This window comes from Notothenia rossii (genome assembly GCF_949606895.1).
Source record: "Notothenia rossii genome assembly, chromosome: 6".
Taxonomy (NCBI): domain Eukaryota; kingdom Metazoa; phylum Chordata; class Actinopteri; order Perciformes; family Nototheniidae; genus Notothenia; species Notothenia rossii.
In genome coordinates, this window is record NC_136909.1 from 20,328,778 (window position 1) to 20,398,485 (window position 69,708).

The 69,708-nt window shown below is 42.0% G+C and overlaps 2 protein-coding genes across 8 annotated transcripts; both read right to left on the reverse strand.

Moving 5' to 3' along the window:
- Nucleotides 1-1,722: 1,722 nt before the first annotated feature.
- nipbla (NIPBL cohesin loading factor a) lies at nt 1,723-34,191 on the reverse strand. 4 transcript variants are annotated; one of them, XM_079689153.1, is made up of 49 exons: nt 33,764-34,191; nt 32,146-32,215; nt 30,873-31,022; nt 30,433-30,598; nt 30,127-30,227; nt 28,246-28,357; nt 27,938-28,095; nt 21,907-22,049; nt 21,159-21,249; nt 20,680-20,895; nt 20,185-20,424; nt 19,322-20,067; nt 17,860-18,073; nt 17,596-17,772; nt 16,029-16,202; nt 15,584-15,745; nt 15,095-15,204; nt 14,903-14,989; nt 14,191-14,422; nt 13,704-13,855; nt 13,530-13,610; nt 13,242-13,342; nt 12,947-13,076; nt 12,780-12,862; nt 12,364-12,496; nt 11,644-11,787; nt 11,427-11,513; nt 10,294-10,514; nt 10,028-10,130; nt 9,733-9,831; nt 9,416-9,562; nt 8,532-8,666; nt 8,257-8,355; nt 8,095-8,148; nt 7,892-8,000; nt 7,595-7,725; nt 7,201-7,341; nt 6,956-7,049; nt 6,583-6,737; nt 6,289-6,379; nt 5,935-6,108; nt 5,621-5,811; nt 5,363-5,470; nt 5,031-5,231; nt 4,314-4,460; nt 3,854-4,209; nt 3,550-3,724; nt 3,074-3,271; nt 1,723-2,979 (listed from the first exon to the last, which is right to left on the reverse strand). In XM_079689153.1, the coding sequence occupies exons 3-49, from the start codon at nt 30,934-30,936 to the stop codon at nt 2,632-2,634; spliced, it is 7,581 nt and encodes a 2,526-aa protein (XP_079545279.1). In that variant the 5' UTR covers nt 30,937-31,022; nt 32,146-32,215; nt 33,764-34,191; the 3' UTR covers nt 1,723-2,631. The 4 variants fall into 4 exon arrangements, with proteins under 4 accessions (XP_079545279.1, XP_079545277.1, XP_079545280.1 ...); XM_079689151.1 differs by having other exon boundaries at nt 20,680-20,898; XM_079689154.1 differs by having other exon boundaries at nt 19,892-20,067; nt 20,680-20,898; nt 33,764-34,188.
- A 1,808-nt stretch (nt 34,192-35,999) lies between these two features.
- slc1a3a (solute carrier family 1 member 3a) lies at nt 36,000-60,495 on the reverse strand. Of its 4 annotated transcripts, none has more exons than XM_079687587.1 (10): nt 60,341-60,495; nt 59,553-59,769; nt 58,565-58,702; nt 47,620-47,824; nt 47,419-47,461; nt 46,713-46,978; nt 46,396-46,629; nt 45,815-46,009; nt 38,970-39,104; nt 36,000-38,065 (listed from the first exon to the last, which is right to left on the reverse strand). In XM_079687587.1, exons 2-10 carry the CDS (start codon nt 59,734-59,736, stop codon nt 37,858-37,860), a joined length of 1,608 nt encoding a protein of 535 aa, XP_079543713.1. In that variant the 5' UTR covers nt 59,737-59,769; nt 60,341-60,495; the 3' UTR covers nt 36,000-37,857. The 4 variants fall into 4 exon arrangements, with proteins under 4 accessions (XP_079543713.1, XP_079543716.1, XP_079543715.1 ...); XM_079687590.1 differs by having other exon boundaries at nt 59,553-59,778; nt 60,341-60,475; XM_079687589.1 differs by having other exon boundaries at nt 59,553-59,788; nt 60,341-60,472.
- Between the last annotated feature and the right edge of the window lie 9,213 nt (nt 60,496-69,708).

Sequence of the window (69,708 nt, forward strand, 5' to 3'; positions counted from 1 at the left end):
CAACACACCTACATCATATTAGTTGCATACATGTATTCCAATGGCTGGCAGGGCCCCATTATACAACAGGCAAAGAAACCAATAAATGATAAGCATGTAATTCAATGGTAAAATGTCACATCCGGTGATATACAGTAAAAAGGACAAATTGAACTATTTTCCTCCAATATAAAACCCTGACACTACAAAATGCATGATTTATACCGGTATGGCGGAGAGATCAAATTATGTGGTTATAATGGGAGTGGATGGGAAACGAGTGGCTAATGTGTGAGTTTTTTTGTTTAATCTGATTTTGTGCAAAAACTAATAATCCACCAAAATAAATGTTTTTGCTAATCTTTGACATATCCAAGACTGTGATAAAAAAAAAAAACATTAATTATATGGAAAATAACTGCCTTTTTGTGCATGTTTTTCATAGGAAACGCAAATTCACGTTTTCAAACTGGCAGTTAAAGGGTTAAAATCCTGAACATAATTTAACATTTGGTATTTTTGATCAGGACTGAAGTTGATTGAAAGATTTAACCCCAAACATTTAAAAAAATATTAATCTGTTGTCATTTTAGAGCAGTTTTTGGAAGTGGACATTTTTGTCCCGAATGACTAATGTGAGACTTTTTTATTCATTCTGATTTTGTGCAAAAACTAATAATGCAAAAAAATCCAGTTTGTTGCTAATCTTTGACATATCCAAGGCTGTTATAAAAAAAAAAAAAGAGCCAGTCCCCAGATATGTATTTTTTGGAAAATAACTAATTTTCTCTGTTTTCATCATGAAAAAAAACAGCGGTTTCATGTATTCAAAATGGCATTTAAAGGGTTAAAATCCTGAAAATGATTACATTTTTGGTATTCTCTATTAGGGCGGAAGTTGCTTTGAAGATTTAACCCAAAAAAGTTGTAAAAAAAACCTTTTAATATAATGTTTTTATCAAAGTCTTTTGCAGTGAACATTTTTGTCTCGAATGACTAATTTGCGTAGTCGATTTGTTACACAGTGAATTAAAGACCGATTTGAAAAATTGAAATTGGAATTCCAAAATAGATCGAGAAAATAGCCTTGTTACAAAAAATCAGGACATTTGCACCAACACAACCAAAGTTATTGCAAAATGAAAATTGAAAAATGAGCCATATGGACAAAAACGTCCACAGTGATACCGGAGGGTTAAGAACCCTTTATAAACCAGTTCTATACATCAACACAGGCTCACTATGTGGCAAGATGACTAAGCCTTATATTGGCTACTTAGCAAGAATCAACTCAGTGAACAACAGACACCAAGGATGCTGGCTGATGAAGAAGATGAAGTAAGCTAAGTATCCAATATAAGACTTAGTCTTAGCAGTACAGATAAATGTGGGCTCACTATTTGGCAAGCAACCGGTCACAGTTGCCCTGTTTATCTCATGGCTTATAAAAGCTTAGTAATGATTTATAAAGTGTTCACAACCTAATTAATAAATGAATTACAAACTATCCATAAACCCTTTATAAGGTTATTCTTATTGTAAAGTGGTAGCGGAGGTTGCTTTGTTTTAAAAATTGTAAAGAAATATTCAGAAAAGGATTGTCTGGTATACTTTTTTAAGCTTTCCCCATCCCTTAGATGAAACGGATTAAGCCTCTGAGACCTATCTGTGTTTTTGCAGTATCCAGTTCCTACGCTTCATTTATAAAATGAACAGATCAGATTAACACCTTGAGCAGACAAGTGACAAAGAGAAGTAGAAAAATTTATTGCAGTATTGTTCCACCAAAAGGGTATGAATCCCCTTTCCTCTTATTACTAGGGTGACCTAATACAACAAAATCTACATTTACAAAATATCTTCCTGCAATAGGCCACATATACTGCATGCGTATTTCGAAATAGAATAAATTATGTCCAGAGGACTCTGCCATTGTACAGCATGGACAAATAAAAGTGAACAAAAATAAAAAATCTTATTTTTTTGGTCTTTTTTCTTGTTTTCCATAAAATATCTAAAAGCTAAAAGGAAAAAACCATCAGGGTGCTAGTATTATAATAAACTCCAAAAAACACTTTAATAAGAACATCAAAAAGACTAATTTCCAACATTCACTTAAGGTTTTATTCTTTTTTTACAGCTTTTTTGTCTTCAGAGATATAAACATTTTAGTTTTTTGTTGTGTTAAACTATGATACAGTGGGAGTAGAAATGAGCGATTAGAATCTGCTGCACAACAGCGAAGGAGCTCCCACAACAATGTTGACATAACATTTCCCTCCAGGTCTCTTTTCTAATAGCCTTTTTAAGGGATAATTATTCCTTTAATGCCTTCTGGATCCTATCCTCTGCACTTGTACACAAACAAAACGTGAGCAGTCCCTCTAATATAACAAGTCTTTTGTGTCATTTTCATTTCTGCAAGAATAACTCATGTAAAAGCATGTAGTGTCAAATATTCTTGCCCTCTTGTGTCTTTCTTACAAAAATGAGGAAGAAGAGGAGCAGGGTAGGAATCCAGTGAAGTTTGGCTGTGTTGTTGGAGGTGGCAGGTTGAGGAGGAGGAGGAGGAGCAGGGAAGAGGAGGATTTTGATAAAGTAGAAATGGGTAAGGGGGACCAAAAAAATAAAATAAAAATCACACGGGAGCCATTAGCTAGCCCCTCCTTCCCGCGCTGCATACAGTGAGCGTAAAGTCTGTACTACTTTGTTGCTCAGTTTGTGGTTGCTGGTCAAGGCAATCTTCTTGTAAATGATGTCCGACTCCTTAATAGTGTCCACCCAAGGCACCTGTTTGCGGCCATCGCGTTTCTTTGCGTCTGCCCAGGGCCCCGAGTAGGAGCCGGCCATCCAGTGGATGTGGTATCCATTGGAGGTCTTCTGGATGACTCGAGCTATTTGCGGCCGGTCCTTGTATTTCGGACAGCAAAGAGCAATCACATCCATGGACTCCACTATCTCGTTCATGGAGTCAACTGCTCGCCTTGACCTTCGAGAGGACTGCAGGGATGACAAAAGAAAAAAGGGTTGCATTATTTTCCCCCCGTATTCGAAATTGTATTTTATACATGGTGTGTGTATCCGTTTCTCTCACCCCTGGGGTCTTTTCGTCGCCATCACTGTAGTCGTCATCAGTCTCTGGTCCAGGCTGGTTGCGAGGGCTGGGTCCCGACATGGGGCCGGAGCCTCCCAGGAGGGCGCTTATGGCTTTGTTTCTGATGTTAGCGCTGGCAGACGCTTCTCCCTCCTCATCCTCCTCGTCTGGGTCCAGATGTTCCATCAGAACCTTGAACTGTCGCAGAGAACAGATCAAAGCTGTCTTTCAGATGCAGGTTTCACACACAACAGCAAACGTGACAGAATATAGTGGAAGTAACAGTACAAGTCATGTACAGGTATTGAATGATTTCAAGGGCAAACTACAGCCAGCACTGAACATTTCTTAGATAATTAGAAACAATTTAGTATTTATATCTTGGTAACTTGTGAGTAGACCAAAAGCAGATTAACTTTCACGATGACGTACATCAAATATTGGCAAAGAAAGTCTGTTATAGCTTCAATGCTTACATCTAGGTACTGTCGGACAATTCGCCTCTTGACATCGTTTGACAGTGTGGCACGAAACATGTTGTTGGAGATGAAGTCGATGGTTTGTCGCGGGTGGAAGACAACAGTGTTTTTCCTGTTCACCGCCTTATCGTACACCTTAGCTGACTCTGTTGGAGAGTACTTCTGAATTTTGCTGTTGAAAGATCAAAAGACTTTGAGTTTCTAAAGGTTTGAATTTATCGAACTAATCAACACATACAAAAGTAGATGTCTTAATTTAGAAAAAAGTCTATGAAGAAATACATATTACAAAAGATCTTACCCATCAGAGAATCCATATTGGTTCTTCAGATGCTGTTTGAGCACCAGAAGCAACAAGATGCCCTGAACAGAGTTAGCAAAGTCCAAGAGACCTGTGGGATTGTCTGGGAGGAGCCTCATCACTTTTTCCACATCCTCCAAATCCAAATCCTCCAGATCGGACTCCGAGCTCTCCGACTCTGGAACAGGTTTTTTGGCCTTTTTAGGCCGCCGTACCACATCTTCATTTTCATTGTTTCCTTCCTCATTGCTCCTGGGAGAATCACAATGAATCTTTTCCTCCTCATCCTCCCCATCTGACATTTGCTTCAACACCTTTATCTTCTTCTCCTTACGCCGTGGCTCCTTTAGCAGAAGCTGGAAAAGGAAGACAAATCTATATAAATGCTTCACCATAAAAAAAAGATTACATTTTTGGATTTCATCTATGCTGAAACTACTTTCAAAAAATGCTACCCTACCTCTTTGAAGGTTTGCAACAAGTTGCTGCCGGACACAGACAGGGTGATGTCTATGTGGTGCATGATGAAGAGAGGCTCCTCCTGGCTCTGGTATGGGAAACAGGCCAGGTTGTCTGCTACAAACAGCAGCATGTTCACTTCCGTCCTCTGCAGAAAGAAAGCATTGCTTAATGGTAAGTAACACTCTCTTCTTAGTATTCATCTACTAGAATTTAATTCATACATGCTACAAATAAAAATTCTTATTACATTTGCAAGACAGTAAAAGAGTGGGATTTAACATTTTGCAACACCAGTGTGTCTATGTATAAAAGGTTTTGCTTTCAGTGCTGTTATCTGTATCTTTAAGAAATGTTCTCCTAGCACAGGAGTCTGCAACCGTTTTGACCAAGAGCCATTTTGCCCCCTTTTCCACCCATTTCTTTTGTCTGGAGCCGCAAAACATATTTGATAGCTTATAAAGTTGTATTTGGTTGACCTGATTAAAACCGTTTCTTTTTTTTCTTTGTGTGTCACAGTATCACCTCAAAATACGAAACATTTTCAACCGTGCAACAAAATATAAATAGTCCTACAAATATTTTCATTTTATTTCCTTCTTATTTTTGTCTAAGCTCAAGGGAGCCAGAGTAGAGGGCTTAAAGAGCTGCATGTGGCTCGAGAGCCGCGGGTTAGCATGTTGCTAATTAGGAGAGAGAGGAGCCCAGGTTTACTCACAGAACTGTCATCGAAGAGGTTCAACAGCGAGATGAGGAAAGCCCTCCGGTGCTGCCGGTTCCCCCGGATCATAGAGAAGAGGTGGGCGCAGAGAGCGGAGGTCGTCTCCTCCTGTCTGAATCCTCTGATGATGTTCCTGCGAGACGATTCGATGGCCTGCTGCAAGATGTACGACATCTTCATCCCAGCAACTGCCTTCATCTGTGAACAAATGTGTTGAAAGAAAAGTGTTACAGAATCTCCAGCCCTGCAGCAGATCCATCTACATTGTATTCTTGTTTAGAATCCTGCCGTGTTATTTTTAAACTTGACAACACTGAACAACGACTCACATGGATGAATCCCGTGTACTTCTTGTCGATCTCCACCAGCTGCTGGTCAGATTTGATCCTCATGCTGCTCTCTGGGTCTGTTCCCATTGCAATGAGGTAGGGTACACACTGCAGACAGGGCAAACAAATATGTGATGTTCACATGCTTATGTTCATATTACTGTGGATTTATTCAGCTAAATGAGTTATTACAATGTAACTTTATTATTTATCACAAGAGGTGGGGTGGTTTGACAGCTTCCGGCTTTCATGTCTTACCTGTACAGGATGGATGAGACCCTGGTTGAGTGTGAGAGCGATGACGTTGAGAGCAAAGTGCCGTACACTGGACTGGGTGTGGAAGAACGCCTCCAACACCTGTTTCAGATAAAGCTGCATGATGGAGCTGCTCATCCCTGATGAGATGTCTCCCATCTCCTTCAGATCCTCCTGTTTGGACAGTTTCTTCCCTGCAAGGACCCAAAATATGATCAAAGCAACCTGCACCTTGCTGATAAGCTGTAAGAGAATGTAACACTGCAGTGCTAAATCAACAAAGCTTAAAGTACAGTCACAAACACAGCTTCACTTACAATCTCTGTCTGCGTACTGCATCCGCGTGTCTTCCTCCTGAAGATATGTCTGGAGGTTTTTAAGGATCTGGATTTTGAGGTTGATGGAGGAGGCCCTGTCAGCCAGGATGCCGTTGTACAAATTCTTCACCTCAGGCATAAACATCTGGCTGGGATGCATGATCACAAGGAAGCCTAAGAGAAAAGAATAAAGACATGAAACAACAAGCAAACAATGTACATCCATCCGCTTGGACTAGAACGTGGGCTTCTAACACATAGCCCGTCTTTCCCTTTCAGCCCTGTACAAGTTGACACTGACACAGAGACTTAGCAACAACTTTATTGTATATAGAAAAAAAAAAGTGTTCTTGCCTAAGCCGATGATGGCTTTGGTCTTGACCTCCTCGTCTTCATGTTTGGTGAAGTAAACCAGCAGCTCAAGAACTTTCTCCTTGATAACAACCTGTTCACAACACACAGACATAGTTATAAGAGTTGTAGGTTGGATCATGTGTTAGAGCAAAGGCTTTGGTTTCACATCAAAGCCTTCCCTACACTTTCTCTATCCGTGTCTAAAAGCAAAATCACAATAAATACACTTACAGCTACAATCCATAGCTTTCACAGTTTTAATTTCAAATTTGTGATATTATAAAATCGTCCTACTTTGTTGGTTCCTTTGAACTCCTCCAGATCAAAGTCAAAGTGCCGAGCCAGGGCCCCCACAGTGAAGAGCGATCGCAGCAGGAAGGGCTTGTTTGCTACCAGCGTGGTGCTGTTGGGATCCTCGTGATGCTGCACCTTCAGCTTGTTAAGTGCACCTGCAAAAACACATTAAAACAGTTTTGGTGTCTCCTAATTTAGTTTTTTTTTACAGTTTTTATCTCTCGAGAATAGATCCAATGATAACATGATATGTCCTTTTTTAAAAGTTGAAACAAAAGTTGAACTTTGTTTGTATGGGGGACATCTTAAACTGCAGGCAAACTGTTGCAAAAACAGAAAATGGAAGGTCAACATTTCTAACTGTATGTCTCACCATAGAATCTGTTGAAGCAAGCCCACACAAACTTATAGTTGTGCGTGACTTTGTTGACAACAGCTCCGAGACAGCTCACACAGTGTTGGACCACCTGGAGAAAAGGCAGGAGGACCATCAATTCATCTCCTTAGCAACACCATTTACACTTCAATTATAAAATGTTACTAAGTCAACATGGGTCCACAATGGTGTGTGTGTGTGTCCCCCCCCCATATGATTGATAAAAAGCCACAACCACGCACCGTCATGCCATATTTGATGATGAGCTTCATGAGGTCTTCTTCGATGGTGGCAAGGTAAGTCTCGCTGGGATGCTCCATCAGAGGAACCACAAGCTCCAAGATCTTGGCCACGTTACAGATGACCATGAAGTCATTGGCAGTCTGAGGTTGAAACAATAAAAGAGTTATTCATAGGGAAAGCTCTGATGGATCCCAACCAATATCGACTTGTTTGGGGAACTCTTCTATTGACCAATCAGAAAGGTCGTTCCTGAAATCAATCTCTGGATTAGGCAGTGAAATCTTTGTTCAAGTTTCTCTGTTCTGTTGTAAAAGAACATATTATGCAAGCAGATTGGGACTATTGCTTCGTATATTTATCAACAACAAAAAGGATTTAGTATGCACAACTTACGTTACACTTTGTGGTCAGGTAGGGTTGCATGGTCATGGCATGTTTGACCATGAGCTGGGCCCTGATCTTGCTGAATAAGTACAAGGTGGTGATGCACGACACTAGCCGTGTTGAGTTTACACCTTTGTTCTCTGCAGAGTCAAAATGGAAATGCATTAATTAACATTTGAACTCAAATCAAACCTACTGCAGGGAAATGATTGGCTAAACTGTGAGTATAGATAGCGTTCTGAAAGAAAATCAACTGCTCCATTTTTGGAAAGTTGAATTTGATGAAAAAAGGATAAACCTGCATACCTGAAAGAGTTTCCTCGTATTTGAGGATGTGCTCCACTAGATTGTCAACAAGCTGCACACAGGCCTTTTTGGCTGGTTTATACGATGCATCCTCTTCAGACTTTAGAAGCTAGAGCAAAAGAGACAATGTTCATTTAAAAACGTTTTTAAACATCCATATAATTCCCGTTAGACGAAGCTACAACACAAAATCAAATACTTACATTCTGAAGAAGCTGTTCAAACCAGTCATAGCCGGTGTCTCGACACGCTGAAACCTGAAGAACAAATCAGACTCATGTCAATCGAAGATTCCCATGCCAAACTTCACCAGAGAGCACATTGTTTGTTGGCTTCCAACAAACTGGGAAGTCAGCCAAACTTACCACATCAGTGATGTTGAGGATCTTTCTGGTCATGGATACTTTGTCATTGGCGGGAGTCGGAGTAAACCACAACTTCTGGAATGTTTCATTCACCAATTTCTATAAAGCAAACAAGTTCACGCCTTCAGTTTAAATCTATACCTTAGAACATATCTTTCAAAGGTTTTGCGATCCATATATTTGAACACAGAGCATTGTATCTTAAAGATGAAAGAAAAACTAATTGATGAGTAATGATACATTTTGAACAGACAAAAGGTGCCGTGGATCCATACCTTGATTCCTTCCTCGTCATTGACCCTGCGGATCATCCTCACACACATCTCAGTGATCTTACTGAAGGTGGGCTGCTCCAGGCAGATGTCTCTGAGGATCTTGATCACTCGCTTTCTTACGCTGATACCAGTGTCCTGTGTATCATAAACAAAAACTTCTGAATGGGGTGCAATGCCATTTTTCTACCAATAGGTGGCAGCTTAAGACCGTAATGAAGAGTGAACTTCTCATGAACCCTCTTGATCATTTCCATGACAACAGGCACAACAATTTCAGTATGTTCACTTGTCAGGAGCCGAGTACAAAGACTTAGTGCAGAGCTTGTGTGTTAGATGGTGTTTCGAAATCACAGCTTATAGTGCCACCACCTTCACGATGTTCTTTGTTAATACTAGACTGCATCCTGCGATTAAACTGGTTCCTTATTTCCATAAAGCAAAAGCAAACTTGAAACACCCAATAAGAACATTTCAAGCTCAATCCCTGCAGTGCTTTTCCATGCAAACTGTGTGACCAGAATTAAAAAGCTTGCAATGTAAATGATGCGGATAGTGTGATGGTTAAGATCACTTTATTAGAGGGCCAATATGTCATGTAATTAACATCATGGTAAACAGCTGGGCATATCCTAATAAATGGAATAGCAAAGACCTAAAAATGCTCCAATTGCATCCTCACAATCATGCACGGGAACCGAAAAACAGTAATAAAGAGTGCATTGAACCAAAAGAAATATACATCAACATTTTGATTACACTGCGTGCCATCACACCACTGCAAAAATAATTAAACAATGTAAGCATTCTACCATGTGGACAGTTCACATGGTTGTAAGACCTTACAACACAAAAGTGTCTACAATGAGTCAGATTCAGTAACTTACCAGTATCCTCTCTGTGAGCATGTCATAGTACTGCTCAGTGAGTTGGGGTCTGCTGAGCACAAACTTGCCCAGCAGCTCCACAGCTGCCTCTCTCACACTGGTAGAGTTGTCCATCAAACGGCCGTGGACGCCCCGCTGCATGTCGGACTGCAGAAGTGGAGAAGAGTGTGTCAGAATATAGCACTTGCATACATGATAGCATAGGACAGAACTTTTGACAGAGCAATAAAGTAACAAGAAGCCACATGATGTATATTATGTGGAATGTGAAATTCAGACATGACAAATGGTCTTGGCAAACACAGATCCTCACATACCCTTGCCAGTATGCTGGGGTCCACAGCCACAACCTCGGACAGACATTTCATGGCTTTAGTCCTGACGGCGATGGCACTTTCCCCAAGGACTCGCAGAATCTGTACAAAAGAAAAAGATCCATTGATGCACCAGCTCATGAAAACATCTTTACTTTTCTTCTTCAAAAAAGCTAAACCAGTTAGTCCAAATATCAGCTGTATTATACTGTGTGAACAAATAACAGATGATTTGTGTGTAGCTGCTGTGACTTGACAGATGACAAATATACTTATGGTAATAATATTTAAATCTTACCTGTGTTAAATAAATATCAAAGCTATGGGCGAACGGCCTCATGGAGGCCAAATAACGCACAATCAGACAGGAGTCCTCATAGTCCACAGTGTCAGAGTTCATTCTGGGGAGGGGCAAAGAGGGGGAATGTTAGAGGGTTGTACAGTTAACAGACAGACTGTAACTGACAGGAGGCCCGAGACAAGACAAATGAGAAAAATAGGTTTGAATATGTCAATACGATATGAGTGATATGGTGATTGCTGACACATTGACAGAATCCTCACTTCAGTGTGGCAAAGTGAGCTGGCGTGGCCTTGATGATGTTGCGCAAAAACTTCTTGCGCTTCTCAGCACGTTGCATAATTTCCCCGGTCGTTTCTATCTCCTTGGCATGTTGCGGTCCGTCCGATGAGTCTTCATCCTTCGGGTTCTGGTTCCTCATGGACTTCTCAGCCTCTGTCGTGGTGTCCCGGAACCACTGGGCAATGTAGAACTTTCTAGCAAACTAGAGGACAAAAAATCCAAGTATCGAATTTATTCAGACTATTCATAGTAACAGATTATTAAATACTAATGTAAAAAACATATAGGTAGTGATACTATGAGCCAGGGCTATTCAATTGGCGGACCGCGGGCCAAATCCGGCCCCAGGGTGATATTTACTGGCCATTTGAGTATAATGTTAAAAAGTAATCTACTTTTTTTTTTTTACGATTTAAAAAAAAAAGTTTTTCTTCATGGGCCAGAGTGCCTTTATTCCAGAGAGGGTGTTACATTGAGAGATAGAGGGGAAGACAATCCCTGAAAACTTCAGTGGGCTCGGGTTTCGAACCCACCTACTCGCTACTGTAGTGACAATTCCTGTCATTTATTGCATCTCTGCGTGAATGTTTATATAATTTCACCTAAATTAAATGAAATGATGTTGATGGTTGAATTAGCTTCACATGTAGGCCTATTGAGTTCTGAACTTGCCATTTAGATCTATAAAGGCCTTGGGGCTATGTTGTTTGATTTATTTAAACACAATATATGCACTCCACTATGCTGTTGTAGTATTTACTGTATCCGAAGCACTTAATATGATTGCTCATATTTCAAGCAATCTTTTTCCCGGCCCCTTGCTTTGGATCATTTTCATCAACCGGCCCGCATTCCAAACTAATTGAATAGCCCTGCTATAAGCCCTTTAGCCATTTAATTTTTTTAAAAGGGCCTATTAATCATTTGAAGAGATAACAACACGTATGGACAATAGATGTTTTTCAAGCTTGGATGGCCAATTACCCTAATTAAAGTAATAAACCAAAAACCAACATGACATTCAAAACATGCACATGCCCTCAACTTTAATTTAAATGAAGTTCAAATGGTTTCTAAAATCATCACTTGCTCAGCCAGTCTAATGTAAACCCACCACCAGTGAGGCATCAGTCTCAGCATTTTCCTCCATGTAGTCCAGGAGAGCCTTCTGCAGCTGCTGGGTCTCATCATTACCTTGAGACTGAATAAGCAGAGAGAGAGACAGAGACAGATTACAAAGGCATTTTAACAATGTTCCATTTAGTTATTATTATATACATTAACTTGTATGTTCAAGTGAATATGAGGGCATCCAATGTGAAGTCTCCTACCTCTTTCAATATTCGATCAATTGATCTCTGGTCCATTTTGCTGGTGACCGCGTCCTTCCTCAGGCGGGCAGCCACTGTGCCCAGGTAGTCCAGAGACGCTACTCTCAGAGCCATCTCTGTCTGCTTGTTACTGAACTGGTGTACCTGATGGGAGGAGAGACAGAATTAGAAATATAATGTTACACTTACACAAGATTAACTTTTATCTGCACACTTAAGAAAAACAGAAATAATCCATATCATCATTTCATTAGTGCATTTACAAAAAGAGCTTTCTTCTTAATTATGTCCGGTGCCTCTCTCCAGGGCACCACGGCAGGGCCCAGGAGGTGAACTGGGACCTCTCTAAGTACCAGTCCAAAATCCATATTATAAGGCTGTTCGGGGTCTTTAAACCAGTGACCCTCCCAATCCAAGCCCCTACTGACTGAGCCACTGCCGGACAATAATAATAATAACAATAATAATATATTATAATAATAATAATAATAATAATAATAATAATAATGATGAACTTTATTTGTAAAGGATTGTTCAAATCTAAAATGCTTAACAATTAAAATTTTTTTTTGACATAATTACTGTTTATAGTGTATAACACCATGCACTTGTTTCTATACAACCTACATACAAATGAGGCCGCTGGATACTTTATATTTGGAACACTTAAGTAGAAACGGTTGCATTTCCAGTTTAAAGAAAGAGCTCTGCTTTACTAACCAGTAGTCTGCCAAGCAAACTGAGCAGCAGCTCTGCAGCCGGCCACTCTGGTTTGTTTACAGTCGATAACAGGTCCTGGACAAAGTTCTCAAACAAAGGCCGGTAATCTTCTTCTCCCTGCTTACTGCCACACCTGGGGACGGGAAAAGATAGAAAAGTGGCAGAGGAGGAAACGTGGGGGAATAACAGGAACAAAAAGGGAAAGCATCATTAGAAAGAGATAATGGTAGAGTGTCATGAAGCCAGCAGGAAAGGAAGGCTAACATCCCTACACACTGAAGCAATCACTCTACTGCATTTTGTCTACACTGTACACATTTATAAAAATATAAGGTGACTGCCTCAGTACAATTCAAATAGCCAAAAGGAAAGAGCATAGCCTACTCGAAAGCCGTTCAAACTGTGAAAGTAATTACTTTTTGAGAAAGACGGAGAGGAAGTTTTGTGCTGTTCTCATTGCCGTCTCATACGAGTTGGTTATCAACACATCTTGATCCACCTGGAAAAAAGAGCAAATTCAATGAATGTGGTTTTTTTATTTGCCGCTTGCGAGGATGTGTCGTGTGTCTGCTTGCTGTCGTACCTTGCCCTCGTACTCGTCGTAGAAATCCTTGTCGTTGGGGAGGTGGACCACGCACTGAATCAGCTGCAGCACCAGAGCAGTCACCATCTGGATGTACAGAGGCTCTCCATCCTGGTCTGAGCTGTTCAGCCTAGACACAAGAGGAGCATGGATATGTGTAATGTTACTACTAAGGGTATCTTCACCTCTACCTCAACTATTATTAGATCTGCTACCTTGTGCTACCTAAGCCTCTGGTTTGATGCCTTTCTCTGCGTCACCTAACAACAAGAAATCATGTGAATTCACAACTTACCGGAAATTCCTGAGGGAGCGTTTGCTGGTGGGCAGTCTGGCCAAAGAGGTAAAGATTTCCTCCAAGATCAGCTGCCGATGCTTCTCATATCGTGAGAACACCTGGAGACAGAACGTAGAAAGAAAAAAAAGATGAATCTCTACTCGTAGTTTTGTAGAAACATGCGTTCAATGGATGGACACACAAGTCAGAGGGAGACAGTGAAAAACAACAATGCAGGGTTGCACATAACGGTACAACAACGATTTGAAGCACTACGTTTTTCTAAGAGAAAGTAATGTGACTCACAGCCGTAACGAGTTTAATGGCACACAGCTGCAGCTCACTGACATTCTCCACAAAGAAAGGAGTGATTCCCATAGAAGAAACCTGGATAGAGAAAGAAGGACATAAATCATCCACTGGTTAACGCTGAAACTTTTGTCTCGATGAACAGAGGACTGCAGTTAACATCGTTTTCACCTGGAGGATGGTGGTGTCTGTCAGCAGCTGGATTTCGAGGAGCTCAGAGATGTTGCTGACGATGTCGCACACTTTGTTGTACAACATGACAATCACTCGCTGCTTGTGTGTGGAGCACTTTGCCCGCTTTGCCTTGGAGCTCAACAGGCCACCTAGATGGACAAGAGTAACAACATTAAATACTGTGTTTGATAATAAACAATGATTTTAAATAATAACAAGTTTTAATAGTTGTTGAAAAAAAACTGTCTCTGAAATGTAGCAGTGTTGAAGTAACTTCTCAGATATTGAGGTTACGCTTAGTTTATGTATATAGCACATTTCAAACAAAAAGGCAATTCAAAGTGCTTTATATAGGCATAACACATCATAATTAAAAATTAAACAAAAAGACAATTAATAAAAGATTTATAAGAAGAAGAAGAAAATGACATTTCTCTCCAATCCCATCAGATCAAATGAAATAAAGCTCTCTCTAAACCCTCACCTCCATGAGGGTCCACCCTGTAGACCGGGTCGTATTGGGGGTACAGTGTGTTCTGCAGATGGAACTTGGTGTATTGTAGCACCCGCTCTATCACGTCTTCTATGTAGACCGCTTTGGGCATGTGCGCTGAGGTCATGATGTTTAGAGCTGTGAGACACGCGTCTGCTGACTTTGTGACTCTCTCCATTATCAGGTCCCGCCAGAGTTTTTCCTCATCTTCAGCATCGTTGTCCTGAGGTCACATGGAAACCATTGAAATAAACTACTGTTCTGAGGCCGAAGATTTATATTCAGTCTAGCCGTGAAAATGCATTTTAACGATTTTGAACTTTTGCTACCAGTGGCTAGGGCTGCTCAATTAATCGTATTATGAAAAAAACAATCGAAATAAAACGAAATTGTATTGGTTTTTCAGTTGAATTATACTTCAAGTTCAGGGTAATCAGCTGTTAAAACATACTGTTAAACTTTTTTTTTCCAATAAATGGATGTTTTCAAAGTAAATGGCTAATCGTTTTTTAATAATCGTGATATCAATTATTGACCCAAATAATCGAGATTATGATTTTTGCCATAATCGAGCAGCCCTACCAGTGGGTATCTTTTGTATATTCTCTAACATCAGGTTCACGGTATGTCACACATTGCTGATGTCAAGTCAATAATACTACAAACAATATTCAACACAGAAATGTGGAGGAAGGAGGCTCACATGGGTCATCATGGTGGAGAGCTTGGACCCATCCAGGATATTCTTCTCCAGTATGTTCAGCAGCTTCACCAGCTTTTCTGTTGGGATCTAGAACAACACAGACTGTTATTTAGACCTACATCTGAAACAGCACCACATATACGCAACAGTGGAATCTCTTTCTTTATATTCATATTTTATAACATGCTGTACCTTGCCGGAGATGCCCATGGCTTTAATCTTGGCGGACTCGCTGCCCAGCTCATTCAACTGGTGTTTCCCGAGCAGAAATTCTTGAGGTATCTCATCATCATCTGCTTCTGCTGGAGAACACAACATCACAACTACAGTTACTAACTAGCTGTTTTATGTCGTCCCCAACCACTCAAGTTGCAGTTTACATCTAAGTCTGTCCAAAATGTCATAATTGTATCAAGTAAGACAATGATTTAAAATAGTCATAATGAGCGCATTCATTTTTTGAGTTATGGCTTTTTTTTTGTGGTCACAGTGACATTGAACCATAACAATGAAAACCAATGGTTTAACCTAGATTCCACGTGGATGTTCGTGACAAATTTACAATTCACGTTCACTACAACGGATCTAAAAAAAACTAAAAACATAGTGTCAGTGCAGAGGAATAATAAAACAGAGCTTTCTGCAGTTGATTAACAAAGCAAAGTCAGCGCTGATATTTACCCATGGCAGTGAAATCCACATCCTCAAGATTCTCCAGTATGTTGTCAATGCTATTTAAGAACCTCTTGAATGTGGACGAGTCCATTAATTCTTCATGGGTCAGCTTGGGCTCGTATGCTTTCCGTTTCTTCTGCTTCTCCTTAATCTTCATTTTTCTGGCGACTGAGGAACAGAAATGTCATTTAGTCATTTTAGTTTATGTTGCTGTTATTGAGTGTGTGGGATCCTAAACAATCCCTGGACAGGTTCATTGTTTCTAGAAACTCTGTTTTCTATCTGGAAATGTGTTGCACACTGACAAGTAAAATATCTTTATATACAACATTACCCCCAACCTAATGTGGCATTATCTTTTACTGTGTAGGCAGTTCTATGACTGTCACATACACAAGTAAAAAAAAAAAACATTTAATTGGAAGTCAGGTGATGGAGGACTTATACAGACCTTCACTTATGCTTGGTGGCGGTGAATGTTCGTCAGATGAGTCTCGATAGCGGCTCCCTGAGCCCCGTCGGCTGTCCCGCGACACAATTTTCCGATGTTCGCCCGAACCCCGGCGCTCCCGTTCTTCCGTATCCCAGGTCCGGTCTTTTTCTTGGCGCTGGCGCTTCCTTGCAGCTGTGGAGAACAGGGAAACAACATTTAGGACCTAAATTATAAATAAAACCAAAGTAACACAAACCCTTTACAGTTCATTTGTGTTTAGAGATGTTCGCACTTTAATTAATATCAATAGGCTTTAAAGACCCTGTGAAGTGTGCACCTGTGCATGATCTGTTATGCTAATACGTATAGTAATGACCAAAATTGTCCATTGGAACCCATATCAAAAGATGTTGGAATAGCAACGAATTTGACGAGTTTTGAATTTGCCGGGGCAATCTGCAGTCGACCTTCGCCTTCGTGGGCGTGGCTTGCGATCTACTGCGTGACGTCACGAGATGGACGCCGCCGCACTGTTTACATTCACCACCGTTCATTTTTTCAAAGTCGAATTTCTCAACGTTTTTGAGCTAGTATTTTCCTGGAAAGTGTGTCGGAGTCGACTGGAAGTGATTTCCAATCGAGAAAAACCTGACAATGGAGGCGACAGTGAAGAAAGAGGGATGAAAAACACAGGGGAAACGATGCATTGCCGCTGGCTGTAGTAATGTCAAGTCTGCCGAAGTGGCGATGTTTCTGTTCCCAAAAGATGAAGGTGAGCCTGGCTGGTGTCATTGTTTCGTAGATTCTTTGATTGATCATGATAAATAAAGGCCACTGGTCGATTCGAGAGAGAGAGAGAAAGAGAGACTGAGAGAGTTACAGTGTTGTCGTTAGCATCTGGTGCTAGCTCGGAGCTAACGGAGATTAGCTGTTTCAACAATAAGGAGAGGGAGAGTGCTCTCCTGTGGGACTGAGAGAGATAACGTCAGCTCAGGGAGGTAAACTGTAGCCTAAGTTATCTCAGTGGGTTTGGTCATCTATGTAAACAAATATTTCCATCTATGTAATATTAGTTGTATAAAATAGGTTAAGAAATCCTTCCAATGTTTTTTGATTATTGAAATATATGTTTCATATGAGTGTTGAGAGCTGTATCCATAAATCTCTTAATGTTGCCCTCAAAGTGCACCAGATTGATCACTTTCCTCATCTATCCTGTCCGAAAAGCTGTCCAAATCAATCATTTCTCTCACACTAGTATCACTTTCCAAAGTCTCCACCATGTTTACAATCACAACTGGGTACATCTTGTGACGTCACAGCTACTATCGTCTGCAACTTCCGTTAGGCTCAGACGGCAAAATTAATAATTCATTAATTATGAAAAATTATTTTAGCCATGAACAGGCACAATGATATGTAAGGAATGAAACTGCCATTTCATTTTGGCGCAAACACATGCACTTCACAGGGTCTTTAACGGTTGGCTCAATAAGGTTATTCCATTTTAAGAATATTCCTCAAATGCTCAAACCTTGCAAAGACTTTAAGCAACAACTGATGAGAAATACATATTTGGACTTACACTCTCCATTTGCGTCAAAGTCGTCATCTGAGCTGACCTCAGCATATTTGGGCTTGTCATTTACAGTGCTTCGTTTCCTCTTGTTCACCTTCACCCGCTCACACAGGGGCATTGTTGACTCGATCTCTGCCAGCAGCTCTGGGGGAAGATCCCTGAGAACTGATGGGTCCATGCCACCTGAAAATAAAATGCTGCGGTAATACAGGTAATGTCGCTTTAAATGTAATTGCGTGGTGAAAACATGCAATAGATTCTTGCTCTCACCCGTGACAGATTTTGCTGAGGAGCTCCTGTTTTTCCCAGACTTGCTGTGTCGGATGATCCTCTGGATCTGGTCGACGGAGAGCTTTTTCAGAACCACTACAGGCTTGGGCCTCTTCTCAAAGTCCTGCACCAATCCAAGCCTCTCCAGTTTAACCTTGGGCTGTACCCACATTGGACTTTCAATGGAGCCACTGCCATCCTTTTCACGGTTGATCTGAAAAAATTCAAACAAACAGAAAGGAGTTAGAGAAGTGTTTGTCAAGTTTGAAGTTCAAACTTTTATAAAAATAGCAAGTTAAAAAATATGGGCTTTGTTTACAAAAAGGAAAATCATGTAAGATAATTACATGTAAACAATGGATCAAACTGATTAACATGAGATCAGTGATTTTGATGTTAGTTTCCAGTAAAGTTCTGATAAACACTCAAGGAATAATCCACTGTTATCCTAAAATTATCTCAATGTCTTCACAAAAACATTGTCAGAACTGCAGCGTCAAGGCAGCAACTGCCCCCAGCCACTAGGTGTGATGGGAAAACAGGGCGATGTCTTCTGTGGATGTCTACACTGTCAACCATTTCACAGCGTCAGTCTTTATCAATATGCAATATGCACTTATTCCTAACTGGCTTAAATTATACAAACAAACAGCCTCTGCTAAAAGGCTTAGCAAACTCAAAACACAGTTTTATGTTGCTAACCCTACCACTGACTGACATACATTCTTAAATAAAAATGTAATCGTAACATTGCTCTGCTGAGAACAAGAGTGGCGCTCTATAAAGACAATAACAAATGTAAATAATTAACTTTAACTAAAAACTTGATTAGCAGTCAGATTTTAGGCAGACATGCAATTCTCTGCTGGTATGCAGCATGGGTGATAAGCTACCAATTTGACTAAAACATTAAACGGCAGGTTATGTTGTATTTATGGGAGCTAAATATGGCTACCATATAGTGGCTGCTCAGGCACCTGTGTTTTTTTTTTTTTTTAACTGATCCTTTCAGTAAAGCAAAATAAGCTTTAGTATGCAATAGATGTAAAAATGTGCTAGCTCTTCGGTAAATAAATAGAAGCTTTACAAGACAAATCTTTCCAGTCCAGATTATTGGGCTTCACGGTACTAACAGTGAGAGTTTTGAGTCGACATTCACCCTCAAGAAATGTCTGAGAAACAGCAGTGGAGTATTTCTTTGAAGTACTTGCTTTTGTTTACACACAGGACTTAAAACTTCAATTCATAAATAAAGATTCTACTTTAAGCAGATGGTTAGGTTTGTGTCAATGTGTTGACATCATTTTACCCCAGGAATAAACAAAAGTCTGGCACATGAAAAAACATAAACATGTAAAAAAACAGCGAGCAGTGGTGTGGTTTGGTTTTGTGAAATTGCAGGCAGTGAAAGTTGAATGATTGGTAGGTGGGTAGACATTTGGTTTGGGTCGGCCCAGATCACCTTAGGGATCTGGAAGTTCTTCAGAGCGCCACTATGCCCTCCCAGTAGCTGAGCAGGGAATGCATCTGGCAGTTTAGCACCAGAGGCGGATGAGGCCGGGTTGGAACCATCTTGCCTGTTGCCGCTTCGACCAGGCTCTCCAGTAGAAGAAGCTCGGTACCTATCTCGGTCACTTCGGCACCGAGGGTCAGGTGAGCGTCGGTCACGACCACCAGTCTCGCTCCGATGCCTCCTATCTCTGTCAGACTCTCTGTCCCTGTCTCGACCGAGTTCCCCTCGGTGTGATGACTTTGGCATATCTCCCCGTCTCTCAGAGGACTTCTCATCGAGTCTGTGTTTTGATGAATCCCGACCATCTCTCCTGCTGTCGTGTTTATCGACCCTGTTCTTTATTACTTCCGGCCTTCCATCTGGTTTCAACCGTAAAGCCGTGTCAGAACCCTCCACTGCTGCCGGCCCACTAGCTGGTTCTTCAGGCCAGCGTTGGGCCTCTAGGGCTGGAATAGGGGCAGCTGGACAGGGGTCGAGCTGCCCATCAGCTCGGCCTGCCTGCTGTAGCTCGATGCTCACCATGAGGGGCGGTCGGCTGGCACCGTTCCCAGCTGCAGTGGCCTCTTGTGGGGTCAGTTTGCCAGCATTGCCCCCTCCTGTTGATCCACTGCCCGGGGCCCCCGTTGGTCCTCCTGGTCCCCCCGCACCTGGCTCCAGGGGAAAAGAGTCCTGTTTCCTCTTCTTCAGTGGCTTGTCTATAATGAGAAAGAAATGTAATGTTTACTTTTTTGTAAAACTTCTATATTTATAAACTTACAGCTATGTTTTCAGGCTTGCATCCATGTAGTCATAACCATAGGTATTGTACACACCTTTATCTTGCACCTCCTTGGAACACTTCTCACTAGCCGCTTCTCGTTCTATCCTTTCAATTTCAGCGAGGGCATCCAGCTCTGCCTCGTCGTACGGAGAACTGGGAGGCTGGAGACCACTGGCACTACCTGCATGATGCAACCGAGCTCCAAGATTCTGCTGGAGCACAGGCACCTGCTGAAAGCCCAGTTCTGCCTCCATATTGTCAGAGTTCTCGTCCATCCCTGGCAGAACATCACCTGAGATATTAACAAGAGCACATTTACATGGTTGTGTTTCAAAGGGCAAATAGTTTTCACTAGTCTAAAGGTTTTGACTGAGAGGGTTTTTTTCTTCTTCTTAAAGAAGTGCATGCAGCATACCTCTTTATAGTACTTCTAATTGATTAAAAAGCTGTGAAAGTGATTTAAGTTTGTAAACTGGAGATGTAGGAAACTGCATAACAGAAACATGGGAATCGAGCTAGGATTGAGCAAATGAAAAATCTTCCTTACCTGCTGAATCAGACTCATTGGACTTGACCCTGGACAGCTTGAGGGTAAGTTTTGTAGAGTCGTTGTTTGGAGAGCTTACAATGTCGTACATATCTTTCTCCTCTTTCACTGCTGGGCCTTTCTTCCTTTGCTGGAGCAGCTGTTTCTGGTCAAGTCCTCCCTCTCTTGGTGAGGCATAGGGAGGTGGTAACTGTAGAATCAGTGGAGGACGAGAACCTGCTGAGCGGAAGCAACACCAAAAAGAGAAGAAAGTTATCCTCCAAAGGCATGCAAAAGGAAACGAACAAAACCAAACACTGAAGTGAAAGTGCACTCGAATAAATAATAAAAAATCACTTTGGCATTGTATCAGTTTGAGGGATTATGGCCGCAAAGCATTCTGTTTCAGGGTAATGAGTTTTACAGAGCCAGAGACTGCTGTGTCCTAAATAAAAAAGGTAGGCTCTGTAGCGTCTTCTTTCCTCCTCCAGTGTGCTTACGTTTTGGCGTCCCTTCACTCCCTGCTGGGGAGCAGTCAGACTGTGGAGACCTCAGAGAGAAAGAAGGATTCCTCATGGCCGAGTCACCCTCCTGGACAACAGACAAGAGAGATGTAAGCTACCAGGTATCAGCTTTACACTTGCCTATCAACCGAAAGCATTCTCGGAAAATATCTTAAAACCTTTTTGCCTAATTGTTGCCAATAAAGCTCGTCTTATGAGGGGGAAGTGACTCCAGAGTGCAGGTTCATTATATTTACACAACAATTGGGGCGAATAAAATATTTTAAATCTGACAAATCAGAACTATAATGTCAATGTTATTGAATACCTAGCACTGTGCATATCATTAAGCTTACATTTATAAAAATGTTCTCCCTTAAAAAACCAAGGGAGATTCCACCTCATAACCACCGTCAATTTCAAAAGAATCTTCTGAACTCATTTAAGATTAAGTTATTACAACCTAAAAATAATTAAAGACACACAAATGTAACTGGACCTGTTTTTGCTTAGTTAACAAAACCAGCCTAAATATCTGTGCCGTCGATTGCGCCACCGATATTTAATCTTTAGAGCAGTGTTTTCAATGTTTTTCCCAATCGGAATGCTCACTAATGCCCGTTTGCTAGCTGAGCAGTGATAAGGCAGCGACATAGAATAAATAAATTAGATTTTTGGCTCACAATAGAGTTGGTTGGGTTTTATTAACTTAAAAAGTATTCATTCTAGTCTTTGTAAGTCATACCTCATTGGCCAGTACAATGTTCATATAGTCCTCAGGGCCATGTCTGTCTGAGTGGTGGTTGGCAGCGTTCCCCATCTGCCCCGCTACTTTGCCCTCATGGATATTTCTTATGCCACCTGGAACCATGGGACTGGCCACAGACACTGTCAGATAGAAGACAAAATAAAAGGTTTTTTTAACATTTAAATAAATGATCCATAATGGGGTAACCATCACATTGAAGAACACCCATAACAAACAAAAACATCTGTAAAATAAGACAGGGATAAGTCAAACACTTCATGACAATAAAAGGATAAAGGATTTTATTAGACCTAATTTGGGTTAAGCTGCATAAATGTGGCCTCAGCTCTTTTAGTATTCACATTAATAGGCCCATTAAAAATCACTAAACAGAAAATGGAATTACACTGAATACTGGTTGTATACGTAGTACAATTATTTGTCTGTTAACTACAAGCTTCTTTTGCCTCCAAGCTGCTGACTTTGGTGTGAAACAGACGGTGGGAAATTAATTACAGGGTTCATACACTTTTTCACCAATGATTTTCAATGACTTTTCCATGACTTCTCCATGACCTTCACCTCATTTTCCATGACCAAAAAAAATTACTCTCAGCGGTACCACTGGCATTTTTTTTATTTTAACATGGTGTGCCTATCTAAAACAAATCAAATATTAGGCTTACTAGCTCCTACAGACTAAAGCCACTGTAGACTAGAGGGCGTGATTGTGAAAATCTCTCACCAGAAAAATACCTCGTCAGTTAAATGCCATTTTACGTTTCATTACTATACGATACAGTATTTATTATCATTATAGTATTACTATTTTGGCGATTAGATAAAATATAAATTATATTTGATGAAACTTTGGCTACATGTCCATGACTTTTCCAAAACTTTGGGAAAAATATTGTTTTCCATAACTTTTCCAGGGCCTGGAATTTGAATTTCCATGACTTTTCCAGGTTTTGAATGACCGTAGGAACCCTGTAATTAACAGTTCAAACAGACCGGTTCCACCTGTCATGGGTCTGATATTTGACCAGTCAACTGGGAATATGTAATCAATAATGCTGTCAAAATTATCGCGTTAACGGCGGTAATTAATTTTTTGAATTAATTGCGTTAAAATATTTAACGCATTTAACGCATGTGCAGAATGGCCCGCCCCATACATCCCACCAGTGGCAGCGCCAGGGTATGGCTGGGCTACAGTCATACCAAGAAATGGCTTAGCCCCACCATGAAAAATGATGTTAAAGTAAGCAAAATAAAGTCCGCCAACTCGCGCAGAGAATTGCACAGACAGCCGTTAGTAAGATTGATTTCAGCAGCCACTTGTCTGGAAATACCGAAGACCAGAAACGGTTTTGAATTTTTTTGTCACGTAGTGATCATCTTCTCAATAGAAAATCTTTGATAATGTCTGCTGGCCAATCAGAATCAAGATAACGGCGTGGTGTTGTTGCAGGAAGTCCAGACGGAGAATACTTTTGCTGTAGTACCGTTCTTATTATACATCCATGTGTAGTACAGGGGTGCACATAACTGGTACGCAGGTACGCATGCGCGGCAACAATCTGAAATGCTTGACACATCACTTGTGTCACAAAGCGCATTTGCGTACGGACGTACTTGTGAAGCTTTTCCAGAAGGCAGTTAGATCACCGGACGACAGAGTCGGTCTCCGTGTGCACAGACAGGGCTGCTGTTAACGTCGGTCTGTAGTACAACGGAATTGTGCCAAAACTATGCCAACCGGCTGCGGAGGGAGACTCCCCCCCCTTCACTGGAGAACTGCGCTAAAACAGCTGAACACAACGTTCACCCCCAATCCTGCACCACATAATGAAATAGTCATACTGACCTCGTATCATATATAACATTACTTTAATACACTGCTTTGTTACACTGTATTTGTGAGTTAGGCTCAAAACAAAAAAAGTCCTATTTTCATACAACATTCAGGAAATCCCTGGCCTACCATCTGAACCAAATGGGACCAAATGCAGTTGGAAATAACACAAACTAAAAACAACAACAGGCAACATCTGTGAGGCAACTGAAGGAAGTGTATTCAACAGTGGCTCAACAGAAAGACACAATTGTTTATACCAAACCAAAGTTGCTAATCACATGCTACAAACACAAGCAAGTGCATTTAGGAAAAAAAAGATAGGTACTTTGTTTTATAATGTGGCCATCTGACAGACTTAAATGTGCCTTTGACTAAAAATAATGTATACCTTAAAATATTTTTTTCAAGTCAGTCAGCAAAACATAAACACCTGAAAACATGCCAAAGCACAGATCTCTCCAGACGGAGGGCGTTTCTCAATGTCGAGGAAGGCTGCTCCAGAGCCACTATTTCAAGCATACTATGTCATTGAATGCCGCCGAAGGACTGTTCCAATGTCCAGCATACTTGGAATTCTACCGAGGTTGGCGTACTTCGTAGCGAGAAATGTCGAGGCTGCACATGTGTAGACTCCGCGGTCTTAAAATCCCCAAAATGCTTTGCGCACGGACAAATGTCCAAATCTTTGGCGGAAATCGCGCTCCATTTCAGACGGGGTCTCGGATATGACGCACACCTGTTAGCCTGTTTCACAATTCTTTGTTTTCTGGGGCTAGGAAGGATTCTTTCCTCGATTCTGAAGCAAGTGACTCGGAAGACATGTGCTACCAAGCAAGCGTCCTCGACATTGAGAAACACCCAGGGTCTACAGACTAAACTTTCTAAAGGGTGACCTTTGGAGGTCAACGTAAAACCTCTTGGCCAGGGGTTCACAAACTTTTTGTTTATGCGGACCACTATTTATTATCAAGGATTTTCGCGGACCACCTCATATGCAAACCTTAAAAATGAGTACATATATAAACATAAACGCAGATATTTTTTATAGTTAATTATAGACAATCAAAAGTAAATAGAAGCCTATCTGATACTTTTGTGACTGGTGTCTGTCTGCATTGTGTATGTTTCTCAAAGAGGACGGCGGACGGTTTTTTAATTAGGTCATCCCAAACAATGCCACAAGTGCGCATGCGCGCAGTACACAAAACGGGCAGACAGGTCTACAAAAAACTACCAGTATGCTTAGTCCTACTTTAGTTACTGTACTGCAAAAAACAGACGGCACTGCGCTCGACACACACAGACTCAAAACCATGGACACACAGGCATATAAGTAACATAAACAATGTATAGGCCTAAGTTGCATAAAGGCTTGAGCTACAGTATTGAAACCAAGCAGACAGCGCTGCTTCTTTCTCTATCTCCACTTTCAAAATGTATTTAAATCTCAAAACAAACAAACAAAATTCCCAAAGTTATCCTGAAATTAACTTATTAAATAAACAAAAAATATAGCCTACTCAGGGGTGGATCTAGAAAAATATTCATGAGGTGGCAGGAGATTTTGAGGGGTGGCACCCCCAGACAGAAGTATATGCTAATTTTAATCGCAGTCATATCAATCAATGTTAACTTGGAAAGCCAGATTATTGATATTTTAACTGAATAACAATAGGTGACACACTTGTGGCACATCAGTAAAGCCTTAAATAGAAATATATAAGATGGCAGACATAATTGAATGCATTTGAACTGAACAATTAGTTTGTTTCACTCTAACGGCCCCTACACACGGCGGCGTGCGTTGCCGCTTCAACGCTTCTGCCCATTCACTTTGAATGGGGTGACGTCACAATTCTCCAAACTGCATTGTGGGAGCAAAGCGTAGCTTCTCTCGCGGTGCTCGCTGCAAAAGTAGAGCAATGTTCTACTTTTACGCCTCGATGGAGGCGTCAGCCAATCGAATCATATGCCAGTACAAGCTCTAGCCAATCAAACCGCGTGCTTGTGTGTCTGGGGCGGGAGATTCATGTTATTGGTTGTTGGTTGAGTTTCGGCCCCCCCCCGCCGGCAAGCGACAACACACGCCGCCGTGTGTAGGGGCAGTAATGCTGCGTTCAGACCGGACGCGATACGATGTTTGGGGGCGGCGCGATTACATGTAAAGTCAATGCAGAGACGCGGACAGACGCGAATTTGCTCCGACGGCGAGCATGAAGCGGTCGACGCGACGCGAAACACGCAATTGAGGCGGTTGAACTGTGCCGCGTCAAACGCGAGAATTCACATTTTTTCCAACTCGAGCGTCACGTGGCGCGTTCTCGCGGGAGCCAATCAGCGGTGAGGATCTCAGCCTGCCGTTACGGCCCGTCCACACAGCGGCGTGCGTTGACGCTTGGCGTATCTGAAGCTTGGGGATTTTTTGCGAGCAACGCGACCAACAACCAATCACATGAATCTCCCGCCCCCGACATACAAAGCAATAGCAATGTTAAAACGAAGTAAACTGGATATAAAATCCCAAAACAGGCAAAAACCTACCAGTTTCACCCACTGTCTCTGCCACCTCCCTCCATGCCTGGCTGCTCCGGTTTGTATCCCGGTAGAAGAACAGAGACTGATCATACAGCACCGGGTGATTCACTACCGCTAGAATGATTTTTTCCTCCATTTTTTGGAATATGAGTTAAATGACCTGCGTACTAGTCTCTCCCAGCATACACTTGGTTTGATTGGCTAGCGCCACTGGCAGATTTGCATAAACGGGATTTCATTGGCTGACGCTTCTGCCGAGGCGCCAAAAGTTGAACATTGCTGAACTTTTGAAGCGAGCAACGCCAGCAACGCGTCGCTTCCCAAAATGCAGTTTGGCAAAAAGTGACGTCACCCCATTCAAATTGAATGGTGAAGCGTCAACGCACGCCGCCGTGTGGACGGGCCGGAAGCCAGAAAACATCAGCCATTAGCTGTTAGCAGTTAGCACACAGAGATCACAGCTCCTCGTCTTGCATCATTCAAACAAGACGCGCTGGCTCGGGAGCTAACTACAACAAAATGAACATATGTTACCGTGATTAAATTGTAATACACGTTTCTAAATGATGCCGACGTAACGACATACTGATACCGGTTAGTAAAAACCATGAATTAATGTTTGACAAGTCTGCAGACAAGACGGCAGGCGAAAAACCTTTTAAAATGCTTGTTTTCTGAATGGAGATTGGGTCGACCAGGCTAAGCTAACGTTGTACATGCTCACTCCACACTCATAACAACGGCCTACAGACATAAATAAACCAGCGACTGTATTTGCCATGACACAGACAGTCTGTGGTTTGTACTTGTTTAACTTGTGTACAGTTTCTGAACAGATATGAGGAGCTGTGATCTCTGCGTGCTAACTGCTAACAGCTAATGGCTGATGTTTTCTGGTTGAACGTCAGCAGGCTGAGATCCAGCCAGGGGTACCAAATATATGCAGACTGCAGCAAAAAGTACATTAATTAACTGTCTCATCGATGTTTGTCTGAATTAATATGTAATATTAACTATCATATTATTCCTATCAGCTGTCAATCACTGTTATGATGCGGCGATTACCAGTTTGTTCAGCAAAACGCCTCACAAACTGATTAAGATCCAAAACTTTAGAGCGTTTTGATTCAATGCTGAGTACAGCCAAACTTGACAGTCTCTTCTCTGTCATTGTAGACTGCAAATACCTCGTTCCTTCCACCTACAGTACTTGGGTCCGGATGCTTCTCGTTTTGCTCTGTCCCGTTCAGATGAAATCGCTGCCAATCACTCGCGCCAGGGCTGGGGGAGGAGTTACAAGGCTCGTGTCTTGTGGTGCATTCACTTGCACTCGGACATTAGAGATTTTCTCTCATAAATGTCCAATGAGCCCAACGACCACTACCCCACTGCCTGATATCATTAGAAAGCTAGGAATCTCCTCTTTCCAACAGTGTATACAACTCAAAAATGTGTCTTCGGGTCAATGCGACTGATTTCGATAGAGCAAGTCACATATGAGGTAGGTCCCCGAAAATCCTTGATAATAAAAAGTGGATTATATTTAGCTTTTTTCCACGGACACCTGCAGTACCCTCGCGGACCACAGTTTGAGAACCGCTGCCCTAGGCAACATAAAACAAATCCTCTTACCTTGTTGTATCTGCTGGTGTTGATTATAGCTGGGAGGTTGGTGGGGAAACTGCTGTATGTACCCGGGGGCCGGGCTCTGAGGAGTGTAGGGGCTGGGTACTGGACTGTTCTGACCCAGGTACCGACTACTGGAACTGGTCGGGGGCGCCACAAACCGACTGGATAAAGTGGAAGAGAACAAGGAGAAAGCAATTGAGCAAGAAAGCAGAATGAAGGTGCATGCCAAATCATGAAAGAAATTATGGGAGCAACAATGACATTGTTTGAAAAAATGTAATCACTTGGGTCTGTCAAAGAGTCCTGCGTACCTTGGTGGATTGGGAGACATGGCTGCTGGCTGGAAGTTTGCGGACTGGGCAGGGCTATGCAAGGAATTTTGGGCGATCTTGTATGGTGGTACCATTGGCTGCTGCATAACATCTGTTCAGAGAGGAAAATATGGTACATGTTTTATAAATATCAACATGAGCCTGGTCTTTATGATGGTATGCTTTCCTTTCATAATGCTTCAGGTATTTACAGGGTTCCTGCAGGTTTCGCCAACTCAAATGTAAGACTTTTTAAGACCACTTTGAATAGAATTTAAGAACTATTTCACGGCAAGAAAGTATGAAGAAAAATTGCTATGAAAGAAGAAATACGTCCCATAATTAATTACAAAGTAAATGTATTCATGTTCAACATAAGAACAATGACTGAACATAACAGCACAACAGTACAGAACTGTGTTAGCCAAAAAGTGTGTATGTGTCTCTGTGTGCTTGTGTGTGTGTTCGGGCTGTGCAATTAATCTTATTTTAATCGCAACTACGATTTTGGCCTGCCACAATTACAAAAACAACATAATCGAAAAAAACAATTATTTAGCTTTGCAAGGTTGTGACAGTGACAACATATTTAATCTAATTAATTTGAGTCTAATTTATATTTATTTATCATATTTATATATGTTTAGTAGCTTGTGGAAGTGCGCTCCAAAATATTTGTTGATCTTGTTTATTGGTATTTATTATGTTGATATTATTTATTTAAATATATCATTTATTTAATTAATTTTTGTATTGCTTTTTCAGTTGAATTATACGTTCAGTGTAATCAACAGTTAAAAAGATAATGTTCAAATTATTATTTGTTTTAAAGTTCAATAAATGGATGTTTTCAAACTCAATGAATAATCGTATTTAATAATCGTGATATCAATTATTGACCAAAAATAATCGTGATTATGATTTTTGCCATAATCGAGCAGCCCTAGTGTGTGTGTGTGTGTGTGTGTGTGTGTGTGTGTGTGTGTGTGTGTGTGTGTGTGTGTGTGTGAGTGTGTGTGTGTGAGTGTGTGTGTGTGAGTGTGTGTGTGTGAGTGTGTGTGTGAGTGAGTGAGTGAGTGAGTGAGTGAGTGAGTGAGTGAGTGAGTGAGTGAGTGAGTGAGTGAGTGAGTGAGAGTAACAAGAGCTATATTCAGAGCTCTGCTGCCTTGGCTACAATCTTTCATCATTGCTGTTGTATGATTGGTGTTTAACTACGGTATTTAGCGTCTACTGCACCTCTGCTTTTAGGGTTGACGGAGACCCAAACGTCGCCCGGAGGTCCCCCGGTGTTGTTGCGGGAGCTGCTGCACTGGCTAACGCTAAACTAGCTAACGCTACATTAGCAAAACAAACGCTGATTTATTTTGCAAAAGGTGCAGCGGGCTTCAAACACGTTCCCCTCCACTGGTTTCAACCAAGCACTAAATTCGATGTTTTCCAACCAAATACGGTTGAACTTACACTTCCCCATATTTATTTGTAAGTAGATTCGAAGAGACATGAGTTTCTGACTGCCGCTAGCTGAAGCTTGGTTGCTAAGTTACTAGCTGGGTGTTCTCCGATAAGGGGCCGGGGGAAACAAAGTTAGTGATTACTGGTTCCATGTTGATTTATTTCAATACAAATTGTTGGGGGGAACTGAAAGGCTCTTACTGTACTGGTTACTTTGCAGCCCGGACATTTTCCCAAAAACACGTTTTAGACGCGATCGCAACACAGAAGTACCTTTCAAATCCGATCATTTTTAAGACCTTCTAAATCATATTTAAGACATTTCTTATTTTTTTGGTCATATTTAAGACCTTTTTAAGGCCTTGAATTCAGATTATCAAATTTAAGACTTTTTAAGACCCCGCGGGAACCCTGTATTTATCTTCATACTTTTCTCCCTGAAGATGCCAGGGTTCCTGGCCAGCATGGTCTGCAGCAGCAGTGGTGCATCTCCCTCTGGCTCGTCGCTGCCCAGGTTGTCCTTCAGCTCTCTGAAAGCACACGTGAAAAAGTTCAGTCACATCATAAAGCTATGAGAGTAACACAAGTTGGGAGCATAATTCAAAGTAATAGATACAGACAATGATGAACTATGTTTAAAATCTAAAATATGTATGAATGCAAATATTTACTACAAAAATATATAAATAAAGTAACAATGTTGTCATATTTACACAGGTTCCCTTATAAACTCACATGTACTCTGTGGAGACCTGGTTGAGGCCATGGGCTAGCTGGGAGGCCAGGTTCTCATCCCGACAGCCCAGTAGGCAGGTAACTTCCTCCGCGATCCTCCCATTGTATAGCAGGCTTTTAGTGGTAGTGGCCGGGAGAGGGGAAGGGAGGGGCAGCTGGTTCAACACTGAGGCGAGAAGAGAGATGATGGACAGGACAGAGGTTGGGAGAAAAAAAATTGTGTCAGGGTGAGAAAAAAGGCATAAGCAATATAGAAAACATGGTTATAGAAAGGTAGAGAAGAGAAGAAGGAAGACTATGCTAAGAGAAATATGCTACTCAGGTTATCATAATTGCACATTTAAATCTGTTCAATATTTAACTTTGGCATTTGAAATTGGAAGCAGAGATACAACCTAATGTGTGATAGTGTATTTGGAGCACGGCTGTGTGTCACTCACAGTCTGTGAGGCTAGCGATCCCAGCGAGAGTGGTGATGGGAACATGAGGCATATCCCCATTCATGCTGAAGGTGGGGGTGGGGGGGTGTGCTGATACACAGGTAGATCAGGGGGCCGATGGACGACTCCCGTCCTCACATCTCCTGACTCCTAAAAGAGTTAGGTTAGTCAGGGAGAGAGAAAGAAGAAAAACAGCATGAGTGATGGACATGAGAAGGAATAACAAAATGAAAACAACTAGTGTGGGTAAAAATTAACAACTGCAACCAAAATAATGTACCAATAGTATTAAAACAGATATATTTGGATCAAATGCAGTAAATGAATTAATATTTGCTTTATACATTTATATGTCTGCCCCAATGCTGAGATTATGTTTTGTGAGGGAAAGGTGCCGGCTGCATCATCTGTAGACCGCCATGGATCTCACCATTTTACTGTTATATCTTCTATATGATTATGTAAATAAGGTACTGCTTAGATCCCAGGATCAGGAATGTAATGCCAGTACAATGAATGCAGGTTAAGTTTCTTGATCAAGAAATGTTCGACAAATACAAAAGCACTGACAGATCAACAATATAATATTCAAGTGTTCTTACACCTTGATTGATGTTTATTATTAATAATTTAAATATGTTAGATTACATTTCAAATATCTTATTGGCTTCCAGCAACATGGAAACAAATCTATTCTCTATATTGAACATACAATGTAAAACATGTGTATGACAACACTGTGGCGTTTTACAAAAGAAAGAGGCTTTGAGGGGGGGACTATAGTCACGTATAATACTGGGTTTTGAATAACAGTGATCATGTACGCCACTGAATGAGCCTTTATATTCTGATGGTTGGTGGTTATACAGCAGATCCTATGCCGTGTGTGTAATACATTCTTCTATTTTCCACACTTAATTATGCTACTATTGTGAAACTGATTAAGAAGGCCACTGTGTATTTTTTTTTTAGAAACTATCACAGGAGTCTGTTCCCTTTCACTCATTTCACACCAGGGCTCTTCATTCTCTGCTTTTAATGACATTTCTACAAATTAGGACCCTTAGTTCCATGTCATTTGTCATTAACCCCTTTGCTTTTAAGGTGTCCATGGCCTCTCAAGTAAGAGTGCACAGGAGTTTAAAGAGGAGCAGAGTGAAAAGCAAGCTGCAATTTTCAGAAATAACCTTTTCAGCATTCTGCATCATTTAAGAGCATTACGATTGTTGATAATGACAAGTCAATTAAATGGCTCACACCAATATAATAATACCTTTTTGAAGAATTTTTAGCTTGGATGGACTCAGTGACATTTCAGATTAAAAAAGTCCTACTCCTTCAATCTGTTGAAAGGAGAAAAACATGGCTCTGCGTGAGACTTTGTGACATAAAACCGCATTATTTCTCTTGATAGAAGATAATATGTTTTGTCTGTAGCAGTCAACTATAACCTTAACAACAACAACAATGCACGACAAATACAGTATAGCAGTTTTGACTGTCACACAAGCATATGTTTGCAATGATCCTGTCATTACTGCTACACAATCTTTAAACCTAAAATGCAAAACTATGCAGCTCTGTAGACCTTTTGGAAATGTATTTATCTAATTGAACATGTTTTCACAGTAACTTATCTAATGACACCTACATGTGTAAAGACAATCTTAGGTCAAATAGGAAACACGTGCAGCTGATCCTGCATCACTTTACTGTTACAACTATTCAACAGATGGATATTGTAAACATTACATTAGCTAGCTGTAGCATTAGCATGCCCAGGCTGTGGCTCTTCCTCAGCACGCAGGGGCTTGGCTGACAGCTGTGAGACTGACAGGCAGGAGGCAGCACAAAGGAACAGATGCACTGTGATGGTGGCGGCAGCAGCAGTGGGGGGCTCATCCTCCAGCAGCCGACAGCCCCCGTACACATTCTGCAAACTAGCTAACTGCAGAAAGCAGCCACACTGTATTTGTTGTTGCCAAAAACAAGCATGTACACGATTCAAAAAACATGAACATGACTGCCAGGCTCCGATAGTGTAATAACTATAGCTGTGAAAACGTAGTTTGCTCTCAGTCTGTGGTCACTCAAAACAATTCAAAACAGTATAGCAACTAAAACCAACATAAGCCCTGCCAAAGAATCCAGCAAGCCAAAACACAACTTTGAGAGTCAAATAACACAAAATAATGAAAACACAGGGATTAGCTAACGTATAGTTGGAGGTAGCATACGTTACTCTGTTTATATTAGTTAGCTCAAATGTCAGCTGCAGCCCGCTACTTGTGAACACAACCATTAACGTTGAACTGCAAATAAGTTGACTGCCTGCAGCTTTCCTGCGACTCGTGAAGCTAGGTCTACTACTCTAACCATAAAAGCAAAGATCACTGATGCTAGCTGCCAAAAATGCTAACAACAACAGTCCTTTTTTTAATGGCTAGCTAGTTATGCTAACTAGCTCAAACTGTTGTTGGTTAGCTTTTATTGATGTTCCCCGTTCAAATAAACGCTCTGCATTTCAAATTGTACAAGGAAGCGCTTGTCGGGGCTGATGAATTGTTGTCAATTTCCCATAGGTTTTGAAAAAAAATGCGTTGTGTTAGTGCGAGTACATGAAAAAAAAGCAACGGCACGGAACATAATTCCTCGGCAACGGCCCAATCCTCGGGCTCGACAAATGACATCCAGTTGAGGCCGTGCGCCTTGGCGGAGCAAAAACACACCTAGCTAGCTCGGCTAGTTCGCTAGCTTCCGTTACCTCCCGGTCAACGATTAACGACGCCGTAGGTGGTCTTCCAACACAACGTGTATTACATAATGCTATTATTTATAAAATGTGTTTTTAAAAGTTTGTTGCATGGTTGTAAATGCGTGACTTTATTTACCTTTAGATGTTGCGTTCAAAGGGAGGGGAATGTTTTAGCTTGTGTCCGTATCTCTAGCTCCCCCTTTCTTCTCTCTCGGCTCCTCCAGAAGGAACTCGATTGGCTGCCAGCTAGCTGGTTAGCTAGCTTGCTAGCTATCAACAATAATCCGGGTCGGGCTGATTCGTGCTTTTTCCGCCTCTCAAGGGTGAACGTCTCCGCGTACATTCATGAGGAAACATTCGTTCTTCGGAGTTTCAGTCGGTCTGTTCCGCCTTACTCAATGAGTGCAGCCAATTTCGACAGTAAATGAGAAATATGACGATTGTTGCGATCATCAAGAGGCTCTCGTCTCGTAGAACAAAATGCCGACCGGAAGTTCTGCCGTCTGACTGACCAAAGTACTCAGGAGTGACTCCCTCCATCGGCGCCAAACAAAATGCCATGCAGCGTTTCGTGTTTGAGCCGCTAGATACCGCTGTAGGACTACGCTAGCGACGTCGTCTGCTGTTCAATGTATGCTCATTCTTTATCATTATCAACAGATGGTTTTATATAAAGACCGTAGCTCAAGGCAAAATTATAGCATTTTTTCTAATTACATTTTGTGTAGGCCTATTATAGCATATTAGCAACATTTCACTTTCTAAAAGTAAGATATAAGGTAAAACTTTTTTTTTATATCACCTTCATGTATCAGTGACTTTCTGAGACTGTTCCTAATCTATGAAGTGGAGTGGTACACTACGAAACATGTGTTTTTATGCTTTTCTTCTAAGGTTTGTTTTTAAATCTCTTTTGTGATTTAAAATATTAACCACTTAACCCATGGTACACTGTAAAATTTAATTATTTGTTTGGTTACTGCACCTGTTTTAAAATAGAGGAATTAAAAAACTTTAACTTATCTGGTGGCCTAAATTTACTTTAAAACTGCTAATTAAATAGAATATATACATATACTTTCTGTCAATAAAACTGGCCATGGAATCACCCAAAACATCAACATCAAACTGTTTAATCTTTAATGCGTTATAGCTTACTAATATTTTTTATGTTAGATATTATTTAAAATATAGTACACTCCACTCAGAAATAATGCAAGGCCATGCATTACAATTGTATTAAGCTAAGTAACCAGTAACTTGCTGTCTTATAAATGTGGTGGAGCTTAACACACACAGGGCAGCTATTATATCAAATTGAATTATTGTCCAAATGCTTGCACAATTACACACTCATCTTGCAGAATGATTCATATAACATCAATAAGGATAATTTACATTTACATATATTGGGAAATACAAATTAAATCAAAGGATAGAGGAGAATTTACACATAAAATTAAGGGACTTGCATGTACATTTATAAAATATCTCAAAATGTGCCAACAGCAAGATACATTGTGTTGATGTGTAAAACATGACACAAGTGCCTTAGTCTGCCCAATGTGAAAGAGATATACTGACTTTTTTTTTGGAAATCAAATCACTGTTTGACCTCAAGGGGTCAGCATCAACCTTTGGTAAATATGACAATTACAGTATTCTTAGAAATATTGATGTGTTGTTGAAGGAAACTGTAGAGAAATAATACTGGTTTGAAGTTCTAGCCAGGAAGTTCAAGGTTGGTTGAGGTAAATGAAAACCACTTGCCCCTCCAGTACCAACAACCACGAATAACCCTTAACAAGATACAGCCTCCATCTTCTATACTCACTAATCTGTTCAGTATCTGTTCCATACCTCGGGACAGCTCGTATGCATGCTGCTGATTAACAGGCAGTTATTGCCTCAACAGGAATGTCCAAACTATTTAGGTGAAGACAAGTCAATTATGTGTACAGCCCAATATCAAAAATTGTAAAATTACCTTAGGGAGCTTGACAATCAGTACAACACCCTCCGTATTTAGACCCTTGATTCCTAAAACCTCTCCAAAAACTTTAACGGGATAAAAAAGTAAGAAACCTCAAAATAGCAACAGAGGATGGTTGGACACACATGCAATAGATGAGTACAATAAACCAACAAAATAGGATAAAAGAATGGACAACGATGACAACATTTTAGAAATGTTTTTAACATTGCATCCTCCCGGATTACCTAGATTCTAGCTAATCCGGGAGGATGCCAAACAACGATTAAATAAGAATTTTAAACATCAAATACATATAATCATTGAAACATAAACAAAGGCTGATTTTAAAATCCACACGTATTTCAGATAACTATTATAATAATGAAAAAGATACAAAAACTGATTACAAATTTTATTGATAAAAATCCATGCAAGATAGAACTACAAATATTGTTCAAATGTGTGTGTTTGTGTGTGTGTGTGTGTGTGTGTGTGTGTGTGTGTGTGTGTGTGTGTGTGTGTGTGTGTGTGTGTGTGTGTGTGTGTGTGTGTGTGTGTGTGTGTGTTTGCAGGTACATATGAATTCATGTGTGAAACATTCATATCAAAAGAGACACCAGCTACTGTAAACAAAGGAACTATTTCATTTCCTCAAGTTCGTACAGGTAACATAACAATTGGTCCTTTAAATCAGCCAGTTTTGCATTTGTAAAAGGAACTAGAGGGATTATTAGTTTTGATCTTTAGGCAATAGCATTGTAATAACATCTTTACATACAAAATCCTCAAAGAACCTTTTACAATTTAAATCTACAATTAATTTACATGTTTATCTACATTTCTCTATACAAACACAGTATATTCAAAATAATCTTCTATACAAAGCAAAGATTATATAAATGTTGCATTTTTTATGTATATACTTAATATTTTCAAGTAAGCCTAAATGTTAGATACAAAAAGATTAGAAAATAACTCAAATGTGTTACTTTACAACATGCGTTGATATTTAATCAAATGGAATAAAACATTAGATTTAGTTATCTAAAGAGTCTGATTTGAGAAAAAAAGGATTAGAAAATTATATATTCAGCCTACTGAATACCTGGTTTACTAATTTAATACAAAACAATAGTTCGTACTGACATGTGAATGTTTCAACCCAATCATTTTGAGTTAAATCCCCTATAGGGCAAACTCACAATCAAAATTATGATTTCAATAATACAAAAATCACTATTTTCCTTTTTTAGCAGTACTGTTAATGTACGGGTTAGCAATATTTTTTCCGGGCATGGGCAGGTATGATTTGATGAAACTACCCACATTTGACAATAATATTTGGTGTTTTTTTTTTTTTGGTTGATATCTTGATATTATTACAGTTTACATTTTAAGTTGATCAAATGTACAGGTAAAAACACGGCTGAGTGATTTTGGTTTGCCAGTCTTTATGATTGAAATGATTGGTTTGAGCAGTATGTGTCACAAAAAGGGGTTAGATAGTTGCCAAAATATTCTGAAAAGTGTAGCACTTCCTGTGTTGGACTGGTATGTGTGTTTTAGGATAAATTACAGTAGGCCTACATAATCCCTCCACCAAATCGTAGAAAATAAAGCCACTAATGTCCATACAGAAGTTTGCAAATAAGCAGCCCTTTTCCCAAAAAAAGTGGACATGGTCCTCCTATATGTGCATGGTATCAAACACTTTTCCCATGAGTCTCCAAACAGATTTTTCACAACCATTTCACCTACATACATCACCACTCAAACAAAAGAAAAGCAACCATTTTAAAGCCAGAGAAAGTCAAGTTTGGGCGGTAATCTGCTGTGGTGTTAAGACTCACAGCAGTACTGGCCTCTAGTGGGGGAGATCAGTCGTCACAGTTCAGAGAGGAGCTGGATATGGCGTGTCGGCCACAGAGCAACAAGGCTAAGCTAAAGAGTAATTCATTATTGCTGTAATAGCAAATACCTGCCACCCTATGGCAGAAACACATAGTACTCTTAGGAAACATCATAATACAAACTTTTAGAAAAAACAAAGCAACAGTGAACCATCTGTCTCGGAAGCTCACACACATAAGTATAACTCATCTTGGTTGAAATATATTCTAGCTGTAGATCAATTTAATTTGGTCCCTCCACACTTGAGAGACAAAGGTATTCAAATTAAGTAGGGCTTAGTTTGAGAACGTGGTTCAATGCAGTGCAATTGTTTTCCTAAGAATGTAAGCAGCCTGAACAACAATCTACATCTTGGTCTCGCTGTCAGCAGGTCTCTCATTCTCATACTCATTCTCCTGGCAGATTAGCTGGTACGGCTTCTTTTCTGCCTCCTCCACCACCGAGTTTCCCACCTCAGGGTCCTTCTTCTGCAACTCGTGGCGAGACAGGTGCTCCACTATACCTGCACCAATGGAGTCTCCAAGGACATTGGTCATGGTGCGCAGTCGGTCTCTGAGGAAAGATAGTGAACAGGTGAGGACAGGTGGCAGGGAGAAGACAAGAAACGACAAGATGAAACAAGATGAACCATGTCATAACAAGATGAAACGAGACACAACAAGATGAAACGGGACTCACAACACAAAACAAGTTAGAACAAGACACAAACACATGAAACAAGACAACATGAAACAAAAAGAAGACAAAAATGACATGACAAGGGAAGACAAAACGACGAAGAAAGACAATCAGTATGAAATATCAACCAATTTATTTTGGATGTAGAAAATTAAATCTACATGTGTCTGTAAATGTGTGTGAACCAAAAATGATGATAAGTAAACTGAATGGTTTTAATCGCTCCAGGCAATCTTGAAACCACATGAAGCACACAGGCGGTGGATAAGAGGAGAAGGCTTTGCACTGGGTTTGGACCCCGACTGAATAAAAACAGATGGATAGGGGGACGAGGAATGTGATGGGAGTGTCCCTGCAAGCTCTCCTATAATCCATAGTGCAGAGCACACCAATTTGATCCCTATTTACCCCCTAAAATCCCCCTGGGAGGAGTTTAATTGAACTCATACTGCATAATTCTTGAACTACTGTAACATAACAGAGTTTTGCAATCACACTGCTCATGTGCAATATGAACATTGTATTATGTATTATTGTTTTTACTGGCTTCTAGTCCACTTGCGTTTATATTGCCTTCCCTGTACCTTTGCTGTTACTCTGTGAATCCCCTCGCTATGGGAGGGATAATGGATTTCATATTCCTGATGTTACCTCAACCCTCTTAACTAACTTATCTTATTTGAATAGCATTTACCAGTTTCTATAAAATGCTAACCAAATGTTTGTTTTGTGTGTTCATTTTCGTTGGATGCTCTGCCTCTATATATCAGACACTTACAAGAACCAATCAACAGCGATGATAAGCGAGATGTCATCAGTGGGAAGGCCTACAGACGTTAGCACTATCACCATGGTGACCAGTCCTGCCTGAGGGATTCCAGCTGCTCCGATACTGGCTGCTGTGGCTGTGATACTGTTGGGAAAAAGTGCAATTTTTTTTTTAAATTGTCATTCATTTTCAGTGAAACTTTAAAAGACAGGTCCCTTTATTGAACTCCAACCCCTCCTTGGTAATATGATTAAAGAGGGTCACTTGTAATTCATTCATTTGGCTGAAATACTATCTGCCATCAAGCCCTGGTCAAAAAGCTGCAACATTACATTACATTGCATTGCATTTAGCTGATGCTTTTATCCAAAGCGACTTACAATAAGTGCATTCAACCAAGAAGATACAAACTTGAAGAAAGCAGAATAATATAAGTACATCAGGTTTCATAGAGCCAAAACATTTCAAGTGCTACTCAACTGGCTTTAGATAAGCCAGTCCTTTATTAGTATATAGTGCTTTGTTAGTAATTCTATCGCTCGAAGGGGAGTCGAAAGAGATGAGTTTTCAGTCTGCGCCGGAAGATGTGTATGCTTTCTGCTGTCCTGATGTCAATGGGGAGCTCATTGCTGGAGTGGATTCCACTGCCCTCTTCTCAGAGCTGGTCCAAATTCCTGGAGTGGATCCCACTGCCCTCTGCTCAGAGCTGGCCCAAATACCTGGAGTGGATTCCACTGCCCTCTGCTCAGAGCTGGCCCAAATACCTGGAGTGGATTCCACTGCCCTCTGCTCAGAGCTGGCCCAAATACCTGGAGTGGATTCCACTGCCCTCTGCTCAGAGCTGGCCGCAATACCTGCAGTGGATTCCACCGCCCTCAACCAGTGGCGTCAATTCAGCCAAAGCTAAGGTATGGCAAGGTTACTAGTCACATGACTTAACTACAGTATCAATCAATATACATGCCCAGCAAATAATCATAACAAAAGTGACAAGTCTGCTATGTAGCTTTTCTGTGTGGTTAGGAAAATTTGAACTTTTTCAAATGCAGCCTCACTCACATCCCGCTAGCGCAAGTAACTATGGACACAAACACTTAACTACGCACGTCAATCAATCAATTCAGTCAAATGCGCCGTTACGCATCCGTTTTCAGCACCATGGATAGCAAGCGGCAGGGTTAGACAGCAGTAATAGCCTTTCTGACACAATTTCACTCTTTCTGTTCACTTCATTGACTATGTAATTGCAACAATATCACGTGAACATACCAGGTAAACTGCTGTAAACTGTTAAAGTCCAAATATAAAGAGGAGAGGGAGGGAGGGAGGGAGGGAGAGAGGAGAGGGAGGGAGGGAGAAGAAAAGAGAAAGAGAAATCATATTAATAAGATGTTTGGGTATCTTACTTTGAGATTAACTTTATTAATTATTCCACAAGTGGATAACGGCGGGTCCTCAAAGCAGCAAAGTTATTGACGAGTTCATCTGCGTCCAGGGATTTTACGACAGCAGGCTCAACAGCCATCAACATGAGGTTTGTGAGCCTGTCATCGCACATTACCCCGCATAACACTTGCACCATCGTAGCATTGTGCAACACACAGCTGAATATCTAAACTCGATAATTCCTTTATTATTTTCTGGGCCAGGGATTCAGCTGTCAGGTCCTTCATGTGATAGGTTCCAATGGCTCTTTCCTTTATAATCCCGTCATGTACATAACGGATCAAAATGGCCAGCTGCTCCTTCTTAGACAGGTCTTTCGTTTCATCCACTAACACTGAAAAGTACCGTGCTTCTCCTACTTCATTTATGATTATACTTCTGATATTTTCCCCAATAACTCTCACCATATCATTCTGGGCTTCTGGGGAAGAATAGTGCGCATACCTGCGTTCCTGTTTGCTTTTCACGTCATCTGTTGCAATAACGTCCAAAAGTTCAAGGAAATTTCCTTTATTTTCATCCTCATCTCTCTCGTTGTGGCCACGGAGAGGGAGGGCCTGTCTTCCCAGAAATGACGTGATTTTGAACAAGGATTTGACGTGAGCCCGGTTCTCCTGCACCTCATCTGTCCTGTTTGCGTCAATCCGACTTGCGATGGATTCCTTATGTCCGCTGATCACAGCCTTAAAGTTAGACCACGCTAATGCAGCACAATTGTGTCTACTGCTCCCTTGATGATCCCGGAGATTTTTTTTCATGTTCTTCCAACATGTGTATCCAGTGTCTATGAACACACGCAGTCCATGCCTGTCACCTGTTAAAGTTGAGGCTCCTCCAAAATGACGGCATGCAAAGCAATAAACTGCATCTTCTTGCGCAGAATATTCAACCCAGTCATATTCCTGATACACACTGACATTAAAGCGTCTTCCATTTCTAGTTGGGAAGTGGGTCAAACGAGGACGCCTGAGTCCGTCTGTTTTACATCCACTAATATCCTTCTTCTCTGCTCCAGTTGACCCAGAGGCTGCTACTGCTGCTGCACCCGGGCCTTGACCTTCCTTATCGCTGTCCACGTCTGATCCAGCTCTTTCAATCTGAGAAATTGGTGGGGACTCAGACTCGGATTCAATTCGAGAAGTCGGTGTGGACGAGTTCTCAGCCTCCATGCATGTAGTCTCCGTCTCCCTGTTAGCATCTGCATCCCCGGCGCAGGTGCTGGAGTGGCTAACAGCCTCGTTAACAGCTTGAATCCCACCTTCACTACCTGGTCCTTCTCCCTCTGCTGCTGGGGCAACATTGGAGCCATCACCTTCACCTGCCTTTTTTTTGATAAAAAAAGATTCTAAAGTTCTTTGCTTTCTTTTCATTTTAGTTAATTAGCTTAGCCGAAAAATAAAAAAAACCGCGATAACATGACCCGCTCTGACCTCCGGCGGCTTCTCGTCAGGAGATACCACATTTCAAGATAGGGAGGGGGGATACGTTACGATAAGTATTGGGAAAGATAATATCTAGACTAGAGAAATCGATTGTGTTGTTCTGATTTTCATTTGTATTTAATTTATATGTATTAAATAATAGAATAATCAATACAAATTGACACAGAGTAATTCCATAAATTTATTTTTTTAAAACGAACATTTACATTTTCCCCTGGAGCCAAGGTGTGGCAGCTGCCATACCTTGCCATACCCAATTGACGCCTCTGCCCTCAACCACCAAAAACTGATAATAACACACTTCCTTCCACCTCCTCTCCGCTCCTCCCCCCCATCTCACATTCCTCCCCGCACTGTCAACCTGGACAACCTCTCACCTCTTCAGCCTGTGACCATACCACGTCCCTCCCACTCAACTAATATTGCCCTCCTTAACATCCCATCACTCAACAAGAAAGCCCTCATCCTCCATGAACTAATCTTGGAAAAATCCCTTGATTTCCTTCTGCTCACCGAAACCTGGCAACAGCCCGATGACTTCTTCTCCCTCAACCAAACATCCCCCCCTGGCTTTAAATACATCACTAAACCCCGCCCCTCCCGCCGTGATGGCGGCCTTGCTGTAATCCACAATCAGAACATCCAGATCACAGAACTAACCCTCCCCTCAGTATCATCCTTTGAATTCATTGCCTTCAAAGCCCCTCCCTCACTGACAGTCATCCTCATCTACCGGCCTCCTAAACCTCATCCCTCCTTCCTCTCCGATTTCACTGAGTTCCTCACACTTGCCTCATCCCTGTCCCAACGTCTGTTACTACTTTGTGACCTCAACATTCACATTGACTCACCCACCTGCAAGCTGGCATCCGAATTCACAACCCCACTGGACAATTTCTCTATCACCCAACATGTCACCTTCCCCACCCATGACAAAGGACACATTCTTGATCTCGTCTGCTCTACCAACCTCCCAGTGATTGACCTCGACCCTTGCCCATTTCCCCTCTCCGACCACAAACTCATACAATTCACCATTGCCTCCCCCACCCGAAACCCCTGCCCACCCAGAAACATCACCTTCCGTAATCTACACTCCATTGACCATAACCATCTCTCTGAACTGCTATCGTCTAACCTCCCCCTGGACGCAACCCTCAGCTCACCTGATGATCTGCTCAACCACCTCAACTCCACCCTACTCACCTCCCTCAACACTTTAGCCCCCCTCAAAAATAAAACTGTTACTTTAAAGACCTCCTCACCCTGGTTCACACCCGCACTGCGTAAAATGAAGCAGCGAGGCCGCCAACTTGAACGTCTTCATCAAGAAATCATCCCTCACAGTCCATTACATAAGCTACAAACTCCATCTCAATGCATACAGAGATGCTCTTATTGCCGCTAAATCTGCCTACCTCTCCAACATCTTCACTGACCCCTCCCGTAACCCCAGGACCCTCTTCTCCACAGTTAACAAGCTCTTCAAACCTCGTGCTGATAACCTCCCTACTTCTACTTCTGCTACTTGCAGCTCATTCCTCCAGTTTTTCGCAGACAAAATTAACACCATTAACCACTCCTTCTCAGCTCCATCTGATTTACAAGCGTCTCCCCCAACCTCCACCGCTACCATTTCTCCCCCCATCTCCCTTGACCTCCTGACTCCTCCTCCCCAGCGCCGCCTTTCCCAGTTCAACCTTGTCACCCCACTTGAAATACTCCATCTGATCGGTTCCTCAAATCCCACAACCTGCTCCCTTGACCCTCTACCCACTCCTCTCCTGAAGTCCCGCCTCCCCGTCCTCTGCCCCTATCTTGCTAACCTTTTCAACTCCTCGCTGTCCCATGGAACCGTCACCTCTGCCTTCAAAACTGCTGCCGTTACTCCAATCCTCAAAAAACCTGGTCTTGATCCCTCCTCCCTCACTAATTACCGCCCCATCTCCAACCTACCATTCCTCTCAAAAACTCTTGAACGCATTGTAGCCAAACAAATTCACTGCCATCTCCAAACCAACCAGCTTTATGAACCCCTTCAGTCTGGATTTCGTCCTCACCACAGTACAGAAACTGCACTCGTCAAAGTCCTCAATGACCTCCTCACCTCTGCTGACACTGGTTCCCTCAATATTCTCATCCTCCTCGACCTGAGTGCAGCCTTCGATACCGTGAGCCACAACATCCTGCTCACCCGACTCAGGGACATTGGTATTGAAGGTATTGCACTCAGATGGCTCCAGTCCTACCTCACTGAACGATCCCACTTCATCTCCCTCCCCAACCACTCTTCTGCCACAGCTTCAGTCACCCAAGGTGTTCCTCAAGGATCAGTACTTGGACCCCTCCTTTTCATCATTTACATCCTGCCCCTAGGTCAGATACTCCGCCACTTCAACCTGGACTTCCACTGCTATGCTGATGACATTCAGATCTAACTCAGCACCAAATCCCTCCATAACCCACCCCTTACCCACATCGATTCCTGTCTGACAGCTATTAAAACTTGGATGCAACATAACCTCCTCAAACTGAACAGCAACAAAACAGAACTCCCCCTTATTGGCTCCAAATCCACCCTCCGCAAGGTCACTAACATAACACTCACCATCGATGGCACCATTGTTTCCCCCTCCAATCAGGCACGCAACCTTGGCGTAATCTTTGACCCCACCCTCTCCCTCGAACCTCACATCCGCCAAACAGTCAAAACCTCATTTTCCCACCTCCGCAATATTGCAAAAATCCTACCGTCTCTCACCCGCCCCGCAGCCGAACGACTAATCCATGCCTTCATTTCCTCCCGCCTTGATTACTGCAACTCACTTCTTTACGGGTTCAAAATGCAGCTGCACGTTTCCTCACACATACTAAATCATGGCATCACATAAGCCCAGTCCTCAAAGAGCTCCACTGGCTTCCTGTCTCCCATCGAATCAATTACAAAATGATGGTCCTCACCTACAAAGCACTCCACCATTTGGCCCCCCCTTATCTCACAAACCTTCTCACTCCTTATCAACCCCCACGGTCCCTCAGATCCACCGCAGCCGGACTCCTATCCATTCCCACATCCACACTCTGCAGCTTTGGGGACAGAGCCTTCTCAGTGGCAGCTCCTAGGCTCTGGAATTCCCTCCCCCAAGATCTCCGTGACTCTGAGTCCCTCACAGTCTTTCAGTCCCGCCTCAAAACACATCTTTTCAACTCTGTCTACCCATAAGCCCCCCTCCTCTCAATCAACTTCCTCTTGACTGCCTTTTTATTTATTTTACTATACTTACTTGTTTGCCTGTCCTTGTTTGTCTACCCTCCCTAATATTGTAAAGCGTCTTTGAGTTGTGAAAAAGCGCTATATAAATAAAATGCATTATTATTATTATTATTATTCCACCATTTTGGATTTGAGGCTTTGAGATGCTTGGTTAAGCAATATCTCTTTACTTAATTAAAGACAAATGTGCCAGTACTAGAAATATTCCAGAGCAGTTCCAGGCATAGTTTACTGGATCAAGTCCTCTCAGGCTCTCTTAACGCCGGATTCATCAATTTTAGAGAAAACATTTTGATAATTGAAAGGAATATTAAAAGAAACTTTCCCCCGCCAGATGTATTGTCCATCTCACTCCCATTTTCTTTGTATATGTGTATCAATGGCCTTTTTCCTGAAATGTGCTCAGGCATGTAAGACACCCTGTTGCCTTATTGCTTGACTAATATTGTGTGTTGTTTATTTCTCACTTATAGATATAGTGAGAAATACATAGCCAAGGCTATGTATGGACCCTGTTGATAGGGTCATAGACACAAAATGGACAGGTAGGCAGACATTCAATACATTTGACAAGAAGTGTATTGGATTGGATTGTTGAATCCACCTTAAAGTTATTGAATGAATTACAGTATTCATTTATGTTTAAATAGCATACGGTAGATTGTGATGCAGGTGCTCTGTATATAACTTACCTGATGGTGAGAATCTGTCCAAAGTCAAGGTTATAATTGTTGACCTGAGCAATAAAGATGGCAGCCAGGGCTTCATACAGAGCTGTTCCATCCATGTTTATGGTGGCGCCAACAGGGAGCACGAAACGGGTCACACGCTTGTCCACCTTGTTATTTTCCTCCAGGCATTTAAAAGTAATGGGCAATGTGGCAGAGCTTAGGAAGGATATAGGGAGAGGATGGATTTTTTTTTTTAAAACAGCAAAACAGAGACATAGCCTATTATGAATAATCAACCACCTCTTTATGACTCTCATCTGACCACGTGTGGGTTTAAGCATCAAGAAGGCTGACAACATACTAAGTCCAAAATCAATGCTCTAGTAATAATCTAACAAAGCAACTATTGCCGTTTTGAAATGCATAATATCAGGAAAATGTAAAATACATTATTAAAGTATTTTTTGGGCAATTAATATACTTTTTATCATCCAGTATTGAAGTATTACATTGTATTAAGGAAGATTATAATACATTCTATCTTGACCGTTCAGTCTGTGAAGTCTTTAGTTGCTCTTAAGTTATATAACACAACCACATACCTTGAGGATGTTCCCAGAGCGGTGATGAGCGCCTGCAGTAGCCCGCCAATGAAAACAAATGGGTTCTTCCTGGTTACGAGGAAGTAAAGTGTTGGCAAGACGAATAGGGCATGAACGAGCAGGCCACAGATGACCGTCACAGTGTACATGGCCAGCTGTCCGCCCATGGATGAGATGTCATCCATCTCCACGATCTTACCAGCGATCAGGAACAGGATACCGATGGGGGCATACCTGAGGATCGATGAGTAATGTAATGAATTTGTAATCCAGACCCAGCATTTTATTTTACGTTAGCCTTATCCATCCATCCTTACCACATGATTATGGCAACCAGCCTCATGATGGCTTCATTAAGACAGTCAAAGAAGTCCTTGAGGGGCCGCCCCTGCTCCCCCATGCTCGAGATGATCAGACCAAAGCAGATGGAGAACACAACCAGGCCAAGAGCATTGACTCCATTGACCGCTACAGGCACCGGGATCATCTCCTCCCGGGTCATCTCGCTACCATTAAGTTTGAATATGGTGTCGTTCACAGTCATTTTCACATGGACTATTCTCTTGGCATACTGTGTCTTAAACTGCAAAGACAAATGGGTTAAACAATGATTAATCCTTTTGCAATAACATGTATATGCATGCTTTTATTTAAGAACTATATTTGACTTTTTAAAGATATCCTATATCTAAATTGCTGTATATTAAGATCTGTTTTAATAAGGAGGTTGAAGTGGCCTTAGTTAGCATCTCAGCTGTGTAAGCATGGGTACTGGACATGTGATATGCTTTGATAATGATGGCAAATTCAGATTTAGTTGCTTAATAATTTAATTTCCAGTGCAACAGAGATCTCCAGTAAGCAGTTTAAAGTTCACATGAATGAAATTTGCAATACCCTGTACCTGAGAGGCTTAACCATAGCAGCATGTTTACTTTAATGGGCTTAAGCAAGATCATTTAGAAACAAATCATTATGTAACTGAAGGAAAAAGATAAAGAATGGATGTGGTGAGAGGGTTACCTGTTTGGTGCAAGCCTCCACAAGGTTAGGGGGAAACATATTTCTAGAGAAATAGAAAATAGGTAAATTTGTATTAGGATTTACAAATAACAAATAGACATTTTCTAAAAAAACATGCAATATATAGACTATTTGGGCCAGAATAAGTGTACCGGAGTTCTCTTGTGACTGTGTTTTGTTGTCCCATAAATGTGTGTGTACCTGATTAAGTCCAGGAAGGCGTCAGCAGGGCTGATCTGCTCAATCTTCTGCTGGTTGGTGAACTCATCCTTTGATCCTTGTCCAGGATGAATAATGAGCACCATGACGATACCAATGAACACAGCAATAACAGTGGTGGTGGTGTAGTACACAACTGCCCGCATACCCATTTTCCCAGAAGCACGGCCGTCCAGAGCTGCCATACCTGAGAAGGACATTGTCTACATTAATGTATCAGTACAAAAGGTTATATCCTCAATAGAGTTTTTTAAAGTATTTATCTGCTGGTAGCTGTACTCATTATCAGAATTATGGAAATACTTTCAAGCTGTAGACATTTCAGTTCCTAGCAGCAACAGCACTGTACTGTTAGCAGCTTTATTTGGTCTCATGTTGCATACTGTACATGAGAGTAAGCATGTGTTTAAAAAACAATATAATCATCTCAAAGTTCAGTTACTGTCATAATAAATACTGCAACTTTTCTATTGTTCTACATAATGGAAAAAAAAACTCCCTTTCATCTTTAGTCATGCTGCCTTGTGACCTTACAGTTTGCATAGATGTGTCAGTTACTTGTGTCCCTAAGAGCTTACAGTTGATCTGGGAAAAGGTGCTGTGATTATAGGTGGAATACACCCATCTGTATTATCTGCCTTGATATCTGTGGAAACAAAGAGCGGCAGGGAACACAATCTGGCTCTGACCTTTACTGGAAAACAACACCTACTGTACAGCACCCATGAGGAGATCTAGTATACATTATCTGACTTTAAATACAGATACAATATTATAGCTACAGGGAGAAACTCTGTAAAAACAAGCCAATACAATTTAGATTTTGTGGTTTTGATAGTTGGGCAAAAAGCTTCACCTATAGTAGGGTTGGCCTCATTTAAATATTTTCTTTTATTTGATCATGTAACAGTGATGCATGTCTCCAAGTGTGACATTAGTTTGTTTTGAACTCAGAGACTGTTAGTTAAAGATTAACAGTCTGAGCTCCATTGAATATGTGTGAGGGCAAGGTGACTAACAGAGCTATGATTTATGCAGAAAAAGATTCTTGCAACATAATACAAAAGCTGATGATGAATTTCCAAGGAAATATTTAGCTCCCTGTTACAGTATGTTGGGTAATAACTCCTACAGGAATCAATTTTGGGTTGCTTGAGAAATAGTTTCCACAAAGCTTGTTTTCGGTTAAGAATTGACAAACCTCCACTGGAGAAAGTGACGTTTAATCGGAGCCAGAGGAGAGTTTGAAGACGTCACAGAGCCTGGAAGCTAAACCGTTGTCTACAACTCTAATAGCATTAAACACAGGTCAGGATAGTGATGGTAAACAGAAAGACATGCCATTCAGGAAACTGGATTTAGAAAGGGACAAGCTGCCTCAATAGACTTGACTTTTCCGTTTCAATGTGTCAGTTCCTATTATGGCTATTGTCTTCCTTTATTCAGAGCTTTATGAGGCAAAGCAGGCTTGTGTGATGGAAGATATATGTGTTCCTTTTATATGTGGCAAATTGTATGTGTGTGGTGTGTGTTCGTGTGTGTCCCTACTACTGCGCCCCTACTGCCCCTGCTTTGCCCCTCTCCTTTCCTCTTGTCTCAATAGGCCCACGACTAAGGCTTTTATTCTCCTCATCCTTCCCTCCCTCATTTTCTTCTCCCAAATTGTTCACCTCCTCCCTGTACCTCCTTTTGTTTCAGGGTGCCCCCTGGTTCCCCTCCCCTCTTGCCCCCACATCTTTACCTCCCTTCTCTCTTTTTCTTGCACACTGATCTTATTGCTGCAATCCTTTCATAGCCACCCGTTTCCTCCTCCCACCCCTCTGTTCTGCTCTCCTACAATTTCTTTTCTGACAGCCCTGGGAAAACTTGTTGACTTAGTCAGCCCTGCACGCACATAATGATCCCCAGCCTGTTGTCCAGGCAACAACGGACGCAGCCTCACCAATTTCATCCTCTCAAAGGAACAAAAGAAGCGAGTATGAAGGAGAGCGAGGAGAATGACTTTCTTTCTCAAATGGGGAATGTTCATCAAACACAAAAGTAGGCCTACTTTAGAGGGGGGTATAGTTGGGTTTGACCAGAGGGCAATTAACATCCACTGACGACTCACAGTTCTAGCAAGACTTTGCCTCAAGGCATGCAGTCAGAAGATATCTCTACATAATAAAAGAAAACTTACAAGGTAATGTCTTGCAGTGATCGATGGACCAAATAAGACCCTTGCTTCTTACATCATTTATATTGATGATGTTTTTGGTGAATCATTAAAAAAAATGTACATCCACAGAGCTTTAAGAAAGGTCTAGACATTATATTTATAGCACAGTTTGTTCACATTAACTTTGTTCATCACTTAACTTCACCTTTATGTTGCTGCCTTTATTCAATAAGGCTAACTCACAGAGAATCAGTCCAGTCATTTAACCCTTGGCCTTGTCTTGACTCCCAGTCCCTCCACCTCCTTTCCTCCACATGACCTCCTTTGTAATCAGTCTCCTTTTCCTCCTTTTACTGACCACATCCCTTCTTCCTGTCCAGCCCCTTCATGTGTTTCAGCTCTTATTGAAAGGCCTTGAGACAACACATATTTGACGACCAATGCATTGAGCCGTTTATCTGAAGTCTCTCATACATTTGTATCCTTGGTTCCCCTGCCTGCCGGTCCTCTAATCCTGCTTTCCTTCATTTTCTACCTTGCAGGGCCCCTTTTCCCAATTCCCTATTCTGTCTCAGTTTTGGACAGGATCAAAATTCAGAAGCAAATTTCTTCAAACTGAGACAACCCACTTCACAAAGAAACAAAATTCAGCAAGGAGCGTGACACTCAGTTTACACAGGGGCCTCGTGTTTGCAGCAAGGAAGTCAAAGGAGCATAGCTCTGATGCTTTTATCTCCAAAAATATGTTATTTTCAAAGTTTTGCTCTGTCGCATAAATCAATCACAGCTCTAAAATAGAGCTTAATCACATTTATGCTGTATAGGATATTGGTTCCTGTTGGAAAGTTGGTGAATCAAGCCTTTATTTTGGGGTTAAAAACACTGATAAACATACAGCTAAAGTTTTCAAACTCTCTTCAAGATCAATGGTTGCTGTGTTTCTCCAAAGTCACCTAAAACGTCTCATATTACTTTCAAACGAGGTCAAAGTTTAAGCGGAAATCTGAAGACCGTGGGAGAAAAAAGTGAGCCTCAAATAAATGGTGACTAAAACAGCTGTGTTGCAGGAGTTTAGAAAATGTTTTACAGTATTTTAAAAACGATCCTTTTCTCCCATGACAAAGTACAAAACATTTTTTATTCTGATTATTTTTTTGAAAGTCCAAGTAACTTTAAGATAGTGAGTTGCAATGTGTCTGCATATGCAGGTGTGTGTGTGTTTGTGTGTGTTGTTTGTTTTGGTGAAACAGTTACTTTTTACAGTCACAGTTACATAATGCTTTTTCGGTGCTGTTCTTGTTGTGACCTCAGCCCTCAATCTGCTCTACAACATTTCCGACAGCTGGCTGATGTAACCTCTGTGGGATGAAATTAAATGTTAGATGTTGTGTTTGAATTAAGGATAGCAGGGGACTATGGAAGATAACAATAATCACATTTTATATTAACTTAATTTTAGAATGAACACTTAACCATTAAGATATTTGTTCAACTTCATTTTCAAGTAGGTGTTGGGGAAGATTGATGCATTTACTGTTTGAATTTTTTGTGTGCTATGCGCTCTATTTTGATATGCTCTGTAGAAGCAAGGGTTAATGTTAGGGTTATGGTTAGAGTTGTTTCACGCAAAATGACCAGAATAAGTGTAAGGTATTTTATTGGTGCAGTGTAGACTATCCATCAAGTTGCACACAAAATGACGCTATAAAAACAAGAAAATAAATATATATTAAAAAAAATGTCATGTTAAATGTGGGGTATGTAATTTTGGAGAAACCAGCTCGAGTGCGCTAGAATTTGAAAATACACAACCGGAAAAAATCTGCCACTCCCTTACAGAGCCCCTCCTCCAACACACACAAACGCGCACATGACCAATGAGGGCACAAGATAAGTTTGTGCACAGATGGAAGGCTGACAGGCAGGTAGGCCATCCAGTTATTTTAGCCGGGCCGGCTAAAATGATTGGTCGTGCTTTTTACAGTACTACGGCTTCCACAGACTAAATTATTTTATGTATTTATTGTCAAAGCATTTAATATATTCATTGCTATCGGGATGTTAAGAGCATTCCATGGAAAATAACAAAAAGTGTTTTTGAAATCAATTACATACCCCACCTTTAAGTGTGTTATCTGTAATAATAATGGACTTTTATAGTCCTATGAAATCTTTATAGAAAATAATATTGTATCTGATTAGTTCAAAAGGCACATCCCTTAAGACATGAGAAAGGAGCCGTGTGCGGGATGACTTGACAACAGACCGCGCTCTTTGTTGGTGTTGTAGCTGATGTCATGTGACATGATGTCAGAGGATGCTGATGTTACGCCCTGCTGCAGCACAAAGCAGGTTATTATCAGGCAAAGTGTGTCTGTCATCCCTTTAGGAGACGGGCCTGTTGCCCGGTCAATCACTGCTCTGGAGATTTGGTGTCAGTATATCCCGCCTTTGCCAGTCAGTGCTGCTTACGAATGGAAAGTCACATGTTCTACTGTACATATTTGTTTCCATTACAAGTAGAGTCTGGACAAACCCTTTTCCTCAGGGAGAAGGCCTGCCTGCGTGTCGGACTCGCTTTTGTGAACTATGTCAACAGTGACGAATGAACTAATTTCATCCCTTGATTATAACTGAGAAAAAGGCTTTTGTCTTTTGCTCAAACATAGGTCCAAATACATACTGAGTTGCAGAGATCTTTAAGAAACCACAAAGTTACCTAGCCCAACAGCTCTGAATTTCTTATTCAAATTGACAAAATAAAGCTTAGATCACTTTGGTTGTGCTGTATTAAGTTTCAAGAGCATTACAACATGGGCCAAGCACGTGATTGCATGAGGGTTGAAAACATATCATCCTTTATCCGTCTGTATAGCACATGAGGTCATGCCAACACGCACCGCTATGCCCAAAACCAACTAGAGCGTTGGCTGAACAAACAGCTGGCTCACTCAGATGCCAGATATTAGGTAGCCTACACGTTAGTCAGTGGAGCCACAAAACAACAAGCAGCACTGTCACTGGTATTACGATTATACACAGAAAACACATGCTACCTGCAAAACACAAACATAAATCCCACATAAACAATCAACAAATTTGACCTACTTTTTCCAATATGTAAAAAACTGATGCTTTGATTTACTTCAGACCTCTAGGGGACATTGGTGGAATTTATCTAGTGAGGCATCATTCATATAATAGATGCCAGGAAGCCTATAGGTTACTTACGTAACCCCAGTTCTCAGAGTAACATGAAGAGAGATGTCTCACTATGGGATGCGCCTCATCGCGGAGCAAACAGAAGCATCAATCTCATTTACGCCAATTCTGATTGGCGGGTGATCTCAACGTCATCGTCAGGGAATCCACCCCCTATAAGTAGCTTGCGCCACGAGTCCACGACGCATGCGTCATTCAAAATAAGCACCTCTTCTCGCTTCATCATAGCAAGGAGGGCCGTCTGGTGAGACATCTCACTTCATGTTACTCTGAGAAATGGGGTTACGTAAGTAACCTATAGTTCTCATTCATAACACTCCGTTCGATGTCTCACTATGGGAAATCGTAACTCCCGTATTGCCAGACGAGCTTATCTCGAAAATCACCAAACCAACCAGAACCTAACAGGTAGAGCTCTGACTCAGCGGGGCGCCCAGCACTGCTCGGGCCACACTGGGAGCAGAGACGTCTAGCCTGTAAAGGCGGACAAAAGTGAGCGGCGAGGACCAGCCCGTCGCTGCACAAAAGTCTTGGATGGAAACACCCTTGAGCAAACAGCCCAGGGTGTAGCCAGACCCCGAGTCTAAAGAGCACGCAACCCGAAGGTGCCCGCAATTTCCGACTCGTATAGGCCAAAGCAATGGTCTCTACCATTCGGTGGGAGAACCGTCGCCTAGTAACGGGCCTATCCCTGTAAGGGTTAGCCCAGGACACAAAGAGTTGGTCATTATGACACAAAACTCCCTTGATCTGTCCACATAAGTGCATATGCACGGGCTAGACATAGCAAATTCAACTGCTGGCGAAGAAAATTGCCTCAATGTCAATTGGGGTATCTGAACCAACCACCTTAGGATAAAGGTAGGATTGGGCCTCAGCAACACTCTAGTTTGCCCTGGGATGAACTAGGTGCGTGGAGGATGCACAGATAGCGCATGAAGTCACTGACTCGCTTGGCGGATGCCAGAGCCAGTGATTGCACTGTCTTTAGTGACAGATGCTTCATGACAGCTTCTCCCAGAGCCTCAAATGAGGTACGAGTGAGCCCATCTGAAACCACTGTCAAGTCCCATAAGGACACTAGTGACCTGGAAAATCCTGTGCTTCCAATTAGGTCCTGTGGAAATGATAGAATCACTCCACCGGGACATTGAAAAGAGGTGTGTCCTCTTTTAAGGACATCCTTCATCCCCATCTTCCACTTTCAGTCATAACGAGACACAATGGAGGAAACTTTCGCACTCTGAGCAGTGCCCATCGCCCCTCGGGAGACTCACTGTATTCAGATTGCACCACCTACGGGTCAGGTCCATAGGACGAGACACCCCGGGTGTGGGCGAAAACATCGTCCCCCCTGCCCCGGACAGAATGTCCCTGAGGGGGGGGGGGCTGTCATGGCTGACCGCACAGCCACTGATAAATCCCCGCCTGCCAGTACATTACAGGTCAGTGCGGAACTATCAGGATCAATGCGTGGTGCTGTTCTCTCACTCTGGTCAGAGATGGGTTCTCAGAGCCAGGGGTGGGAATGCGCGCGGGGGAACCGGAGGTCAAACGTGCTCGAGTACGCCTACGCCCAACGGTGCGTATAAGACCGCGCATTGAAAGAATAGCTGATAATGAGCATAATCTTTTTAATACGAACAGATTTATCGTGGCTCAGCCGCGACACACCCACAGCTGACTCACAACCATTTGATGTGAAGTCCAGTCTGCATATGGTGATATGCCTCTGGGCAGCAGGGCTGTCCCGAGGTTCGTCACAACTGGTGCATGTCTCACTCTCGAGGAGAGGAGGTGACCGTGGCACCACAAGATCAGTTTGCGTGCCAGCATGTAACTGAGGAGAACGCAAAACCTCCTTAATGGTTTACATACGATATTGTCGTATTATCCATCCTCACGAGGGCATGGTGTCCTCTGAGAGAAGACATACGGCGTTTTAGGGTGGGGAACACCGCTAAAACTCTCGGTAATTTACGTGCGACCGTTGGAGGTTCCTGTTTTTCCAGAAAACCCCCTCCCAGGTCGACTTTTGTAAATACCTCTCCAGCCCGTCAGACATGCGTCCGTGGAGATTCCTCTTTGCAATAAGACAGCACCCATAAGCATGCCCCATACTAGTTAAAGTCGGGTGCAGCCGGCGGCGCAGTGCCATTTTACGCATCTCATAGTGACCACTACTCTGCGCGGGGTTCAGTCTGAGGGCAGCTGTCCAGTGCTGAAACTCCCTCGGGGGAAGTACAGTCTGGGCTGGGAACAACATGCTCCCTTCTGTGTTTATGATGAAACTCAGGTTGAACAGGTGTATTACGGGGACATTTTTCCGTGTAATAACCCCCTGTTTTGACTGTGCGAGAAGCAACCAGTCGTACAGGTAGGTTGCCAGGCGAATACCCTGTTGTCTTAACGGGGTTATCGCGGCTTCCGTACATCGTACAAACCCTCCTGGACTGAGAACAGACCGAAGAGAAGCAGTCCGCACTTGTAAGGGACATCCTGAGATGTAAGTCACAGATATTCCCTTTGTGGGTAATATGCTGGAGTGTGTAAACATGCATCTCCCAGGTTGACTGATGTGAGCCAGTCGTCCTTCTTGTCGCACGAGACATATTAAAGATGTGTGAGTGAGCATTTTGAAGCTGTATCTTTTAAGATATCTGCTTGGAGCTCAATAATCTCAATATTGGCTGAGTTCCGTTCCCTCTTCGTTTGAAAACAGGGAAATACTTGGAATGAGAGCCGCTCTGACTTTGTTCGACGGGTATCACAGATATAGCCTTGTTTTCTATAGGTGAGAGAATCTCCTCTCTCAGAAAACGGGTTGACTCTCTCCGGGCCTGTGAGTACAGAATGCCCGAGAGCGGGGGAGGAGGGGGGGATGACATTGGGTCGGAGGCCGTAGCCTCATGTTACTGTCTCGAGAAAGTCCCCGGCAGACATTGTGAACATCTCCTGCTGATTTCTCTTTAGAGTCTGCAGAGACATGTCTCCCACCCTCAGAGTCTCAATTTTGTCACGTTCTTGGGGTCCTTTCTGAGCACAGTAGTACCTTAATTCGACAATCCCCACCGACACTGCGCATGCGTGTGGTGGTGGTGTTTTTAACAACCTCGGCCGTCACTGCGTTTGCACGTGATGCTGGAGGCTTCACAGTACCAGCCGCCACTGCGTTTTGCACGTGATAGTTGAGGCTTCACAGCACCAGCCGCCACCGTGCTTGCACGTGATAGTGGTGGCTTCAGAGCCCAAGCTGACACTGCATTTGCACGTGACAGTGGAGGCTCCACAGCCCCAGTCGTCACTGCGTCTGCACGTGACGAAGGCGGCTTTAAAACTCCTGTCGCCACTACGCATGCGCGTGGCGAAGGTGCCTTCACAGACCCGTTCTAATGTCCGCCTTTTGAGATGCCGTAGCTGCTCTCAAAAGGGGAACAATAGGTCCAGAAAATAACATAACAATATTTTACAGACATGTGTATTTGTGCACTTGAGGATGGCGTTGAGGCATCTCTCGAGGCAGGAACACATCTGGAGCTGGAGAACGCAGCTCTTTCACAGAGGGGAGAAGAGGAGGCCGTCAGGTTGCTCGCTTCTTCCTTCCCGTCAGGTGGCTGGGGATCTGGGTCGGCTGCTGCCGGAACTGGAGATCTGCTCGGCCATCTCATCCCCGTCTCCTGCCTGGGCTGGGGACTCGGGTCGGGCTGCTGCCTCAGCTGCCTCGGTATCATAAGCCGAGCAGGGTGAGGGGCATTTCGGGCCGGGGGCTGCCGTGAGACCGTTGTAGGTGGCGGCTGGACCCTCCGAGGAAGACAGGGGTGGAGGGCCTCGTCTTCTCTCCTTTTCGACTCCCGTCTCCGCTGTAGTGAGACCAGAGCAGAGCCGAAAATGCCCTCGGGAACGATAGGCATGTCCATCACATCCTTCTTTTCCCGGTCTGGGAGGTTGGTCAGGTCGAGCCACCTGCCTCTCTCCTGCACCACCATCATGCCCATGATCTTGCCCGTGACCTGGACCGCGCTGCGTTGTACCCGGAAGCAAATGTCCGTTACCGCTGCGATCTCGTCCCATAAGGCTGGCCCAGATCCGCTCGCTAGATCCCCGCAGAGCTCTGCCTGGTAGGCAGTTAGCAGCGAGGAGATGTTGAGGGCCCTGGCGGACAACGCTGCGGCTTTGTAGGCTCGATCCGCCAGTGTGGACTGCAGTCGGTCCGCCTTCACCGGTAGCGTGGGGTTCCTGCTCGGTGCAGACGTCATCCTCGGGAGGAGGTGAGCTGCCACCAGCGGTTCCATTGGCGGTATGTGGAGCAGGCCGAGCCTCTCCATACCGTCACAGTCCAGGGAGGAGGCACCCTGGATTGGGGCCTTGTTACTGTAGGGCCGGTCTCTCCAGGAGACCGACACCTCATCCAGCAACTCTGGAAAAACCGGCAGGAGTTGCATCTTTCTCCTCGCTGCTTGGGGCACATTTTTCCCCTCGTAGCGGGACCTAGAGGTCTCCTTGGCCATCTCGGGCCATGAGATGTCTAGCCTGGATGCAGCACGTTGGCACACGGCCTGCAGGTCCACGCTGAGACATGCCGAAGCTGGTGTGCTGTCGCCTGGGGGAGCAGCCATCGCTCCCGGCACTGCAGCCCGAGCTGGTGGCATGAAGACGTCCTCTTCTTGCTCATCTGAGTCGGAGAGTAGGAACTCAGAGGAATCCTCTTCGTTCTCCACGCCTTCCGACTCCAGGATATCGTCCGCGAGTGTGGCCATGGTGAGGTCCAGCTGGGAGCCCCAGCTTGGCGTAGCCAGGGGTCCCAATCTCACGTCTCTCGCTGCTACCGAGTTCCAGCCTGACTCAGGGTGGGACTTTGGCTTCGCAGCTGGCGCTGTAGATGAACCCCAGACCAACACAAAGGTTCGACTTTAGCGGTGGGTGCCCTCGTGTCCTGGTAGCCGTCCGGCGCGCCAGTGTACACGAGGGATCCCATGCTCGCCAGGTTAGCTTGGCTAGCTAGCCGACGGCGGAGGCTCTTTCGGGACAAGCCGGAGCAATGTCCGCACGAGCCGGGGTTATTGACAGCCTCCTGGGCGTGTTCCAGCCCGAGGCAGGACGAGCAGACCTGGTGTGTGTCTGTGTCCGAGATCTTGAACCCACAGGGCCACAGAGCCTTGCAACTGAGTTCCCGGCTCCCCTGGTGTGAGGGAGAGAGGCGTCCATCTTGCCTGCCGTGGTGACGGCGTGGAGAGGGACCGCTCTCAGTAGGAAAGTTGCCGGGGAAAAAATCTAAGAACTCGTCCTTAGTCCGGAGAAAAGCGACGGCGTAGATTTATTTCCGAAAGGGGTATTAACTGGTGTGTTAATAGCCCTTAATTCTTTTCTTATCTGGTATGAGAATAGAAGAAAACGTCCTCGCCGTCGTTAGCTAGCTAACATGTTGTGTTCTTGATGGTCTGTCTGTGTGAAACTTTAAAAGACTACAAGAGTAATAGGTCATATTTATTAATTAATTAAGAAAGTGGAAGATGTCCTAATTTAAATTATATGAACTGATGTTCTTACCTGTGATAAGACTGGAAACCAGCAGGGGCAGCACCAGCATCTGAAGCATTCTCATCAGCAGCTCCCCAGGGAACGAGAAGAACTTCATCTCCCGGTACGACATCTTGTAAGGCCGCAGGCCAAATCCCATGATAGTGCCTGCAATGATAATAAGATGTGGAAGAAAAGTCCAAACCTGATCAGAATTTCAAGACCAGATAATCTAGTTGACACATGTTGTTTGATGTAAGCATATTACAGCAAAATCAAGCATATTTATGAATGGGGGGGGGGCTGAGGTTTGTATTGTAACACAAAAATGCCTTGCAGACTCACATTATAAAATAGAAAATACAGTGTAGTCTGCCTATGGTGCAGGAGAGTTGGGGCTCCGATGATCCAGGTTTAAGCATGAGTAGCATTGTTTCGAGGAATTGCATTTGCTTTGCTCATTGTATATAACTTGATTAACTTTTTTTTTGTGTGATATTCTTCAGTTTCTGAAACCTTATATTCATCTATCAGTTTATCCCCTGCAGCTCTATCCACCAACAGGGCCCAGGTGGTTGACCCGGCAGCCTGAAGTGAAGTTAACTCTATCCTGAATGCAGCAATCAGGATGTGTGTTTGTCATGACATGGTGTAATTCTAGCAGGGTTGCAGATGTGCAGGCGGTGGGTGGGCCTGGCTTACTTCCTACTGAGACCGACTGAAAAGGTTAATGGCAGCAGGTCAAGGGTCAGCTGCCGGGTCAGACTAAGGCCTGCCTGCTAGGTTCATCTGAGGTCCCTTTATTCTCTCATCCTCCACCGTTTGTTTCTATTCTTTTCCTTCTTCCGTCCTGCTACAGGGGAGTTGCTTACACCAGATAGACGTAATGATGAGACAGAAAATCTCCTGCCTTTTTCTGTAAGTGCTAACACATTCTTCTCCAATAATATTCAATCAATTAAATTACCATGTGGTGCCTGGACTAGTCTTACTAGACCAAGAAAAGGTTCTCACTTACCAATAATGACACCAGCGACAGTAAGGATAACAAAGGAATTTCTCATGAAGCATCCTCTCAAATCGTCCTTCGTGATGCTCTCCACTCTCTTCTTGGCCAGCAGGGATCGGGACTGGACCCCGGCCCGGATCTGCTGCAGCCCGCTCCGGGTCCTCTGTGGGTTCTCCCCATTGCTCTGAGTCATAGCTGCTGCTGGGTCTTCAGATGCGTTATTGACCTGCAGGAACTCAAGTTAACTGTAAGGAGGACGCCTTAAAGGTGCTGATGAACCCCTGCTCTTTTTAACACGCATCCTTTGGCTTAAGTATTGTTAAGTGTCCTAGTCGAAAGGGAAGACATATTGTCCTAGCGTTAAAAACATTGATTGACCAAAAAAAAAACAATGATGAAAGGTAGAGAAGCACTTTGTCACACTCTTAGTTAAGTCAGATAATAATAGATTTAAAACACATTTTAAGTTGTGCTTTGTATTATTGATATGCTTAACTCAAAACGCAGCATATAGGAGTGATTACCGGAGCCTAATAATCATGAAACCCCCAAAATATGCATAAAGACATAAATGAAATGCATGCGTCAAGAATGTGTGTGTTTCATTCACAAATGTAAAGGCATGCACACTTCCTTATACGTACACTTGAGTCACTACAACACACGTGTTGTTATGCTGATAAGGATTCAAGGTCTCATACATGCAGATACACACAGTTACAACGGTCAAATGGTAAAATGCATTTGCAGGCACATTTAAAAATGGTAAAATACTAAAATAGAAGTAGTTTCTGTACCTTTAGACTTCAGCAATAAGTTCCTCTGGAGTAATGTTTTCTTTCAGAAGTAAAGTTCTGGTTTAAAACCCAGTGTGAGAGAGACAGAGGAGCTCTTTGGTTGGGAGCTGGTTGGTGTGAGCAACCAGCAATGAAGAGAAAGAGAAGTAAAAAGAGGAGAGGGGGGGGAGAAAAGAGAGGAGGGAGCAGCAGCGAGATGAGGGAATGAAAGGGCCAATAAGAACGGAGGCGGTGCAGTAGAAGAAAAACTAGTCACTCACACAGTGTGGGCTTTTGGGGAGGTGAGGCGGGATCTAAGAAAGTGAGGTAATTTAGAGAAGGAGGGTACTTTTCAGACAGAGGGGAGTTTGACGAATAATGAGCTTTCCAAGCAGGAAAAAGAGAAAGGACCTTCTTATTTCTTCTATCCCTCTCAGCCTTCCTTTCAAATGGTTTTTCACGCTTGAGAAATTCACCCTGATTGAAGATTCCTGTGGAGAGTGAGTCAACAGTGAAGTAAAAGTCCTCAATCAATCACGAAAAAAAATTGAAGTGGATTAGCCATTCATACATTTATTTTGGCACATCTCCAATTGACACACTCATTAATCAATCTGCCTTTTTTTTCTAGATTTAAGTCCATTAGACATTTACATGAGACAAAGGTCACCTTTTTGTCCATGAAAACAGTGGAGTTTTTAGTTAGGCGGAGCTAAACCGAACGGGTAAATGTTTACCAAGTTCCAGTCACAACTCGCGCTCTGAAACCTTTTGCTATAAACAAACAATCTGTTCAAACAGTGATGAATGTTTAGAATTTTGGAGGAATTTTGCAAACTGAATGCTTCTGGGACAGTAAGTTAAATGTGTGTCATTTAAACATAATGAATACTTTAGCAGAGGAGACATTGGTCAAGAAAAACACTCCCACAGAGGATCAACCAAACACAAGCAGCTGACAACCGGGAGCAAAATTAAGGAATTTAGAGTTTGGCATGTGTGATGCATTGAATGCTGAGGGTGTGTATTTAAAAATATGTATGTTTTTCTTGTGCATTTGTGTATGGTTGGGTTTATGTGTCTGGGTAAAAAAGTGGGGGAGAGAGTAAGTTGGAGAGGTACAGCTGAAGACATCCTGTCTGACTCATTGCAAGGGAATTCATGTTTGGCATAGTTGTTGTGAAATGTTTCAACCGTCAGTCTACATTGGCATTGACACACACACACACACACACACACACACACACACACACACACACACACACACACACACACACACACACACACACACACACACACACACACACACACACACACACACACACACACACACACACACACACACACACACACACACACACACACACACACACACACACACACACACACACACACACACACACACACACACACACACACATACCCTGCTACTTATGAGCTAAGATAAGTTATATAACCTCTGGAAGAATAATATCACCAAAGTATCCTTCCAGGGTTTGCTGTGTGGAGATCAGAGCTGTTTCAACACAGTTCCACTGTGTTTGAGTGATTCAAGGCACCGACTATTTCCATTCAGCAGTTATATATATATATTGTTTACATGCACAGTTAATCACAATAATGCACAGTTATTGGTTTGGACTGATTCTTCCCTTTGTGTAGAGAAAGATAATTGTGTCTGCAAGAGATTTTGTTTTAAAGCATGGGACACTTTTTGTCTTTAGCTGCTTTCTAGTGCTATAGACCCATTGCCTCTGAGTTCCACTGCAATATAATTTCAGAAAATTACATTTAAATTAACCATTAGATTGACTTAAAGTAGAATCTGGTCTTAAATGTATTATTGTGTTGAAACAAACATGTGTATGAAAACAAGCATGTGAGCATACACTGCTGACAAAGTGGTGTTTGCCATGTTGCTAATACTTTTAGACTGTAATGATTATTCATGATATAATGCAGCAACAAAGTAAAGCATCAAGTTGTCGGTGAAATCATCGTTCCTCCGAGATGCTTGGATAACCATCATTAGTTCTAACAAACAAGCAATTACTGTCTGAATTGCAAGCAGAGAATCTGTTCTGCTGCTCCATCGTCCCCTGGGCCCCGGAGACACTGAATAGCTTATTTCAACTCTGAGGAGCTTCCTGAGTCCCTGGCTTATTATTAGTGCAGACCGGTCAGCATTGTCAGTGGCTCCAAGTCCCACTGCAGCACTGCTGTAACAGTATTTATATAAATATAGAGACACTCGTGACAAAAGGATGGACATCCATGATAACCCAATATGGCAACTCATAATCAAAGTTGTATTTGATGAATATTACAGAGAATGAGATGCAAAATGTCACGCTACTCATATCAATATTCTTGCCTGAGTTTAAGAATCCTGTTGGTTTGCACAGGGGAGCAGGTGGATGTAGGAGTGAGGCGACAGGGATTGGTGGGATTGTCAGGGTTTGAGTTTTGTTGTGTCTAGTTTTGAGGTTATTTTGCTGTTCTGTTCTCCCTGTCATGTTTTCCTCCTTGTTTCTTGTTTCTTTTCTCCGTTAGTTTCCCTGGTGTGTCCAATTGTCTGATTGTGTTCACCCGTTGCCCTTGTGTTTTTCCTCCCCTGCCCGGCTGTTTCTCGTCTCGTGATTACCCCTCCCTTTATTTAGTCTTGTCTCTTCCTGTGTTCGGTGTCGGTTCATTGTTTCTTTTTCCCGTCACTCTCCATGTCAGTCATCGTCAGCTTTTTGTATTATATCTTCCTTGTGCTTCCTTTGTGTTTTTGCCATCAGCTTTTACTATAAAGCTTGTTTTTGTTTTCTACTTACCTTTTTTTGTAGTCTGCTTTTGGGTCCTACCTTTCCCAAACCGTAACAGGGATAGTCAGAGTGCTTCGGCTGGAGAGGAGGAGGATGGCAGGTCTGTGAAGTTCCTTTAGAAATGTATAATGTTAGAGGAAGTGAGAAGGGGCTGAACGCATCCTCCTGCTAAGATATAAACCCCCATTGGCACTTTTTTCCCATTATCTATACTGGAAACAAGGTTCCCTCCCAACTGAGACCTATTTTACATGACAACCTGCACAACTAAACAAGTAGCTTAATGCTTATCGATTGAAATAAATAAATAGAAAATAAACTGTGTGTGTGTGTGTGTGTGTGTGTGTGTGTGTGTGTGTGTGTGTGTGTGTGTGTGTGTGTGTGTGTTGCAATCACTTCCATGTTAAAAAAGAGGCTTAAAAAAGCTGAATATTTTTTAAAAGTATAACATTTGAACGTTTCCCATCATGTGCTGAAAAGGCTGAATAGTTTGATATTTGAATGGTTCCTGCAGCTGAAATTAGGCTGAAGGAGTTAAATAAAGATATCAAATGTAAGTAGTAGTAATTGAATGTTTACACCTGTGTGTGTAAACCCAGAGATCAAAGGTTTCCATGGTGTCTGCTCTGATTGGATGATGTCACTCACATAAATAAATAGAAAAGAAACAAATAAACAAAAAAAGTGTGTGTGTGCGACCGACCGGCCACTTATGTGAAAATGTTAATGGTTCACCACAGAGATTTCAGGTCACAATTCTTTCATAGTCATTTCCAACAAATGCAGACCATTTTCAGATAACAAATGTGTCTGGAAAATGTCTCGACATTGGGCATTATGCAGCAAAATTGTTGTTTAACAATTGGGGAGATGCACTCAAAGAAAAGCTGTACGAAGAAGACGTCCAGCTTTAGAGAAATTGAAGTAGTGTTGAATAAACGTATACACAATAAACTCACACCAATGAGTTGTATGTCAGCCATTCAGAAGCCAATCACCCCGCAATGTTTAAATGTTTTTATGGTTTTAATTGGGATCAGTGGACAAATAGTATTTCTTTAGCCCATTAAATTAATATATCAAACATTATAATTACTCAAAACATATAAATATCTACATTTTAAACAAAATGTATGTTGTATGTATGTACAAAATGTATGTTTGTAGCCACCACATTGGTTAACCCAAAATTCGAAGGATTGGAAGAAATAGTGGATTTTAACCTAATAAGAGAAAATGTATATCCATAAATCCTCTTGCATGAGGCCCATTGTGTTTGTGACAGCAATACTGACAGACCAGATTCCTGGCTTTCCCGTCATTAAACCTCAGTTCATCTGGAAAGCTTTAAATAAGCACCCCACCATTCTTCACACTCACCGCAGCGACCCAGATGGCACCCGTCACACAGCTATCCCAACAAGCAACACCGGACAACAGTCGCTTTTGTCTCGCTGTCCCCGTGCTACGTAGTGATGGAGTCAGCAGGAGAGCACTACTTGTAAATTAAAGAAAGAAAGAAAGGGAATCTGGCATCCTATAAAAAACAGAAACAACCGAGAAGCAGGTGAATGTCACATTGCCATGGATGCTGTGTAGAAAATGTGTGGACTTTAGTTATATAAATATACTTGTCTACTTGTGTGGGGACATAAATATGTAAATCAAGGGTCATAGAGAATATACAAATGTTTTTTGTGCTTCTGTTACAAAATAAAGCATGTTTTTAAAGTTTCTTTAGATTTGTACTTACTTTACTTGCTTTACCTCTGTCAGCTTAAAAGCCTGCACCGCCTTGAGTACTTTAGTTAGATGGTTGGTCTCAGTTCCGTTAAATAGATTACAGGAGGAATGTGGAACAAAATGGGTTTCGGTTTTTCCATCCAAATGCAACTATCTGTTCGCTCATTGTTGGCCATAGGATCCATGAGCCTGCAATGGTATCTTTTGGGATTGATTTTTAAGGGATCCAATGACATACCTGCAAGAAAACTGTACTAATTTGATGTGTTTTATGTTTGAGCCTTGATAAAAGAGGAAATACTCCTTGCGTGTCGCTGCCATCCTTCGTCAATTTTATGTAAAGATTTGGAGAAGATATTTAGGCACTCTTATTTTGGTAGAAGATGAGGAAATTGGGTCTGACAGTTTTTCAATTTCAGCATCTAAACTGCTTTTGTACTGTAGATTATGTAATTGGCAACCTATAGGCTTACTTTTGCCGACACAAGCTTTCCCTCTCTCATACACACACACATACACAAATGCATGTTTTATACACAAATACACACAGGCCAATCAATCCCTCAATCTCAGCACCATTGAGAAAATGTAGCTGCCGGGCTGCTGTACCAGGCCAGTCGTTTCAGATGGGAGTGGTCCCCTCTCAGGGGACTGATGTATCCAGGACAGGTTATCAGATCCGCAGGCTACAGTGGCCCTCTAGGGACACACAGAACTGGGGCCACATTGTTCACCGGCATCTTTGTGCACAAGGGTTTCCCATGGATCAAATGTTACAGACTTCAAACCCAGGGGTCTCAGCGCACTCATAGCTGTTTTTCAATGAGCACGATGGGAGATGAGGCTGTTCACACACCGTTTCTCACTGGTTTCCCAGTGGCTGCTCGTCCACAACATGAGGAGAGTTATGGTGGTGGGGTTGAACACATGGTGAAGAATACCTTGAGGTGCTGAACTCTGAGGAAAAATAGAGCGAGTAAAGGCAGTGTCAGGGACAGAGGAAGTCTAGACACTCAAAGGTAGATTTGACCACACAGGTAGACACTTTTTTCCTGCTCCCTAACAAGGAATCCCCTATGTTCAACACCTCTGGTGTAACAAAGACAAATGAAACGTGTTTAAAAAGGCAAAAAAACGTAGGTTTTATCATCTCAAGGGTTCAAACACATCAAGTGTTTTTGTGGATAAGAATAGTAGACTTTGCAGACTTTGTAGACATGTTTCATGTTATAGTGTGTCACCATCTCGTAGAATTATTACCCCAAAAAAGTATCTGAAAACCCACACTTCTGTATACAAAGTCACAAATTAGCTTAAAGAGCAGCGCTGTTGCATGTTAGGACATCTAACAAGTGCATGCGACAGTGTGACATCAGACATCTAACATTCCTGGTTATCATGTGACTAACAAAGCTAAGCTAGGAGTCCAATCTGTTGGTAATGTAATATAGTTGTTTTTCCTTTTTCACATGTGCAAAGTATTAGAAGTAGTCAAAAGTTAGTGTTTGTCGTATGTTTAGCTTTGCAATGTTGTTCCTGTTTTAGCCATTTGTCTATGTGTATATGCATATAAAGCAAGAAAAAGCCAAAGTATAATTACTTGTATGTGTTTACAATTAATAATAATAATAATAATTTAATTTATATAGCGCTTCTCATCTGCCAAGACAAATCTCGAAGCGCCAATTACTTGGCCATCAGGTTAAAGCTTGAAGCTGAAGCTATAACTGATTCAATTTAGTCTTAATGATTTTTTTCCTGAATTTAAGTGCATACTGCATGTCTCTATGTCTCTGGTTAATACAAATATACGTTCTTTTCTGTTGTATTGCTATCACCATTTAACTTCACTCTGTCCTAATAATATTGAATCTGAGATCACAAGGCTCTTGATACGGTTTGAGTTTCCAAATAATCTTTGCCATGTTGTGCCAAGGGGAGTGAACAGAAACCTCAGTCTTTGTTGAAGATGTGTTTGGCGCTCTCAAAGATTTAAATATGACACCTTTCTTTTTTGTATTATAACAAAAGGTCAAAGAAGCCCATCTTTCTTTAAATGAGAGATTAAAGTAATTAATGACAATAGAATGAAAAAAGAGAAGACAGTATTATGAAGGAGGTAGTCTCATATTATGTTTCAGTCTTCTGAGCTCTGAATGTCTGAACTCTCAAAAAAAAGTTGTTGGATTAAACTATGATAATTGTTCTCCCCTGACTTTCATTCATAGCATGAATTAAAATTCTAATGTATTATTATAACTATTTTTGTAAAATTAGGAAGACAATGAAAACATTTGAAACTTGAATATTAAATATTGTCAAGAACGTATTGCCTTTCTCAATGATTGTTAAAAGGTAGACTGGTTTGTCTCTCCACTGTTCGCGGTGGGATGCTGAATTAGTTTAAGGACTCATTTATTACCTCCATCTAGTGGTGAAAACTGTAACATACCATTTACAAACCCATTATATTCAATGCACTTCAACAGTAGAAATGCCACTGGCAATAACAAAAAAAGTGCTCGATCAGAGAGTGATGATCAGAGAGTTAAACAGATTTTTCAGAGTATGTGTGAGCATAAGTATCTTGTTGTCTGTGTGATCCAAAAATATTAATAACAGGGCTCAAACTGACAAAGACAGTTCAATAAATGGAGACTAGATGTTGTTCCCCCTGGTTCACAATGCTACAACTAAGGATGTAATAAGGCCATTATAGGCTATGATTAGTCACACTACTTAATCCGAGAGAAAGAGAGAGAGAGAGAAAGAGAAGTGGTTAAGGGGTTAATGGGTTAAGGTGAGCGTGTAGGCTTGTAGGCTGACAGATGGCCCCACTAAGCACCTGTCAATGCAGCCAGGTTTTATCTGCTTTGTAACTGTTTGAATCCGGGCAATAAGCCTCGCACAGCAGGAACAAGACAGCGACAGAGAAACAGAGACCAGAACCAGACCAGTGTAAAAGAGCAACACCGCGAATGGACTGCTGATCTATGGAGCTTACTTAAACCGATTAATGAACCAAATGGAGCTGTTGGACAATCTCCTTGATGACTTGCCAGAATCTATGAACATATTTGGGTCCGTTTGGATGGATGCGCTCGGTGTGTCCACAGCAGTTGGAGGCTGGTCTGTTTGTCTGAATATTATAGAGCATCTATGCCTGGACCTGATGAGCCAGATGGACATTTTACTGGAGCACCGGGCTGTGTGCTTCAACCTGCTGGGCCCACTGTATGCCGACGACCCATATGTGTGGATGTTCTCCCATAACTGAAATGGACTGAAGAGGATTTTCTTTCTCATTTGGAACATTTGGACCACGAGGAAAATGTAAAGCTCTTCAACTCAACAGAAACAACGTTTGGCCTTTTGAAGTTGCCTGTATTTTTGGACAATTAAAACAAGCTAGAAGGTTGAAAACACTGAAATAAATTAATTGAGACTTTTTAAATCATTTTTTACATTTACATCTGCATACAACAATCGGAGACTAAATGTGGTATTAAAAAAAGCACAACTGAAAAAGAAGAACTGCTGAGAGAAGTCGTGTTAGTCATTCATATTGGATAAGAAGTGTCTGGGAACATATTTACATCTTTGACTAGACATTTATCTACTTATAATCAAGATTCATGCACTTTTTGCTGCTAATTACAACTGGAAGCATATAAATTCAGATGTTATTATCTGAACTAAAAGCCAGTGGGTAGTGCATCATAATGTAATGTTTATACATGTGTGTGTAATGCCATATTTCAATGTGTGTACATCTCAATAAGATTGAGAATCTGAAATAATAGTTTGTATCATGCAATAAAATGTCACAGCATAATAAAACTAGGCCAAAAAAAGTTATTTTGTCCTCAAAAGTATTCATCCTAATGTCACAGCTTTTGATGATCACTTCATCACGGGTTTTTAACTATCTTTTATAAATCTTCACACCATTATAATTTTTCAATATCGTTTTTGTCAGATTTTCTTCAATACCCTTTTGTCATGACTAAAGTTTTAGAGTGCATATACTGTAATGTTGATTCATGATTTTTCTGTATGACATAATATTCATGTATACGAAACAAATAAATCAGTTGCTTTTGTACAACTTTTCATATTTCTTTTAACAGACTATTAATATAACAATGTATACCATATACAAAACATGTCTATATGTGGAGTCTTTCTTCATGGACCTACAATGTCAATATTTACTTGGGGCTGCCCGATTGTATGAAAGGTGCTATTTAAATAAAGTTGAGTTGACTCGCCTACATTACCCAGAACTCCTTGAAGTATCAGAGAGAGAGCGCATGCGTGCACGTCATGTGGCTTTTACGTAATGTAGTTTCAAAGGTTGTGTACATATTTCGGACTCCACGTCTAAGGAACACGATGTGACAAGAGATTCAGACAGTTAACCGCTTTACAAGCTTCAGCCTGAGCAGAGAAACACAGAGGTAAGATGGATCACTTTTTGTAGTTCATTTATTCACAGACTGTTTGTCCACAGACAGATTATTAACCGACGATCCGAGACCACTACCGAGACCAAGGCACTGCTTTGTTGTCCCATCAGTATGACCACAGTGCCCTCATGACAGAATAGAAACCATCCACAGCGTTGTTGGTATACATAAAAGTGATGGTAGTCAAAATAAATGATATTACATTTCAGCGAGCTGTCAGAAAGAAAAAAAACGGAAGATATTGATGTACTGTTCGACTGGTACCCGAAATAGCCTATAATAAAGAACATTTCGAACCACACCTTTATTTAATCTACAAAATAGCCCATATTGTACGAGTACTTTCTTTGTTTGAACATCTAATTAC

Coding starts and splice junctions, on each gene's coding strand:
- nipbla (XM_079689152.1), bottom strand. CDS start 30,936: ATGAATGGGGATATGCCTCATGTTCCCATCACCACTCTCGCTGGGATC. Junction 22,050..27,937: donor ACACCAGCAGATACAACAAG/GTAAGAGGATTT, acceptor TCTATCTGACAG/TGTCTGTGGCCAGTCCCATG. Junction 8,356..8,531: donor ATGACGAGGAAGGAATCAAG/GTATGGATCCAC, acceptor TTTGCTTTATAG/AAATTGGTGAATGAAACATT.
- slc1a3a (XM_079687587.1), bottom strand. CDS start 59,736: ATGACTCAGAGCAATGGGGAGAACCCACAGAGGACCCGGAGCGGGCTG. Junction 46,010..46,395: donor GCTCTGGGAACATCCTCAAG/GTATGTGGTTGT, acceptor ATCCTTCCTAAG/CTCTGCCACATTGCCCATTA. Junction 39,105..45,814: donor GGACAGATTCTCACCATCAG/GTAAGTTATATA, acceptor TTTTCCCAACAG/TATCACAGCCACAGCAGCCA.